The 72,089-nt window shown below is 36.5% G+C and overlaps 1 protein-coding gene across 1 annotated transcript; it reads left to right on the top strand.

Annotated features, from left to right (window-relative positions):
- The first annotated feature begins 25,766 nt into the window (after nt 1-25,766).
- On the top strand, nt 25,767-56,893 carry LOC131165781 (DNA repair protein RAD51 homolog 3). The gene is made up of 9 exons (XM_058123834.1): nt 25,767-26,115; nt 27,208-27,306; nt 53,938-54,057; nt 54,198-54,231; nt 54,309-54,379; nt 54,477-54,703; nt 55,222-55,353; nt 55,953-56,019; nt 56,140-56,893. Exons 1-9 carry the CDS (start codon nt 26,004-26,006, stop codon nt 56,313-56,315), a joined length of 1,038 nt encoding a protein of 345 aa, XP_057979817.1. The 5' UTR covers nt 25,767-26,003; the 3' UTR covers nt 56,316-56,893.
- Nucleotides 56,894-72,089: the final 15,196 nt, after the last annotated feature.

The following is a 72,089-nucleotide window of genomic DNA, read 5'->3' on the forward strand; positions in this document are numbered from 1 at the left end:
GGACAAATTCATCTTTGAACTAAAGAACTATTTTTAATTATTTGCAAATTGAACTAGAAGAGGACAAAGTAAACATTGTTGCAGTATACCTTTCCAACTATGCAAAGTTGGGGTGGAGAACCAAATGGGAAGACATCCACAACAATCGGTGCATCATTAATGCTTGGGAAGAATTGAAACAATCTTTGAAGGCACAATTTTACCTAAAAAATGTGGAGAACATTGCACATTGCAAGGTGTATGAACTATAACAAACAAGCTCAATAAGGGGTTACATACGAGAGTTCCAAGCCTTTATGCTCAACATCAAATATATAATCAAATCTAACAGATTATTTCATTTCCTTTGGGGACTGAAGACATGCCCAAAGAATAATCTGTGGAGATAAGGAGTTCGCAACCTTCCCTCTACCCTTATAAGGGCCAAATGATTAGATGATTTCTCAAAAAGTTATTTAAAAAGGAAAACCCCAACTTTTTCCTATAATAAACAAATTCCCAATAAGGTGAATATACCTACAAGTGACAAAGGTAGCACGAGACCTAATAATTTTGGAAAAACACAGGACCTAATAATTTTGGAAAAGACTAAAGACCTTTAACAACTAAAGAGTTGGGTGGCAAATATACAGAGAGTAGAGAGAACCAAGCACCAATATCTTGTTTTCTTTGTACATGACCTCATTGAGTAGAAAAATGCCCCAAACGGAAGGCACTAAACACTTTGAAGGCCTTTTAAAAGGGAACATAAACCCCTAAAATAACCTAGGGGAGAAGCAAGATATGGTGGGGCCCTAAGGTTTTTGAGAGGTTTGGAACGTGAGGAAAATACCAATAAATCGCAGAAAAGGGCCTAATGTATGTGGATCTAATGCTGAATGAAAAGTATACCAAGGCCATGATCAACTCGGGTGTCACTCACAACTTCATTATCGATATAAGAGCTTATTGATTGAAACTGCAAGTTGATAGGGACTTGGGAAAATTGAAAGTTGTGAATTTTGAAAAAATTTCCACAATGGAAGTCGCCTATAAAGTTTCTTTCTGGATAGGTAAATGGTTGGGAAGAATAGACTTCATAGTGGCACCCCTCAAGGATTTTGATGTGGTATTGGGAATGGGTTTTCTCAAGATTACTTGATCTGTGCTGATCCCGGATGTTGATTGCCTTTTGATGATGGGAGATACCCCTTGTACTGTTCTAGTAGCCCACAACACCAAAAAAAAAAAAAAAATCTACTTTCAACCCTCTAATTCAAGAAGAGGTTAAAAAGAAGAGAATCCTTATTCATGGTGTTGCCTATTGATTGAGAGGGTGAAGAACCATATGCATGCCTGACTGAAATCAAGGAAGTGTTAGAGGAATTTAAAGAAGTAATTCCAGAACAATTTCCCAAGATTTTACCACATCAACGCCAAATAAATTATGAAATCAAACTTTTCCCTAGGGTAAAACCACTCACTCATGCCCCGTACCGAATGGCACCACATGAACTAGTAGAGCTTCGAAGAAAGTTGAATGAGATACTGGAAGCAGGGTTCATTCGGCCATCAAAAGCACCTTTTGGGGCCCTAACATTGTTTTAGAAGAAACAGGATGGAAGTCTATGACTATGTGTAGATTATTAGGACCTCAATCAAGTGAATTTTCATAAAAAAATATTCATTCCCCTGATTAAGGATCTCTTTGACTAGTTGAGTATGACCAAATAATTCACCAAGCTAAATTTGAGACCAGGAAACCATCAAGTGTGCATCGCCAAAGGGGATGAACCAAAAACTACTTATATTACTCAATATGGAGCATTTAAATGTCTAGAGATGCTTTTTGAAAATGCATCTACCAATTTTTGTTTGTTAATGAATTAGGATTTTTGAGATTACCTTGACAAATTTGTAGCCATTTATGTCGATGACGTTATGGTTTTTAGTTCGTCTCTGATTGAACACAAAGAGCATCTACGCCAAGTCTTCTAGAAGCTTAAGGAAAACGAGTTGTACTTAAAAAGGGAAAAATGTTCTTTTTCCTAGAGAAGTATCAAGTTCTTGGGGCGTCTCATCAAATAGGTGGGGCATATCATCGATGAGGGGCAAATATGAATGGATCCGACTAAGGTTCAAACCATTACGAGAGGAAACCACCAACATTCATCAACGAGTTACATTCTTTCTTAGCACTAGCCAACTACTATAGGAAGTTCATAGAGGGCTATTCGAGAAGAATCGAACCATTGACAAACTTGTTGAAAAAGGGGGTCAAGTGGTAGTGGTCAAAAGACTATCAATCTGCCTTTAACAAGCAAAAGAAGAAAATTGTAGAAGATCTAGTGTTAGTCCTTCAAGATGTAATGACACCATTTGAAGCACAAGGTGATGCATCTGATTCTGCATTAGGAGGAGTTTTGTTGCAAAAAGGTCATCCAATTGCTTTTGAAAGTCAAAAACTAATGGGTATTGAGCAGAATTATACAACCCAAGAGAAAAAACTCCTAGTCATGGTGCATTGCCTCTAGGTTTGGAGACACTATCTCTTGAGGTCTCGATTTGTGGTGAAGACAGATAATTTGGTTGTCACCCACTTCTTATCACAACTAGGACTAACTTCGAAGTAAGCCTGTTAGAAAAAAAAAAAAAAAAAAAAGGCTAACTAAATTCAATTCCCACTTTGAATACAAGATAAATGAGGACAAATCAAGTGGTGGATGCTTTGATTAGAAAACCATAATTGGCAACATTGAAGTTTGTAAGTCATCTATTGACTTACTAGGCAACCCTATCCATGAAGGAACTTATCAGAAAGCACTTGGGAACAAACCAATAGGCCAAGGCATTGATAAAATTAGTGGAAGAAGGAAAAACATGTCAATTTTGGATGGAAGGTGACCTCTTAATGACAAAAAGAAGATGATTGTGCATGCCTAAAGTCGGGAACTTATGGAAAACATTATTAAAATAATGTCATGACACTTTGTGGGCAAGACACCTTGGGTGGTGATCAACTCATGCACTAATCACACGGGGGTACTATTGGCTGCATATGGAAGATGATGTGGTAGGATATACAAAAAACCTATTTTGATTTGTCCGTAAGATAAAGTGGAGAGGAAGAAGACTTTAGGATTGTTGGAGCCTTTTGACAAGACTGTGGGAAAGTATCTCCCTAGGTCTCATTTCCTCCTTATCGAAAGTGGAGGACCATCATACAATTCTAGTAGTGAATGATCGGTTCTCAAAGTATGCAATCTTTATGCCTATCTCAAAACCATGTTCTATAGAAAAGACAATTCAGTTATTGTTTAAGCATGTGTTGAAGTATTGGGGAGTTCCAAAGACCCTAGTTAGTGATCAAGATGTATGATTTATTAGTGAATTTTCGGGGAGTACTCTTTCCATTAATGGGATTGAGTCTCAATCTTCCCACAAGCTACCACTGACAGACAGATGATCAAATAAAATGCTTTAATGGGATATTGGAAGAATACTTGCAACACTTTGTGAACACTAACTAGAAAAATTAGGTTTCACTATTGGATACAACTCAATTTTGTTTTAATTCTATGAAATCTTTTGCAACTAATATGTTAGGATTGGTGTATTCACAAGAGGGGAGGTGAAATGGAATTTTAAACTTTTTCTCCTAGGTTAAGTAAGATAGCAGTATTATTTCGCAACCTAGGGTCTTTCTAAGAAATCCCAAATGCACAGATAAAATTAATAGCATAAAGTAAATCCTGCGCAGCATTCACAATATAACATACACGTGCAGTAACTAAATTTATGAAAAAATAAAAGCACACACGATATGTTATCGGGGTTCACCAATACTGCCTACATCCCCGCCTTCACTCACAAGCACAAGGATTACCACTATTGCTCACCTAACCGGTGGAGCAGCACCGGTTACAATCAGGTCAATTAGCAAGGCTAATCTCAACCTAAACACACCTTAACAGGATGGTGTACCTAACTTTCCTAACTGGATCAAAGCCAATCTAGGACTATTTACCAGGGCTAGTGTCCCTCTTTAGACCCTTGCTTGGAATACAATAATGAAATACAAATTTTTGTGTATAACCAAATATGCTTCTTAAATGAAGCAAATGTGTACCAATATGCTCAACCAAGTAATGCACTCACATATGATAGGATATCAAGCTTAAGTGAGATTTTGTTAACCAATGTGGTAACTCTCAAACAGGATGTAAATCAATGTGTGTATGTGAGAGTGAGGCTTTTGATATCAAGCCAACATTCTTGTAATGTGATTAATCATAAGCTTTCTATAACCCTAATAGATATCTCAAACAATATTTCCCAAATATCAACCACAGTAGATAATAGGGTTTTTAATCTTGCTAAAAATATTTTCATCAAAGCACAAATCAAGCTTATGAAAACTTGCAATGAGGATGCAAGATCTTAAGCCACACAAGCGTTTTTCCCAATCAAATATTTATGAATGAAATATTATGGGAAAAACATTAGCTAACTCTCCAAAAATCAACATATAATCAAATATAAACAAGGGAGAGTTTAGCTTATACAAAGAGTATGAAGAACACTACCTTCTCTCAAGATTAATGACTAGATGAGTATAAGAGGCAGATTTTTTCAATAGGATTGAAGAGATACGAAGATATAGAGATTTTGGACAAAGATATTTTCAGAGAATTTTTCCTAATCTAAAATCCTAATCCCTGCATAATTTTTGCAAATGAAGGGCTATATATAGAATTTGGAAAAAAAAAATAGTCATTGGGGACACGCTGGGTATTTTTGAAAAAGATTAAGTAAGTTTAATTAAAGTTAACCTAGTTTAACTCTCAATAAAACTTCAACAACCCGAAAGGCTCGGTCGACCAAAATTGAGGTTTAGTTGACCATACTGTCCAGTTCGGTTGACTAGGGAAAAATTAAACTAAAAGTATAGTCGACCATCTTGAGGGTTTTAGGGGCGATTTTCAGAATCCGCGCAGTTCAATTGACCAAGTCATTCAGAACTAGGAGGTTCGGTCGACCGGTCGGTTGGCATTTTCCACATGGGGGTTCAGTCGACCAGGGCGTTACCTTTATAATTTTGGTTAGTCGATCGAGCGGTTAACTTGTTGACCCAACGAGGTTTGATCGACTAGGTCTTGCCAATATACTTCTGGTCGATCAATCGAGAGGTCAACAGTTGACCCGGTTGGGGTTCGGTCGGCCGAGGATCTCAATGTAACTGAGTTCAGCCGACCGAACATGCCAAGTTTGACATTTTCGGTCATTTTCTCTTCGAAATGCTACCCCTATTCATATGATGATTAACTTAAATTTGATAGGGCATTCATTTATGCATGCATGGGGAAATTAAGGTCATTCTAGGTCTTTTTGAGCCTAAACCCTATCATGCATGATATGCATTAATTATTACAGATTATAATGCCTTAAATTTTATAGACTCAATTAAAATAAAAATACAACAGATAAATATTCTGGGTCTTTATTTTCTTCAAGTCCAAGTGCATCGTATAGAAACCTCCAATTGATCCTGCACACAAACTCATCAAACATTAGGTACCAAGGTGTTTGTCATAATCAAAATGAGATCTGACCTATAAAGTCAAATATCTCCTCCTTTTTTATGATGACAAATACCTTATGCAAAAGTGGGTATAGCCATAAAAGGCTCCGCCTGAACCTATGCATAAGGGAAGTGTAAAGATTTTAAATGTTCAAAAAGTTCGAACACATTTTCCTAAGGTACCTAATTTTGTCTAACTTCTCCCCCTTTTGGTAACAGCAAAAAGGGCTATGATAAGTTTAAAACAGATAGGCAAGACATGGAATATGAACCATTTAAATACAAGATATGATTGGGAAAGCATTTTTGAGAAATTTTGGCAGCACGTCGTTTGAACATAGATCAATTCCCAAAACAATCTATATAAAAATAGCCTGATTGAGTTTTAATTTACAGTTATCCACAATAACTAACTCAAATAGTCCAATATGGTTCAAAACGGGAAGCTCATGAAGCATAAAGCAATTAAGCACACAAATAGTTTAACTGGTCATTTAAATAATTTAAATGACATGAAAACAAGGTTTAGACCATAAATATACCCAAACCATTACAGTTGAAAACATATCATAAGACCCGTGAAAGATTTGAATTTAATACATACAACATATGATAGCAAATAGATGGTTTGAGTACAAAGATAGTCTAACAAGTTCGCATGCATTTTCATGTGAAGTTATCGAACCAGTTATGCAACTTAGAAACATATATATAATAATAAGGCACAATATAAAGGGTTTTTGATTTGAAAGAATTTCTTGCCAATTACCAAAAATATATGTAAATAGATATATATATATATATATATATATATATATAACAAATATATGAATATATTTTCCCTTAATGATATTATCAAGAAATACTAGGGGTACTTGCTGAAAATAGAAACCTTAAAGATCATGCAAGCCATAATTTTTTGGTTTAGCATTTTAAGCATATTCATAATATAACCAAATAAAAACAATCATATAAAACCTAGGGATCTCACATAAACAAAAGGATCATATGGTAAACAGATGATAGTGGCAAGATAGTCATATACTAATTTAAGATGTTCTGGAAAACATTTCATTTAAGCATACGTCGCAGTGACATTCAACATACATCTAAGTTGAGAATATTGGAAAGTATAACATGATAGGAATTTTACATTTAGATACTCCCCCTTAAAATTTGAATTATAGCTTAGATGAAATAAACTACTTATACTCATCAAGATTGGTTTTACAAGGTATGTCAAGAGTTTGAGCCATTCATTTTAAATATCTTAATATAAGTATACTGGTAAGGATTAATTTATTCTTCTATGCAACTAGTAGAGCTATCCTTATGGATTAAATATGCAAGAGAAAAGATCTATTAAGGCATGGAATGATACTCATAACTTAGAGCAAATCCATTAAGCTCTTTTCCTAGGGATGGAGCAAAGCTCCTCTAAATGCCTGACAATTATGCCAGGATGGAGATTAATTTTCATTAGCTTTCACTCATCCTTTCAAAATGTTTTAACTTGTATTTCATTATAATCAGCAATGTACTTGTTTTATTTTTAAAAAAAGTTCAAAATTCGGTAGCATTTTATCTAAAAATGTGATTTATCCCATAAAGAACCTGCCAATTTCAAAGCATTTAAATAGCAGCTCCAAATGCTTCAAATTAAAAATGAGCCAAGTGTAGACATCCAAAAATTGATTTTTCATGCACATCCAATATCATTTTAGAAAACATCTTAATGTTTTTGGGAAAATGTCTATCAAAAATCCGGTAGCATACCGTCTGTAAACAAGACATTTCTCAAATTAACCTATACAAAAAGATTCTCAAACAAACAATATATCACAAGTTTAGAGCAGGCAAGAACCTAAACATTTCTCAAATTAACCTATACAAAAAGATTCTCAAACAAACAATATATCACAAGTTTAGAGCAGGCAAGAACCTAATTATCTACCAGCATGCAATTTCACATCCACTGCATCCGCCATGCAGGAGACATTCTAAACTAAACATGTAACCAGGTAGTCAACAATTTATATACATATACCATTCATCATAGAATATTCATGAAAAAAACATAGAATAGCAACCGGATATGTATATATAAAATCACATGATCATGGGAGCATACAGAGCACATCAGTAATGAACAACCAATGCTCCCCCTCAACCAATAACTACTGATAAATATAAGTAACTGCAAATGACCCCAACTATCGGCAAAAACCAAAATGGATAGTGGGTGTAAGTATGGTGTAGTAAGTGAAAGAGAAATAAAAGTAATGTAAGCAGATTCTAGATACAAACCAGAGACTAATAAGTATAATAATAATAATAATAATAATTTCTGATCCTGCATGGTGCTCTCATGGCGTTTATATGTCGTGTGATACCCCGATTTTTGTACCAATTTTTTTATATAAACTAGAATAAATATTCATACATCATCAACAATATTCACAAATCGGCCACGTCAACAACCCTGTTACCACCCATATGACTCGACCCATATTAGGTACCGGGTAAATAGTCATTTCATTTATACAACCTAACAATGGAAGATAATACATACATAACAATCAGAATACAATACCCAGAGTATCAACATATATATATACACATTACCATATCATACCCAAAAACAACACAACCTAGGGGAATTATACCTCCCTAGTCCAAGAACTCACTCTGTATATTAGGGTCTTAGCTCCATACTATCTCGAAACTCTATCACCTAGCCTATCTCTGTTCCCTGAAAAGTTTAGATAGTTTGGGTAAGACACATCTTAGTAAGAAGGAGTAAATTATTTACAGTGTGTGACAATATGAGTTCAATTATAACACATTTTACTTTTCAAATCATCATTTCATCTAATAAAATACATTGATATACATATTATCATAATCATATAGATATACAACGTAAGCTTATATAAGCTTTAAAACCATTTCTCAAGTTCATTCAATTTCAACATATATTTACCCACAAAATTCCTGAGAATAAGGAAGATTACCCGCCCATACAGGTAGCTTCCCTCTACCCTAACACGTTATGTAGCCAAGTAAGGCCACATCTGATACCTATTGGGGCACTCACCTTACTCAATAAGCCCTCAGGAGGAGAGTTTCACTTCACCTCAATTATTTATATTTTTAACTCACACGGATCCATTTCTCAATTTTATCATTATCTATTTCTCATTTTCCATTATTTCTTTCATTTCTCATTTTAACCCATTTTTATCATTCTTTTACTTTCCATTTCACTATCCAACTCATGAGTATCCTTGGTATCTAGTACCAACATCACATCTGTAACTCATGGCTACCCTAAGGATCTTTCTTTCTACGCCATGCTTCCCCCCATGGTTAGGGTTGTGTGGCTCAAAGGCTGGATCTAACCGCGGTTGGCTGACCCGATTAGATCAAAATATCATATCACATATCTTGCGTTTGTAGTACGACTGGCCGGCCTATAGCCCTGATCCAAACTCAGGGGGCACAACAACTCTATTAAACAGCTCAATCGACTATCACGCCACACGCTCCACGAGTTCGTGTGGTTGCACTAACACCACTAGCAATGGTACCGTGCTCAATATCACAACCCATCATTATGGTTTCCATATCCATCCATCAGGGTTATCATTACCACATACCTAAAATCATTATGCGATACTGACATTTCATCAATCACATATCAATGATCCCATTATAGCTTTCGCACTTTGCAATGTTCACATTTCCCAGCATTTATCATCAATATTCTCATCTCAATCATTGTATTTCAATTCCCATATTACATTATTCACATTGCAATATTTTCATTTTCTCATTCTCAATTCAGCATACATTTTGCCAAAATCACATTTTAATATACTCATTTCAATGCTCATATTTCAATATTCATATTTCAATTCTCACAATTTAGTATTCATATTGCAGAATTTACATTGCAATATTCCTATTCTCATATTCATTTTCTAATTTACATATCTTAGAGTTCACATTTCAAAGGTCATTTCATAATAATACACATATATCTCACTTCACATTCATTTCATTCTCATGCTAGCATATAACTTATTTCACATTTTTCAATACTTCTCAACATACTCAAATTAGTATTCATACTTTCCCATTTTCATAAAAAATCATTTCTCTACACGTATTTATATATCATTTTCATCGTTTCTAGTAAACGCATTGATAGTTCTCATTTCATCATTTTCTTAGAAAACACTCATCATCAGGTATAATTTTCAACATACATCATAAGCCACACAATTTCTCATATGATATTTATATCATAATAATTTCAAGTAAAATACTATAATTCATTTTCACATAATTTTCCAACCAGCAATTCTTAACAAAACTACTATAATTTATTCCCCTTACCAGACTTACTGAAAGTCTTGTTAAAACCCAGATCCTACGCCCCCGGCACCCAAAACTCAAATCCTGCAATTTGCGTTTTCCCCAGATTAATTAACTCATTTTCCAAAATAATACCCATATAACCTTCCCGAGACTCCATATACTCAAAATTAACGTTTAAACTAATATTTAACACCCTTACCTAGTTTTCTGAACTATGCCTATAGGGTCCCGAAATTACACCTGTGGCGCTCACCCGGGCCCTAAATTCAATAACCCAAATTCAACCTCAGAATGTCCAGTATTCTAGCGTTTCTAAATCTACACTAACTAAATAATAATTAGCCCATTAATAACCCCCTTATCCTAATTTTGGGGTTATGCCTACGACGATCCCACGAGAAATCCGTTCCGCTAGACTTGTAGAGAATCATCCCTAAGTTCTCGTGGTGGTATTCAATCGTCAATTAGGCTTAAGATTTACAATAAATTGAGGTAAGAGTGGGTATTTAGCTTACCCCAGGAGATATGCCTATGTTGCTCCTACGACAAATCTGCTCCGGTAGAAATAACGGTGGTGGATAATGGAGTCTAGCAGTATTTTTTGATTTTCGATCGAACGAAAATCAACTGAAAAATTGAAGAGAGTGGGAGAGAGAACGAAGGAGACGAGAGACGCTCTAAGGGGCACTGGACTTCTATCTACGTGAAATTCATATCCTCCTGAAGCAGAAGCTTCAGGAGGTGATATATATATGATATAAAATAATAATAATAATAATAATAATAATAATAATAATAATATTATTATTATTATTATTATTATTATTATTTTATTATTATTATATTTAATTAATAATAATAATTTATTTATTTAATGAAAATAAAATTAAAATTAAAATTTAAGTATTATTTATTTTTTTCTTTCTTCTTTTTTTTTTAAAAAAAAAAATAATAATTTAACTTTTTTTTTTTTTTGAAATCACTCCACTAATCTTGTATAACCATTTTTTGGGTTATTACATGTTGCCTCCATCATCGGTGTGCCCATATCCAGGTCAAAGTCCATTGTCATCCGATCTCGATCATCTTGCGACTCATGGATGCGGTCATTTAGCTCACTGAAATTAATAGCAATGACCCTCTCAAGCTCCCTATGCCTGTTTTCTAAAGAGATAGAGAACTCCCTGAACTCATCCCGAAGAGCTGAGTACTGAGCATTGGATGACGAAGCCATGTCCCTCAGCTCCTTGATGTCAGGCTGAATGAACTGAGTAACCTAATGCTGCGAATCTCTATACTGCGCAAATGAGTCCGTAAAACCATTCATGACAGCCATCTGATCAGCATTCGTTGGCTGCGCAGGTTGTGGAGGCATCTCCTATGGGGCTTGCCCCTGAGCTATTGCTCCCTTAGCACCTGTGGGCAACCACATGTTGCTAGCCAGCTCATACCCCATCAACCTTAGGGTGACTTAGGAGAACATATAAGCACCCATCCTTCTCTTTAGCATGACCACATTTGATCGGGTGACTCCCATCGCAAGAAATAGCCTGTTCAGAATTCCTCCATATGACATAATAATCCTTCCCCTAATCGTTTTAGCCATCATCCAACATATCATTAGACTAGGAAAATCAAGTTTCTTTCTCGCAAACAGACACCATATAATAAAACAGTCAAGGAAAGAAACATGGACTCTAGATCCTGCCTTAGGCAGAATATTGTATGTGATCAGGTGGTGAACTATCTTTGCCTCTAAGGTAAAGGATCTATAGTTCGGTGGGTGATTTGGACTAGTAGCAAGTGGATCAGTCATAGTCAAGTTTGCAAAAGTCTTAATAGTAAACTCCTATTCATTTATCCAGGAGGTCACACACTCAGGGCACTCAAACTCACCTCACCCTATATCCAATGTCTTTGACAAATATTCAATGTTAAATCTAATATCAGTCCGCAAAACCCTAGAGTAATATTCATTCTCATCATTGCCTAAGTTGGCGTAGAATAACTTAACATATGTGGGATAGTGTCCACTAGGCTAATATATGATAAAAGATCTCCACCCCTGGTATCGAAACATGTTCATAATGTTGCTAAAATGTTATTCCATAAACTGAAGTTCGAGAATCTTACCCAGTAAAACTTCCTTAGGGCGAAATGACTCACTCGAAAAATAAGCAGCTTGGAAGCTATCCCATGTAACAACCTGCTTAACTTATCATATAATAAAACATATTTAACCTTAAAGACAACCCGAACTCGTGGGTAACGGGGACACTCCTGGCATTCACAGCGGAAACCTAAGCAGCAGTAAATATAAACCACATTCTCAAACCATAAAATACATAATACCAGAGTTAACTATAATCCAAAACACTATGTTTATATACAATCTCCCAAAAATACAAAAAAAAAAAACTCTAGGATCCCACATCAAAATCCCCTAATCCTAGTTCAAACTTACCCTCTTAGTGGGATAGTACAACTAACTCAACGGCGGCCTCGATCTTCCGGTCTTTCTGGGTTTCTTGAAAAGTTATTTAAGTTTGGGGTAAGACACTTCTCAGTAAGGGAAAATAAACTAAATACAGCCATGTGGCAACATGAATATTTGATGCAATTATACATATACAGTACATTTCATATACCTGAAAACATTCATCACATCATATTGAATAATCATAAACTTTCGTATTTTCTAATAAATAATACAATTCATAAAATGTTTGATATAACCGATAATACTGAAAATTCACCCAGGATGTATAGCTAGCTAATGTCATGTATTACCCCCCATGATAGGTTGTGCAGCCCGAAGGCGGGACTCGACAATGGCGCTGGCCGACCACTGCCGAGTCAAAAATGTCTGTAAGTACGATGGGCCCGCCACACCCTGGTCCGGACTGCCAGGTGGACGTCTACACTCTACACTAAAAGCCACATCGACTATCCATCTCCCACCCCCTCGTGGGGCGGTTAGCACAAATCTGAATATAGTAATCTGATCTGTATAGCTATGGTACCGTGCTCCTGTAACTAAACCAAACTATTATCCAAGCTCTGATAATCCATAATACATGATAGTATATAGTTTAGCATAAATAGATTGATAACATTTTCTGTAATAACGTAAATACATACGACCTTATGCCGTTTACTTTCATATTTGTGGCCTTGCGCCAAAATCATACATGTACACGACCTCGCGCTGGCTATCAATCACGGCCTTGTGCCGAAAATTTCATAAACATCATTCTGAATAAATAATTCATTTATCATGTATTTCAAAAACCATAATATATTGCATTATTTCATAACTTCTGAAAAACATACTTTATTCATAAATTTGCCATATCATAAACTTATCAGGTAAAATAATATTTATGCCACACAATGCTCATTAAAACTATACATTTCATTCTAAAATCGTATTTCCTGTATAACATCAGTATTTTCCCAAATATGCATTTTCTCAATAATAATCAAGTATGATACATGCTTTTCTGAAAATTAATTTGCTGATAAATAATAATAATTTGTATGGAAAGATAACTGCTTTAGTTTATTCCCTTACCTGATACTAAAAAGAAACCCCCTAAATACGCTCATCCTGCACCCGCAGGGTTCCCCGTTTAACACCCGTAAAATAATAACTCTCAGAACTAAACTTCAGTATTTTTCCGTGTATAGCATTTTCTATAACTATGGAAAAACCAAATTATGAATAAAATGTCTTACCTTAAACCAGGGATGAATTTCAACTCTGCTCCACCAATGATCCGCTCCAGCAAACTTGGAGAGAACTTCCCTAGGAGCGTTGTGGTGGCCTCAGATCGTCGATCTGGTGAACGACAGAGCCAAAATCGAAAAGAAAGGAGAGAGAAATCGTAGGGAGGAGAGAGAGAGAGAGAGAGTGAGTGATTTTCCTGATTTTTCTACGTTTAAAACTGAGTTTTAAGCTATTTATACAAGGGGCTTCGTCGAGAAGCCACGTCACCTCGTCGACGAGGCCAAGAGGCAATTTGTTGACCAACTCTCCCCTTCATCGACGAAATTCAGAGTTGCCACAAATATCCTCTCGGTATCTTCTTGTCGACAAGACACACCCTCGTCGACGAGCCCAATATGCAACGTTGTTGACGAAGGTTGCTACCTCCTTCTGTTACTGTTTCCATTTTCCCCTTTCTCTATTATTTAAATATCTTTATTCTTCGGTTCATTACATCCCAAGTCTATGAATTCAGTCATGTAATAATTAGCCCAAGGGTTAGATCGTCTCTTCAGGGAATACATTTTAATTCCAAACTTGTGTAATTCGAAAAGAAATTAAGAAAAGAAAAATTTACTGAACATAGTTCAGATTCAGTTTCTTGGGATTTTCGAGATTTTGTGGCGAAATTAAAACAACATGAAATTTAATTAATGAACCTAACATACACTAAAGAAATAGGAAACAAACACATTAAAATAGGTGGTAACAAAATTAATCGCGGAAAAATAATCCTACATCTAACCATTTAGATAGGGAATAAAACCTACGTTTGAAATTTCGGACAAAAGCCTAAAAACGAAAACTTTATTACCCAAGTGAAACATTCAACCATAAATTTATTAATTAACTACTAACTTAAATTTAAACTTAACACAATCAAAAAACCAAAATTAATTCCAACAATGATATTGAGAACTGACTTAAAAAATAACCTAAACAGAATTTAAGCTTCAACAATGAAAAAGAGAATAATAAAAATTCTAACAGAAAATTTAAACAAAACTAAAAATATTAATAATCCCAACTTTAAATTGAAGAAAAATAAAATTTTGACAATGAAAATAAATCTAACATTAAACTAAGAAAAGAAAGAAGAATAGAGATATAAGAAAGAAAGAGAGAGAGAGAGAGAGAGAGAGAGAGAGAGAGAGATAGCCGAAAATCTGAGAGAGGCCGAGAGTCTTCCGTTGTCTTGCGCACCCCGCCTCTTGCTGCTCTCCTTTTCCTCCATAAACTCTCCTCCTCCATAAAATATCCTATTCCCCCTCTAAAATTTTACCTTAGCCGTGTCTTCTCTTGAGATAGGCGCATGGACCATTTTTTTGGTGGCCCAAGACTCATTTTTTCCTTAAGCACTGCACACGGCCCAATGCAACAACTTCATTTTCAAGCCCAATTTTGACCTAGTAAATGTTCAAATTAGCAAAAGGCTATTTCACAATGAATTGTAGATATATTAGTAAGCTTTCCAATACCACTTGAATCACACCAACCCAATTTCAGATGAAAGAGTTATTATTAAAATACCTAAATATGTTTAGGATGTCTCCTAGCAAATTTTGGATTTGACCCCACTTTTCATTGCATGACACGGATTCATGTGCATGAAGCCCACATAATCTTTTCACATGATACCCGGTTCTATTTTATGTCTCTTTAATTTCAAAAATTATCACATTGCATAGCATGAATTCTTCAATTTTTACACACGCACACGACTTCAAACAACTGCGTGCATGGCTCATCATTTGCAGGTGTGTGCATCACGGTCCGGTCTTCAATATTTGGCTTCATGCACATAACCTTGATTTGAAATCTAGCTCATGTACACGCACGTATATTTTTAATCTTGACTTTAATGTCCAAAAGTTATCCTGCAATAGTAAGTTACCAAAAATTCATAAATTATCGAGTAATGATCCAAATATTGTAATTCGAGCTCAATGTTAAATTATTGAACATAATTAAGCATTTAATTAAAAATATAGTTTTTAATATATAACTTTAAAGACTTAATTACGCAATTTAGACGCATAATCACACCCCCCCCCCCCAACTAATGTTTTGCTAGTTTCTAGCAAATAACATGAATGAATTACAGGGTGGTATCCACAAACACTAACTCCAACAAACATGAAATGAATGCAGGTGCAACACAACCATACCATTTCACATACATGAATATAACCAAATTTCACATGAACTCATCATATACAACGCACACAACTCTGAAGTAAGTGATTCATGCAAGTTTCATCGTTATATAGCAATTAAAAATATTATACTCACATGAAGTTAACCAGCAATACAATTCAGAGTTAATGTAGTTATATAAATTCGATTATAAATAGGCGAAATCTCGATGTATGTGTAATGTGTATGACTCGTTATACCTAGGCGGACACCTACAGAACAGTTGTTTTGACTCGGCCTAACTGGTATACCCTCAAAAATACTCTAAAAGAATGGGTTCACTCGTCATATGTGAGGAGTGTCGTGATCAAACATCTCATATATTGTAAGGAACAAACGCTAAATGTATGGAGTGGACTAGTCTGAAAAGGATCCAGCCTATTTGTGAGATGTCGGGTCCTTCATCCTAGCATCTTCTCACCTACTCACCATATCCAACCAAAACCACTTTATATCAATTTATTCACAAACCTTGCGTGAATACATCTGAAGCATTGAGCAGTTGAAGAGTCTTCATATGTGGAGAACATGTGTCGTGTCCTTAACTCTTTGTGGTATTTGTATGGAGAAGGTATTAACTTTTAATTTCTTGTGCATTTCTATTTTTCTTATTTTTTCTTCTACTCATTTTTCAATTTCTATCTTTTCATTGTCAATTAGGACAATCATTACACTTCTTTTGTTGTCTTCATACCACCCATGTGAATTAAGCTCTAACAGTATTCCATGAAATAAGTCTATTTCTAGGGGTGGCTTAGTCTTCACATCTTGAGTAGGCTACAAGACTTAGGTTTCTATCTCCCCACTAGATGTCACCTCTAGGCTAGCAAGTCAAAAATCAAGACTAGTGTACAAAGAGTATCCAGAAAAGAAAAAAAAAAAAAGGAGGGGGGGGGGGTTGAGTTTTATGAACTCTAAGTTGACATAAAAACTCAAAAGAACGATAAACAACTCAACAGTACCTCACAAGGTGTCAACGTCGTCACGGGCACTCTCTCAATGCTCACAAGGAACCCTAAGTGCTACAAGTCACGTGAACATGTATTTTCAGTCTTATGAGATACCATGTAAATACAAGAGTTTATATAGCCAGATTAACACGAATGAACTACTAGTCAACCTACATAGAGTTACAATTCCTAGATTAGCCATATAAAGAGAAACTATACATAAATAATCCACTATACAACTTAAGTGTGTAACTCTTAGGTTATATGCAAGTATGTAAAAGGTATCAGTCAGTGTTAATCATGGCCTAATCATCCATATTCAAATTTTTTTTTTCAATTTAATTTATCATCCTCCCCCCCAACTAAAGTGGAACATTGTCCTCAATGTAAAAGCATAGGGGAAATAGAAAAGATGTGCACGAGGGAAGTGGAGCGTACCTGAGTGGAGAAGTAAAGGGAAAGAAAAACTGAACTAAGGAAAAATGTACCTGAAAATTAACTAAAAATAAAATAAGGTAAAACAAAATGAAAATAAAGGAAATAAAAACATCACAGTCTGTCTAGCGGAGGCTCTGGAAGAATTTCATCTTGCGGGTACATGTCTATTAATTGAACCGGCAAGTCTCCAAATTTGAGTCACCAAAATGAATCTATCTTGTTACTTGCACAAAAGTTAGCCTCAAATAAATCAATATGTTCTAAGGTACCAGAAAAAATATGTGCAGACTGCCTTCCTTGCTTTAACAAGAAAGGATCTTTATTTAGTATATTTTCCGGGAAAGTCACTTCTTTAAGAACCGGTCTTTGAAGCAAAGTTGTCAAAGTAGTTATCTTTGGTTCTTTAGAAGCATCAACGTTAAAAATTTTACCTGATTATTTGAAAATTAAACTCTCACCAGTTTGCTCACCCTCTTTATTGGGTGTACCCATCACCTTATCACTGTAGGGATTTGCTTCAACATTGCACTACTTGACATTTAACTCAGTCAGGAATGATGGTTCCATGACTGTCAATCTTTAAGGTTAAGGTACCATAGGTTGGTACTCCTTACTGATCTCGGTCTCCACATTAACTGACTTCTTCAATTCTAAGCTTGCTTCCTCTGATTTTTCTTTGACCTTATCTATCTCAGTTGTAACTTCAAGTGTCGGGACAATTGTTGGTCTGTCAATGAGTATCTTAGGTTGGGGAACTTCTTTTCCACTTCTCGAAGTAATAATGGTCTCCGCTGTCTCAAGAGAAACATTATGTATTTGTTGCTATTAGTGCTAGTATTCTTGAGGATTAGGTTGAGGTTCTACCAGAAATTCCCTTTTTTCTAAGATATTCAACTGTGTGCTCATCTCATTAATGGTGTCCCGCAATTCATTTATGGTCCGAGTGTGCTGATTGTTAATTGTGACTTGAATCTGCATGAATTGTTGAAAAGCATCCTCAAGAGACTTCTCTGGTAGAGCAGGTGCTACATTAGATTGAAATCCTGAAGGTGCATAGCTCTGAGAGATCTGTTGTGGCTAATACTGATGTTGAAAGACAACCTAATGATATGACGACTAATAAGGGGGTGCATAGGACTAGGAAGGTTGATTCCAAAGTTGCTTTGTACTATTCTCCTGTTCCATCTCCATAGCCTCCACTCTTCTGATGAGTTCAGCTAGACGTGTTTCAACACAAAAATCATCTTTCAGTTCATTCCACTCCCCACCATGTATTGCTTTCAATGGTTGGGCTGCAATCGATCTTCTGTCAATCCTAGTGTTCCACTGCTGAGCATAGTCAGTTAAATGATCCAGAAAATCCAATGCCTCATCAAGCTCCTTGTCGAAGAAATATCTTGAACACATAGTATGAACGAACTGCTTCAATTCAGGAGTCAACATAGTATAGAAATAGTTAACTAGGCGCCATGATTCAAATCCATAGTGGGGACACATATTAACCAGACCTCTTAATCTCTCTCAACTTTCATGAAATGTATCATCAACTCCTTTCATGAATCGACTGATCTGTTCCAGCAAAAATTGAGTCATCTGTAAAGGAAAAAATTTATGCAGAAATTCATTTTGTATATTAGCCCAACTAAAGATAGAATTAGGCCTAAGAGAATTAAACCACGTCTTAGCTTTATCTTTCGATAAAAAAGGAAATAGATGCAATCTAATTCCCTAATTAGTAGCAGTCCCATCTATGAATGTAACACATGCAAGCTTAAAATCAGTTAAATACTGATATAGATTTTCACACTCCATCCCATAAAATTGAGGTATCACAGATATCATTATAAGCTTAATGTTAAAGTTCTGTGCATTCTCAGGCAATATAATATAAGATGATTGTGTGGTTCGTGTGGGCTACAAAAAATCCATAAGCATGCGCGGTGTAGGTGCAGCCATATATTTTTTTTTCAAAACTTAATTTTTATTTCTTTTTCTTTTTCATGAAAAAAATTAAAATAACCAGAAAAATACTAGTTTGAAACTAAAACTGACATTCCCTAGCAACGACGCCAAAAATTTGACTCACTCGAAAAATAAGCAGTTCAGAAGTTATCCCAAGTATAGGAGTTCAGTCGTGTAATAATTGGCCCAAGGGTCAGATCGTCTCCTCAGGGAATGCATTTTAATTCCAAATTCTTGTAATTCCAAAAGAAATTAAGAAAATAAAAATTTACTGAACATAGTTCAGATTCAGTTTCCTAGGATTTTCGAGATTTTGTGACGAAATTAAAATAACGTGAAATTTAATTTATGAACCTAACACGCACTAAAGAAACAGGAAACAAGCAAATAAAAATAGGTGGTAACAAAATTAACTGCGAAAAAATAATCCTACATCTAACCATTTAGATAGGGAATAAAACCTACGTTTGAAATTTTGGACAAAAGCCTAAAAACAAAAACTTTATTACCCAAGTGAAACATTCAACCATAAATTTATTAATTAACTACTAACTTAAATTTAAACTTAACACAATCAAAAAACCAAAATTAATTTCGACAATAATATTGAGAACTGACTTCAAAAATAACCCAAACAAAATTTAAGCTTCAACAATGAAAAAGAGAATAATAAAAATTCTAACAAAAACTTTAAACAAAACTAAAAGTATTAATAATTCCAACTTTAAATTAAAGAAAAATAAAATCTTGACAATTAAAATAAATCTAACATTAAACTAAGAAAAGAGAGAAGAAGAGAGATATAAGAAAGAAAGAGAGAGAGAGAGAGAGAGAGAGAGAGAGAGAGAGAGAGAGAGATAGTCGAAAATCTGAGAGAGGTCGAGAGTCTTTTGCTGTCTCGCACACCCCGCCTCCCGCTGCTCTCCTTTTCCTCCATAAACCCTCCTCCTCCATAAAATATCCTATTCCCCCTCTAAAATTTTGCCCTAACCGTGTCTCCTCTTGAGATAGGCACATGGGCCATTTTTTTGGTGGCCCAAGACTCCTTTTTTCCTTAAGCACTGCACATGGCCCAGTACAACAACTTCACTTTCAAGTCCAATTTTGACCCAGTAAACGTTCGAATTAGCAAAATGTTATTTCACAATGAATTATAGATATCTTAGTACAATTTCCAATTCCACTTGAATCACATCAATTCGATGTCAGATGAAAGAGTTATGATTAAACTACCAAAATACGTTCAGGTCGTCTCCTAGCAAATTTCGGACTTGGATTGTTACCCACTTTTCATTGCATGACATGGATTCATGTGCATGAAACCCACATAGTCTTTTCACATGGAACCCGATTCTATTTTATGTCTCTTTAATTTCGAAAATTATGATATTGCATAGCATGGATTCTTCAATTTTTACACACGCACACGACTTCAAACAACTGCATGCATGGCTCGTCATTTGCAGGCATGTGGCTCACAGTCCGGTCTTTGATATTTGGCTTCATGCACATGACCTTGATTTGAACTCTAGCTCACATACACACACTTACATTTTTAATCTCGACTTTAATGTCCAAAAATTATCCTGCAATAATAAGTTACCAAAAATTCGTAAATTATTGAGTAATGATCCAAATATTGTAATTCAAGCTTAATGTTTAATTATTGAACATAATTAAGCATTTAATTAAAATATAATATTTAATGCATGCTTTTAAACACCTAATTATGTAATTTAGACGCGTCATGAAACTCCCTCACGTATTTGATCTGGGCATGCTCTGACAAAAACTAGTTGTCCTCGGCATAGGCGACATCCTAAGCATCAATACGCTCATCTAGTCATGCCATGAATGTTGATGGAAGTGGTTTTTCTGCTGGATTAAGAATATAGGGTAATATTCAAGAAAGCAGTGGAGGAGCTCTAAATTTTTTTCGGTGAAAATGAGCCTTTTTAGGTGGGAAATATATATAAACCTGCGAGGTTCGGTCGACTGGGACAAGTCTGGTCAACCGACGTTTAATATTCTTCACAAAACGCTAATGTTTGGTTGACCAAGAGGATTTTGACCTGAAATGGATGGTCGACCAAAGAGGAGTTCGGTTTCAAGTCTAGTTGACTGAGGGGTCGACCGAAAAGGGTTCGATTGATTGAAGTTCATCAGTTCAAAAGCCCTCAGTCGACCAAAGAGTCAAAGTTTGTTGTACGGTCGACCAAAGAGGCTAGTTCATTTGTGGATGGTCGACCAAACTCAGTCAACTTTTCAAATTTCACCAAATTTTGACCTCAACTCTTCTTTAAAAGGTAACACATGACTTTTTCACTTGGGGGGGGGGGGGGATCAATTTTGAGGTCTTCTAAGTTTAACTACCTCTCAGCCTATCAATTACATCTACCCCACTAAGTCCTATCCTATGGTTCAGTTTGATTTCCTCCTCCCTCTCTCTCTGAGGAACTGGCTTCTAAGATTACCCACATTATTTCCTTATTTAAGCCTTTTGCACTTTTACACAAATAAGCAGAGCCAATGTGTCCTAGGTACCAATTATGTGCATACAAACATGTTTGCTTATTTGTTCTATTTTGTTCATAAGAGACACTTGAGTTTTTATAACTGTGGGATTTGGAATATGAACCCCTTTTCAAAGATTTATTTCTTTTGATTCCTAAGGGTTTATCAATCTTTATTTCTTCCTTTAAAAAGATAATTTTCAATATTTTCTTGATTTTTTTCTTTTCTAAGGTGGCATGATATTTTATTAGATCTTTTAATTGTTTTGCCAACCTTTTATTTTCATTTTTCAAAGATATTTTCTATTTAGATACCTTAGCTAGAAGCTTATGCATTTTACAAAAAACATTTTCTAGTTTATCATTCAAAAGCATGCTTCCATCATCAAATTCAACACATGATTCATTACCAAATTTAACACAATCATTACCTAAATCATTGCATGTGGCATTTACAGTATCATCACAAGTTTCAACAAATGATTCAACACATGATACAATACAACATTTAGCACAAAAATCATCAGTATATGCATTACCATCAAAATAATCATTAGAGGCAACTACTGATTCAATATATGATATATCACAGGCTTCAGCATAAGAAACATCACATGTATTATTACACAAATCAATGAATGAGTTAGAGTTAGAATCATATACCTCATCGTCTACCAATGCAATTTGATTATGATTGTGGCTCGTAACATTTGGAGTGGCAGTCTCCATTTCTTGGGTCACTCCATACTTCCTTTCGAGTTCAACCCAAATTTATTGTGCACTTTTACAGGCCACAAACTCAAGCAAGATATCAGAATCTAAAGAGCAATATAATAATTCCATGGCATGTGAATTTGCATGCATAACATTATTATCATTTTCAACTGCAGGTATGCAAATTCCTTTATCAATCACCTGCCAGACCCTCCAGTTCACAAATTTAACAAGTATGCTCATTCGAATTTTCCACTAGATGAAATTTACACCGCAAAATAATGGAGGACTGGAAGGTGATCGTCCCTCTCCAAATGGGGATACACCAACGAAAGCCATTGCAATCTTTTACAAAAGCTGTTAAGCCTAGTGCAACAAGGCTCTAATACCAATTGTTAGGATTGGTGTATTCCCAAGAGGGGGGTGAATTGGAATTTTAAGCTTTTTCTCTTAGATTAAGTAAGATATCAGTATTATTTCGCAACCTCGGGTCTTTCTCAGCAATCTCAAATGTGCAGATAAGATTAATATACAGAAAGTAAATCATGTACAACATTCACAATATAACATACACGTGTAGTAAATAAATTTACACAAAAATAAAAGAACACACAGTATGTTATCGGGGTTCGGCCAATACTGCCTACATCCACACCTTGGCTCACAAGCACAAGGACCACAATTGCTCACTTAACGGGTGGAGCAGCACTAGTTACAATCAGGTCAATTAGCAGGGCTGACATCAACCTAAACACACCTTAATAGGATAGTGCACCTAACTTTCCTAACTGGGTCAAAGCCAATCTAGGACTATTTACCAGGGCCAGTCTCCCTCTTCAAGCCCTTGCCTGGAATACAATAATGAAGTACAAATTTTTGTGTACAACCAAATATGCTTCTTAAACTAAGTAGATGTGTACCAATATGCTCAACCAAGTAATGCACTCACATATGATAGGATATCAAGTTCAAGTGAGATTTTGTTAACCAATGTGGTAACTCTCAAACTGGATGTAAATCAATGTGTATATGTGAGAGTGAGACTTTTGATATCAAACCAACATGCTTATAATGTGATTAATCATAAGCTTTCTATAATCCTAACATATATCTCAAACAATATTTCTTAAATATCAACCACAGTAGATAATAGGGTTTTCATTCTTGCTAAAAATGTTTTCATCAAGGCACAAATCAAGTTTATGAAAACTTGTAATGAGGATGCAAGATCTTAAGTCACACAAGGGTTTTTTCCCAATCAAATATTTATGAATGAAATATTATGGGAAAAACCTTAGCTAACTCTCCAAAAATCAACACATAATCAAATATAAACAAAGGAGAGTTTAGCTTATACAAAAAGTATGAAGAACACTACCTTCTCTCAAGATTAATGACTAGATGAGTATAAGAGGTAGATTTTTTCAATAGGATTGAAGAGATATGAAGATATAAAGATTTTGGACAAAGATATTTTTAGAGAATTTTTCCTAATCTAAAATCCTAATCCCTGCTTAATTTTTTCAAATGAAGGGCTATATATAGAATTTGGAAAAAATATAGCCATTAGAGACATATTGGGTATTTTTGAAAAAAGATTAAGTAAGTTTAATTAAAGTTAACCCATTTTAACTTTTGGTAAAAATTCAACAACCTGAGAAGCTCGGTCGACCAAACTTGAGGTTCGGTTGACCGTACTATCTAGTTCGGTCGACTAAGGAAAAATTGAACTGAAAGTATAGTCAACTATCTTGAGGGTTTCAGAGGCGATTTTCCAAATCCACGCGGTTTGGTTAACCAGGTCATTTGGAACTAAGAGGTTCGGTCGATCGGGTGGTTGGCATTTCCCATATGGGGGTTCGGTCGACTAGGGCGTTGCCCATATAATTCTGGTTGGTCGACCGAGAGGTAAACTTGTTGACCTAGGGAGGTTTGGTCGACCAGGTCTTGCCAATATACTTATGGTCAGTCGACCGAAAGGTCAACATATTGACCCGGTTGGGGTTCAGTCGACTGAGGATCTCAGTGTAACTGAGTTCGATTGACGAAACATGCCAATTTTGGCATTTTCGATCATTTTCTCTTTGAAATGCTGCCTTTATTCATATAATGATTAACTTAAATTTGATAGGGCATTCATTTATGCATGCATAGGGAACTTAAGGTCACTTTAGGTCTTTTTGAGCTTAAACCCTATCATGCATGATATGCATTAATTATTACAGACCATAATGTCTTAAATATGACATACCCAATTAAAATAGAAATACAACAGCTAAATATTTCGGGTCTTTATTTTCTTTAAGTCCATGTGCATCATATAGAAACCTCCAATTGATCCTGCACACAAACTCATCAAACATTAGGTACCAAGGTGTTTGTCATAATCAAAACGGGATATGACCTATAAGGTCAACATAATCAAGTCCTTTTGAGATTATAATAGGTAAACAATTGACTCTCCTACTCACCCTTGATGGGCCATATAGTGGAAATTGTCCAAAAGTGTACCCGTTTACAAAGAATGGATGCATAATATAGAAGTAACTTGAGCTCAGCTTGAAATAACCTCAAAGCACATAAAGAAATTGGCGGCCAAAGGGCAAAGACCACAACAATTTGAAGTTGGGGACTTGGTGCTCGTAAAAGTGCCACTAAAAACATTTTGATTCCTTTGCAACAAGGACAAAAGACTTTTATAGTGGTATGAAGGCCTAATTGAAATGATAGAGAAAGTCTAACATGCATCTTACCGACTTGAACAATCAAAGTGGATGAAGAGTCATAAATGACCAATCCATCCAGTAAACAAGATCTAAGTTGACAAAAGTCAAGGAGATTTCCAAGAAGAAGACTACAACCGGAGATGTTGATGAGATCCTTGCAGATAGAGTCGTAAACAAAGAATGTTGTCAGCTTTAGCAATACTTGGTTAATTGGACATGATTGGGTGATGAAGAGAACAGTAGGGAGAGGATTGAAGACCAACATGCCAACAAGAAGATTCAAGATTTTTTGAACTCCAAGACAAGAACACCAAAATTAGAAGACTGGGGACTTTTCATAGCAAATCGACGAGAATGTCGATAAAAAGAGTAGGAAAGATGTCAAGGAGTGACAATGTAATGGGGTAAATGGGATGAGATATTGACTTTATATGTATTCTTAAGAAACTTATATTAATTATTAATCTAGATGTTTGTATTAATATTTTCTTAATTGAATAAAACAGATCCATAAATGTTTTTTCGTATGTCTTTTGTTTATGTGAATTATGATTGTAATGATACATTAATGCAGAGGGGAAAGTCATTATTTGTGGGTGCGTGAGAGAGAGAGTATGATATAATGGACTACGTTTCGAAAACACGCCTTTTTTGGCGCCAGTGATCGCATCGTTCGACGCCGCAGAGGTGCCCCTTGGTCCGAAAATCGAGGGACGAGACAGCACGGGAGAGAGATGCTTTTTTCTCCATCTCGGAGAAAAAAGCTTGGTTCAGAGAGAGAGAGACAGTGAAATGGAAATTGGAAGGCTGCCAATCTCCGCGTCGCAGAGAGGGAAGCTGATGGCAGCAGGGTACACAACCCTCATTTCACTTTCCGCCGCCTCTGCTTCGCAACTCGCTCGAGGTATTATCACCATCGCACAATAGCTCGTTCATTAGTTTTCTTGGACTTCTTCTACGATTGATTCGTCTTCTGCTCCTACATCCAATTATCTCATGTATCCCTAGTACTTAGAAGCGTTACTGCATTGTTAACAAATAATTTTCAGTAAAAATATGAGTTTGAAATTAGTAATTTTTTAATCAGCTACTTTTCAATTTAAAAAAAAAATATTTTTTTGGAGCCTGTAAGTATTTTTTGTCACAATCATTTCCCAGAAAGCCAACTATAGGCATTTGTGACATTTCAGGAATTTGTTAACGGTGTATGAGCTGCAAGTCTGTAGCAGCAGTCATCTAACATTCAAAAATTTCACCGTCCCCTCCATTACACACACACAACTGAAGAAACTGCCAAAAATTTAATAAAATCTCTTTCTGGGAAGGTAGTAATATAATTGCATCCTAAACGACAAGAGGGAAAGCTTCATCATATTGCATCCTTTAGCTATTACAATATTCATATCCCTCAGTTGAATTTGTAACTTGGGCTTGACATATGTTAATGTAAACTTTACCTAAAAGGTTAGGCTGTTAGGAGCCAACCAAGTATTTTAAGCTATTCAATACACACTCTCTAGTATGGCCCATCTCACACCTAAAAAGGCAAATAGATGAACTGAAGAGCAATACTATGTTAGATCACTATGTTATCAAAAAGCGTAAATTGATATATTGTGTGTCAACCCTTTGCATCAAGTCTAAACCCTCTCCCACACGTACAACTTGATTGCATAACACCCATATGGGAGTAATAATTTTTAACAAATGGACAATAAATGCAGGCAACAAGAATAGATCCTAGGATCTTGTGGCTACCATATTGCCGGTGTCATGTTTGATTATCATTGGAACTAAAAGCTTAAGCTAGTAGGAGAAATGGTGATTTAGCACAGTGTTAGAGTGATGGTTACATGGAGGTCCTTAGTTTTGTCTTTGTTTACCTTATCTCCTATAGTGGGTTCTATTTATCATCTATTTATCTCATAAGAATCATTTTCTTTATCATCTTCATGTGAGTAATTGAAGTTCTTTGGGATTGTTCCTCCTTGAACAGATCTAAGTATTACAGAGGGTGAAGCGCTTGAAATATTGAAGGTTGCCTCTCATAGTAGTGGATTGGATGAGTCAGATGGAAATCATGCTATTGTTTATGGTATTATTTTTTTTCATGTTATGTAATAGATTCTATTGTTAATTGTTTTAGTAAATATATGTTTTTTGGGTGACAATGTTAAAGAAGTGCCAATGCACTAGTAAGTGTTACCTATGGTATGAAGGATATGGCTCCATATTGATCTCTGTTATTATCAAAACCCTAATAAAGTGCAACAATAATGTAGATAAAAAAGAAAATTGAAAGCAAAACAAAACCAACATAGAGAATTATGTGATTCGGTTTTGAGAGCCTATGGGAAAACTATACAAATCCTACAAACATGACAAGTATATATATATGAATGTATACATGTAAAAAGAAAAGGGCAGCCCAGTGCACAAAGCTCCTGCGTATGCGGGGCTCAGGGAAGGGGCGGACCATGATGGGTCTACAGTACACAACCTTACCTAGCTTTTTTGCAAGAGGCTATTTCCACACCTTGAACCCAAACATCTAGGTCACACAGTGACAATTCTATACCATTGTGCTAAGGCTTCCTTCTATATGCATGTGTGTATATACATGGTCTTAAATTTCCACAAAATTGTCGAAATTTCCTGTTTCTGTCGCCCTCGAAATCGAAATGGCAGTTGATTTCCGTCTTGCATAATTTCCATCGAAATCTCAACAAATCATCCTGAAATTTATTGAAATCTCGAAATCTTAGTGAAACTTATCGAAATTTTAACTATACAATGAAATTTCCTTGAAATTCAAATAAGAGATTTAGGAGTGAACTGAAATTTCTCTCTTAATTAGTTTTTTATTTTTTATTTTTATCGAAACAAAATATTATTACAAATGCTTTTGAAGTTATATGAAAAAATAAACTTAAAGCAACATTTTATTTAACCATTTATGTCAAAATTATCATTATTTGTATAATAAATAATATTTAAATGATTTATGAATTTCATTTTTATTAGCTAAATATATTTATTGTACATTATCTTACAAATATGTTTGATACACATACTATATTACAAATTTTCCACCTTATACACAACATAGATGTATTTAACTTGTAATATATTAGTCCTAAAACTTACATTATTATGTTTGTCAACCATTTCAAAAGTTTCACAAAGAATTCCATGCTTTACTACTGATTTCTATTATTTTTTCAAATCGAAATCGAAATGACATCGAAATCGAAATTTCTGTACTTTTGGAGCTTTGAAATTTAAGTTGAAATCGAAATTTAAGACCTTGTGTATATATAAGACACACACACGCACACAAACACATATGAACACAAATATATCAAATCTCAAACAATGCTTAAACTTGGTAGTGGGAACTAACATTGTCTACATGTTGGCATATATCTGTTTTCATTAGTCTTCCCAGCAACCACATCACCATGTGACACCATTCCAAAGAAAGTAACATCTAACTAACATTTTTTTTTGGGCAGAGTATACAACAATTGACTCTTGCTCGCTTCACCCTCTCTATGATTGCCATGTACTTGTTCTCAGTTATGAACAATGCAACATTGTTGTAGAGTATACCACAACCTTCCAATTAATGTCACCCTAAGGAAAGTAAAGACATGGCGTCCTAAAGATTGCCTATTTCTAAGGGCAAATTTGTTGCACAAGCTAAAGGAGCTATGCTGGGCTAAGTTATATAGCCCACGTTTGGTACAATAAAAATCAAAAAGAAAAAGATATTCCACTTATATCCTTATCTTGTCCCTTATACTTGGTAGCCAAACACGACATAGGATAATATCACAGCCACCAAACCCAATATTATTTAGTCCCATACGAAACCTTAGCCTGCAAAACAATACACCCTAAGTCCATAGCAAAATCATAATTAAAATATCCAACAACTCCACCTAAAGTGGAACAACTTGCTTGATCATACATAAAGCCTGCACCTTTGAGATATTGTAAGATCCATTTCATAGCCTGCCAATGGCCTTTGCTTGGATGAGCCATATACCAACTGAAAATAGTAAAAATATATCATGAGGCGGAATACAAACTGTAGCATACACAATACTCCTACACTAGCATATGAAACACAAAGTATCCAACAACTCCACCTTGAGTGGAACAACTTGATCAATCATCCAAACCCAATATTATTTAGTCCCATACGAAACCTTAGCCTGCAAAACAATACACCCTAAGTCCATAGCAAAATCATAATTAAAATATCCAACAACTCCACCTCAAGTGGAACAACTTGCTTGATCATACATAAAGCCTACACCTTTGAGATATTGTAAGATCCATTTCATAGCCTGCCAAAGGCCTTTGCTTGGATGAGCCATATACCAACTGACAACAGTAAAAATATATCATGAGGTTGAGAACAAACTGTAGCATACACAATACTCCTACACTAGGATATGAAACACAAAATATCCAACAACACCACCTCGAGTGGAACAACTTGCTCGATCATACATGAAGCTTAACCTTTGAGATATTGTAAGATCCATTTCATAGCTTGCCAATAGCCTTTGCGTGGATTAGCCATACGCCAACCAATGACACCAATATATGAAATATAGGGTCGAATGCAAACCATAGGATACATAATACTCTTGCATTATGGAACATGACACTTCTTCTAGTTAGTTTGTGGCGACAATATTGCCAATAATTTGAAGTACATTGTATACACATGTCACATCCTATTTGCATATCAAAGTGTTTGTGTACTTTCTTAATGTAATGCCGACAACTCACTTGCCTTGTAATCCTTTTGGATTCCCATACCCAAAATCTTATTAGCAGCCCAAAATCCTTTATTTCAAAACTACCACTAAACTAATACTTTAATTTGTGGATTTTAGACACACTTCTTGTAGCTATTAACATGTCATCAACATACAACAACGAATATATGAAGAACTATTTGTGTCTCTGGTGACCAGTGAGCCCTACAAGCATCATGGTCACTCCCAATATAGCCAATGGCAATCAGGAAACTGTTGAAATGCTTGTACTGCTGTCTAGTATCTTGCTTCAACTCATAAGGATTTATTCTTTCACAAGAAAATGCCAATATTCTTTACCCTAAACAAAAAAGCTCTCTATCTATGCCATTTAGATAGTCTTCTCAAGCTCACTATGCAAGAAAGCAGTTTTTGCATCAAGCTTTCCAAGCTTCGCATCCAACTAAGCAATGTAAGAAAATGCTTTCTTACAATCAATCCCAATCCCTTGCCTTTGACTCTTTAAGTGTGGTCCTTTACAACTAGGTGTGTTTTGTATCTTTTTTTTTTTTGATATAAAAAATATATAGAATACAAGAGAACAAACAAAAATATAGTGAGAGAAGAACAAGAAGAAAAAATAACAGTAAAGCTTCCTCCAATCCCTTTGAAGGTTGGACAGCCTCATCACCCAAAAAAACCCAAATGCATGGCCCAAAAAGAAGCCTAAGAAGAAATCTATCCTATAACAAACGAGGAGAGTTTGTACGGTCTTTGGAGATTCTCATATGACCCTTATCCAAAGGTTCCATAGAATGACAAAAATTGCCCAACTCCCTAATGCTCTTTCCTTTATGCTCTTTCCAAAGCCCCAATATTTCACTAGCAAGAAGTCACTGAGAACCTGAAGCGCCACCCATGCTTCACCAAAACAAGAAAAAGGAGTACTCACAGATGGTTTGCCACTTGACACGGAGGAAAAGGTGTGCATTAGTTTCATTAGATTTACAACACATCCTAATTTGGGATTGAAAGCCTTATAGGGCCTTCTAGTGTGTAACAATCATGCAAATTAATCCTATTGAGAATTAGAGTCCAAATGAAAGTTCGAATGTGAAAGGGAACCTTTCCCTGCCAAATGATGTGGCTCCAAGGAAAATGATTGGAGGAAGTAGTTTTTAAGAGGTGAAGGAAAAAAAAATTTAGAGGAAAAAAACTTGAAGAATCCCCCCCCCCCCCAAAAAAAAAATCTCATCATCCCTATTGAAAGGAACAAAATGGTCTAGAACATTAAGCAAGGTAGTGAGTGCATCAATTTCTCTTTCATTGAGATTCCTAAAAAAACGGAAATCCCATGAAAGAGAACCCCTCTTAGAAGAAAAGAAAGAGCTAGTATGTGCATTATGAATAAAAGAAAGCTGGAGTTGATAGGTGCGTTGTGAATGGAAGAAGGCTTAAAAAGATGAGGCTCCATCTCCAATGAGATCTCACCCCACTCAAACATCCTTTCAAAACTAAACGTTGTTGCCATTGCCCACTTTGGAATGGCTAAGAGGAAAGAACAAATAACAAAATTCGAGAACTTGAATGGGAAACAATGCCACTCCTCCTACTATTCCACTTGTTTCGATGAATGCAACACTTTCTTTTAGTCACCTTGTGCCATAGGGAATTAACCTCTAAGGGGAAACTCTACAACTATTTTCAAATTAGAGAGATGCTTTTAGATACCACATTGCTAAGCCTCACATCCCATTCAGATTTAGGTCTTCTAAACGCCTCCCAGATAACAAGGTGGTCCCTTTTATTCTCCTCAAAACCAAGCTAAAGAAAGTCTTACATCAACCTTTCCAAAACCCTAGCAACACTTGTCGGAACTCTAAAAAGAGATAAGAAACAAGGCATGTTCAATAATGAATGTGATAACGTTCTCTTAGAGATAAGTATACCATTTACCACCACTTAAACTTACTACCCACCCTCTTTACTATAGAGTCCCAAAAATCCATGGAAGAAGGATTGCTTTCAAAAGGGAGACATAGGCAGAAACTGGCCCCTCTAAATCCCTTCCAATCAAGTGAATGCCAACCACCCTACTGATGGACATTTGACCATTAATCCCAAAGATCTTTTCGAAAATTTTCTGCAAAACAGTTACCTTACCATGTGTTTGGGAGAGACCTTGGATTTGAATTTGCGTGGATTTGAACCAAATGTGATACAAAATTGTATTGAATTTTGTTCAAATCCACACAAATCCATATCCAAAGATTGAAATCCATGCACTAAACTCGGCTTTAGGAATTTCAAAATACTATCCTCGAGAAACATCATAGTATCATTAGCTAACAAGGTGTGACAGCTTAGCCTCCTCCCTATAATTACCCCCAAACCCTGGGCATGCAAGATCATTTTTTCTTGAAACATCCACCATTAGGGTAAACAAAAACAATGACAATGAATGCCCTTGCCTAAGTGTTTGAGAAGACCTAAACCACTCTCTAGGGTGACCATTAACAATAATTGACAAATTGGTCAAGCTCAAGCTTCCTCTAATACACTTCCTCCATACCTCTTGAAAGCCTTCCCTAGTCATCACTTTATCTAATAAATCCCAATTCACCGCATTGCAAACTTTCTCGAAATCCATCTTAAAAATTAATTCCTTCGTACCTCTCCTTTTCACATTCTTAACCACCTTATTAGCCACCCGGACATAGTTGTTAGAATTGTACGATTCTCGATTCGAGTCATATGATTCATATCAAATAGGCAGCAAATCGATTTGAATCGTTAGGGGAATCGAGTTTGGAGCTGAATCAAAGGTGAATTGAGCGATTCATGCAGTGAATCGATGAATTGAATTGAATTGTGCGACCAATAAAAATCCAATTTTACCCGTATTTTTTTTTGCATGGTTTTGTTAGTTGTGCCCTTTACGTTGCTTCTGCCCCAGTGGAGAGAAGAAACGAGATCTTTGGCCTTCCCTTCAGCACCCCTTTGTTCTCGCTTCAACCATTCCTCTGTGCTTTGCTTCTACCATTGAGATTGAGTTTCGAAGGACTACCAGCCTTCTCCTCAATTTATCTGTTCTTGCATTGAAGAAAGACAAGAGTACCTGAAGAGGGGCTAGTTGCTCTTTGTACCATTGAAGAACTAGTTGCACTTGGCAGTTGTGAGTCTCGTGACAGGGGAGAAGCCGAGAAGACTCAGTGCTGATTGGTAACTAATAACTTAGTTGCCTTACTTCCACTTTTATTCATTTTTTATTCATTTTTATATTTTAATCAGTTTTTATTTTTTATTTTTTTATACTTTTAATTTACTTTTTCTACTTATTTTAGTTGTTAAAGTTTTAAAGAAAGCCTATACATTAAAAAAAAATGATATTTTTTCTTAGAGAACACAATAAAGTTCAAATATTTATTGTTTTTACGACACATTCTCTTAAAATATGCTCTTAAAAATCACAAAGTTCAATTTTTATTAATATTTTCTTGTCTTGAATCATTCTCTTATTTTTTTTAAAGGATGCATACACTTGTTAAATACTTAAATGTTACTATTCAAAAATTAATATTTATTTTAATGGACTATTCACTATTAAACTTTGTGATATTTTGTAATATTCAATTATTCATTAATCATTATGGTATACTATTATACTTATATTATATTATATATTAATATACAAAATATAGAGTTATAAACTTATAATAAATTAGTTACTAACTACTAAGTATTAAGTAATATAGTTATAGTATTATAGTATTATATATTTATATAATTGTATTATACTTCTGTAGTTGTTTCTTACTCTTTTTGAATATGTTATTCATTGTTTATTTGTAGATTGGAAATTGAAATTTGACTGGTAAAGTTTGTGCTTATTTAAGTGTTAAGTGTGGGAAGATGGCTTCTAGTTCAATTGCTTAGCCTAGAAAAAACACTTCCAACACAAAGAGTGAAGATCCTACTTGGGATCATTGTTCTCGAATCAATGATAATAGATGCACTTGAAGTGCAACTATTGTGGGCTTAAAAGATGGGGTGACATAAGTAGAATGAAGCATCATTTTGTAGGGGATCATGATAATGTTGCTTCTTGTAAGAAGTGTCCAGAAGAGGTGAGGGCAAAATTTGTGAATCTTTTGGAAGGAGTAACACAAAAGAATAATGACAACGAAAAAGAAATTTTTCAAGAAGAGTTCGGAGAACAAGAACAAGAAGTTAAAATTGTAGGAGGACAAAGATGAGGCACCATGGATGCTTTTGTAAGTAAGGGCAAAGGAGTAAAGGGGAAAGGGTTTAAGCAACAAGTCTTGAATGCATTGGTGCAAAATAGGGAGCTGATGGTTCAAAGCATTTGCTGGTTTTTATATGGACATACTTTACCATTCAACTTGGTGAAGAGTCCATTATTTGCATCAATGAAAAAGATGGCTGGGGAGCATGGAAAGGGATTGAACCTCCCAAGTTATCACGAGGCTAGAGTAACATTTTTGAAGAAAGAAGTTGATATAGTGTCAAACAAATAATGGAAAAATATAAGAAAGAATGGGTGAAGGTGCCGGATGTACTTTGATGTTGAATGGATGGACCAACACAAAACAAAGGCATCTCACAAATTTTCTTGTTAATAGTCCTAGTGGCATGGTTTTTCTCAAATCAATAGACACTTCAAGCATGGTGAAGGATGCTTATAAATTGTATGAATTGCTTGACTCATTAATGGAAGAGATTGGAGGGGAAAATGTGGTTCAAGTGGAGATTGATAGTGCCCCGGCTTATGTAGGTGCCGGTGAGTTGCTAATGGAGAAGAGGAAACATATATTTTGGTCTCCATGTGCAGCCCATTGCATTGACTTAATTTTGCATGATATTGGAGAGATGCCTATCTTTCATAATACAAATCAAAAGGCTAAGAAGGTGTGTCTTCATTTACCGACACATGTGGGTGCTTAACATGTCTAGAGAGTTTTCTAGAAAAAAAGAATTGAAGTGAGTTGGGGTTACAAGGTTTGCTACATCTTTTCTCACATTGAAGAGTTTTGATGAAAACTAACTTGTTCTTCTAGCCATGTTTGCATATGAGGAGTGGAACAAGTGTCAATATGCTTTGAGGTTGGAAGCTAAGAAAGTGGAGGCCATATTATTGTGTGATGATGAGTTTTGGAAAGCAATAAAGTATTGCTTGAAGTGTGTGAGCCTATTTGTGAAAGTTCTAAGGCTTGTTGATCATGATGCGAAATCAGCATTGGGGCATATATATGAAGCCATGGATAGAGCAAAAGAACAAATTGCCCAAAACTTTAATCATCAAAAGACCAAGTATGATCGTATTTGGAGCATCATTGATATGAGATGGGACTTGCAACTCCATAGGCCCCTTCATGCAGCAGGATAATTTCTTAATTTGAGATAAGTTACATTGTCCAAAAAAACTAAATTAATTTGATATCATGTTATGTGAGTGGTAAGTCTATTACCTATGCATTTATCTTTATCCCTTCTTTTATTTGTAGGTTCCAACATAGTGATGGCTTAATGCGGACATGGAAGTCAAAATTGGTCTATATAACACTATGCGGATGTTGAAACAAGGATCAAGATTAATCAACAAATGGAAAAGTTCGAAAAAGCTGAAGGGATGTTTGGCTTAAGCATGGCTACTCTAACAAGAGACAAGAAACAATGTTTTGATCATATGTATAGCTTTATGGTGGGAGAGTTATGGAGAGGAGTGCAAGGAGCTTCAAAGACTTGCAATACGAGTCTACCGGTGCAAACTGCAAGTGCACAGTATCGTAGTTTTATAAGATAATGATGTGTAGAGTATCGTCCTCAGGGATTGATGTCTTAATTTTACCAAGTACCGAAATTTTACTAACCTTGATTTTATTTAGAAAAATTAATAATTTTAGACTGCAAAATTTAAACAAAGCTACTTTAAATAAACTATTCAGGAGAATTTAAAACTGGATAGCGCATGTCAAATTGATGATGGTGAAAACTTCTAGGAAACCGATTTCACCTAATTTCTCACTATGCTTTACTCATTTAGCTAATTCAACTTCGTTTTCTCTATTTGTTAGCAAATTGCCAATTCCTCTTTCGATAGTCAATCAGAACCTATTCTTGTTTATTATTTAACATAAGAGTATGCAAATTAATAACGCAAGAACGCGGTAAGACCCTCGATTTTTAATGCTATGTAGGTTCATACAAGTCTTTCGATCTTTATATTTACCTACGCTGAATTATCCAAGATCTATCCTATAATCCCCCCTTTCGGTAGCAAATCACAAGACTAAAATCATTTAATTAATGGCTAGTTAATTAAAAGCATTAGGCACAGAATAACTCAAACAAACATTAATGAAAACTACTTCAGATTAGCATCAAAGAGCAAGTATAGTTCGAAACTGGCTACATCGTTTTCCTAGAATTCAAAAATTTAGTTCATTCCGAAAATTAAATCCAACATAACAGATTTCACCATATTTTATTCAATTTGGAGCGTACGGGAAAGATCAACACCCGCCGCACCGCCATCGCGCGTCACGAACACCCCGAACACCGCCGTTGTTCGCCGCCTTTCGATTCTGAAAAGATATTATTTTTGCGTGCTTCCAACTCTCCTTTGCTGGCTGTGTGTGTATCATCGCAGCACCCCCAAAAGATAACCACAAGAAAGCTCCCAAAAAATAATTTTTCTCAGAAATTTTCTGTGGTTTAGCCTCCCTTGTGTGTCTCATCAAGAAAAATCTTTTTTTTTTTTTCTCCTATGGTGCCGCCTCTCCCTCCAGCACAGCGCACGCTGCCCCCCTTTCTACTCTTCTTGCGCACCCTACTATCCCAAGGAATCCGTCCTCTTTCCTTTTCATTCCTTCCTTTCCTTTTGTCTTTTCTTTCTATGCTTTTCTTTCCTTTCTTTTTTCTTTCCATTCTTTTGTCTTTCCTTTCTATGTGCCCAGCGCCTCACCCATCTGAGATAACCCGGCTGCATGGCCGGGTCACATCTCATTTTTTATTTTTTTTTATTTTTAATTTTCTTTTTTCTTTTTTTCAAAGGTACACGAACTGCCCTCCTCTTTCAAGCCCACTTTCGACCCTCGTACAGCTCGTAACTCTCAAAGCTTAAAACACAAAAGATGTAGAGCTCTTTTTCAGCTTTTCCCAGAATTTTGAATCATCTCGATTGGAGCTCGGATGAGAAAGTTACGCCAAGATTACGAAGAATTGTCGAAATAATCCATAAAACGGCGTATGCTAACTTCACGTCTGATTTGGATTTTGATGCATCCATTATTTCGCAAAATGCAAAACATGAAAATTGTAGAACATTTTCTTATCTTTTTATGGCATCCTGAATCATCTGAATCGGAGGTTGGATGAGAGAGTTACGCACAGATTAAAAAGTGTCGTCGGTTATTGGCTTCTGATAGTTGCCTTACAATAAAAAAAAAAAAAAAACCAAAATTTCATAAATTACTTAATAAAACTCAAATATTATAAATAGAACACAATGTTAAAATATTGAGAGTAATTAGGCATTTAAATACAAAATATTATTCGCAATGCATGAATTAAAGCACCTAATTACCCAATTTAAGCGCGTAATCACACCCCCCAACTAAAGTTTTGCTAGTCCCTAGCAAATAACGTGAATGCAATTCAGGGTGGTGTTATGCCAATTTCAATCAATGAATACACAGGCAACACAACCATACTCTTTCACATACAGGAATATCACCAAATTACACTCAAACTCATTCATACTCAATTCACGCAACTCCGAAGTAAGTCATTCATGCAGATCTCATCATTATATAGCCATTAAGAACAGTAAACTCACGTAAAATTAACCAGCGAGCACAATTAAGAGTTAGTGTAGTCATATAAATTCAAGTATAAATAGGCGAAATCTTGAAGCACGTGTAATGTATGTGACTTGTTACACCTAGGATATCCGTGGACACCTAAAGAACTGTCGCTTTGACTCGGCCTAACTGGTATACCCTCAAAAACACTCAAAAAGGATGGGTTCACTCATCGTATGTGAGGAGGAGTGTCATGATCAAACATTCCACATACTGCAAGGAACAAACGCTGAATGTATGGAGTGGACTAGTCTGAAAAGGATCAAGCCTATTTAGGAGGTGTCGGGTCCTTCACCCTAGCATCTTCTCACCTACTCGCCATGTCCAACCGAGACCACCCTAGATAAACTTATTCACAAACTAGGCGTGAATACATCTGAGGCATTAGGCGGGTGAAGAGTCTTCATATGTGGATAACATGCGTCTTGTCCTTGACTTTTGTTGTAGTTGTGTGGAGCAGGTATTAATCTTCCACCTCTTTTAGGGTATTTCAATTTCTCTTTTTCTTTCTTCTGCTCATTTTTCAATTTCTTTCTTTTCATGGTCAATTAGGAAAATCATAACACTTTTTTTATTTTTTTTATTTTTTTATTTTCTTTTTTCTTTTTTTCAAAGGTACACGAACTGCCCTCCTCTTTCAAGCCCACTTTCGACCCTCGTACAGCTCGTAACTCTCAAAGCTTAAAACACAAAAGATGTAGAGCTCTTTTTTAGCTTTTCCCAGAATTTTGAATCGTCTCGATCGGAGCTCAGATGAGAAAGTTACGCCAAGATTACGAAAAATTGTCGAAATAATCCATAAAACGGCATATGCTAACTTCACGTCTGATTTCGATCTTGATGCATCCATTATTTCGCAAAATGCAAAACATGAAAATTGTATAACATTTTCTTATCTTTCTATGGCATCCTGAATCATCTGAATCGGAGGTTGGATGAGAGAGTTACGCACAGATTAAAAAGTGTCGTCGGTTATTGGCTTCCGATAGTTGCCCTACAATAAAAAAAAAAAAAAAAACCAAAATTTCATAAATTACTTAATAAAACTCAAATATTATAAATAGAACACAATGTTAAAATATTGAGAGTAATTAGGCATTTAAATACAAAATATTATTCGCAATGCATGAATTAAAGCACCTAATTATGCAATTTAAGCGCATAATCAGTAGCCTCACATGTAGTACCACGAGATGTGAGAGAAATTGGAGCACATTTGATCATGTCCACTCCAAAAAATGGAATCGATTGGAACAAAAAAGACTAAATGCTCTTGTCTTTGTTAAGTACAATATTCAACTAAAGCAAAGGCAAATGAGGAGGCAACAAAGTGATGAGACATATGATCCAATTTGTTTATGGACATGGAATTAGATGATGAATGGTTTACCAAAAAGGTAGACCCTTGTCTACCAGAAGACATTTCATGGATGAATGCCAATGAGTGCTTTGAAGATGGAGGGAGTTGGAAATAGCAAGAAAAGAAAGAGAGGTATAAGTTGTATATTTGTTGCTCTATTTGTAACTAGTTTATGAATGGAGGATGGAGCTTTGAAAATAACTGACTTGTTTTAATAATTTTATAATGTCATATGATAATGTAGGACCAAGGAACCTGAGATTTGATTGTAGAGGAAAAGGAAAAAAATGTTGAAGAAGATGACATTAAGCTGATTAATCAAGAGGAAGGAGATGAAGAAGAGGAGTAACAAGAAGAGATGATTGTGGTAGATGATGAAGATGATGATGATGGCGATGATGACGATAACCTTGCATTAGGGGAATGGGATGATGAATGATGATGCACTACATTGCACATTAGTAGTTTGTATTGTATCATAGATAGTTTAGAGTTCAGTTTTTTTTTGTTTTATGAATATGAGATGTGGGCTTCTAGTTATCTTTTTTTTTTTTTTTTTTAAGATGACATCTTATAACACGTGTTAGGCGTACAATTTTGTGGCAAACTACTGTAACTTGATACTTGATAGAGATGGGATGGATAGGTCATGAATATCTTTTTTGTATATGACTAGTTTTTCTTTTATATAAATATATGTAGAGTTAAATAGATCATGGTAGGATTTAGACCTACAAAACTTGCTTCAACGGAAAGTGTCTTTCCAGTTAACAACATCATTGATCCATATTTGTTGAAATTTCAATGTGTTTTGCTATTTTACTTTGTTATACATAAGTGCATGCCATTTGGAATCAATTTTTCAAATCTTGTACTGAATCTTACGATTCGATTCAATTATCGATTCATGATTCACTAAATTGGAATTTTGATTCATGATTTGAATCTCAATTTGACAACTATGCATCCCGGACATCATTTAAATTTGTCTATCTTAAATGAAAGCTATTTGAGCCAGAGTCACCATATACCACAAAGCCTCATTCAACCTCTTAGATAAAACCTTAGAATCTTATAGAGGATCGTGAACAAACAAAATAGGCTTGAAATCCCTCTCCGGGATAAAAAGGTAAAATTCACACTACTTTCCCCCCACCCTATAATGATGAAAAGTTTTAAAAAACATCGAAATATCCTTGTGCAAAACCTCCCATCTATGTTGAAAAAATCCCATTGTGAAACCATGAGGATGTGGAGCTCTCTCCTTACTCATCTCAAACACCGTTTTTAGAATTTCTTCAGCTTCAACAAGCCTTTCAAGCCATTGAGTGGACCTCGCCCAGGAGGACTCCGATAAGAAACCTCTAACATCAATCTATTTAGGCACTCCTTTTTGTATAGATGCTTATAAAAACTTGTGACCTCATCTCCAATTTATTTATGACCCCTCGTCAATTTATTCAGGCACTCGCTGAGTCTATATCCAATTCCTTGATAAAACATTTCTTCAGCCTCCTACCAGCCACCCTATAAAATAAGCACATATTACAATCCCCATCCCTAACCCACTTTATCCTTGATTTTTGGCATCAACTTATGTCCTTCCTCGACAGCACCTCCAAATCATTCTAAAGAATAACCCTTACAGCTCTGTCCTCATCTAACGAACCACATTCCTCCAGCCTATCCAAAACAACAATTTTAGAAGGAGGAGAGGCAAAAAGGGGGTGGTTTTTAAATTGGATTTTGAAAAAGCATATGACATTGTGAATTGGGGTTTTTCAGAGAAAGTTATGCAGAAAAAAGGTTTTTGGGGAAGCTTTAGTGCAAGTGGATAAAAGGGTGTCTCATTTCTTCTAATATGTCAATCATTGTTAATGGGCAGCCCATGGATTGGTTTGGTGCTTCAAGAGGGTTAAGGCAAGGAGACCCTTCACCCCCTTTCTTTTTAGCTCTGGTTGTGGATGTTCTTAGCAGGATGATTTCTCATGCCCAGGACCGGGGGGTTATTAGTGGTTTGTCTACAGGAGGGAGGGGGTGGAGGTGTCTCATGTTCAAATTTCTGACAATACTATCATGTTTCTTGAGAATAATGCTATGAAATTCTAGAAGGTTCTAACTTTGCTTAAAATATTTGAGAAAATATTGGGGCTGGAGATAAATCTGTCTTAAAGTGGTACAGCTGGTATTAATTTGAGTAGTAGGGAGCTTGAGATTTTTGGGTCTTTAGCAGGTTGTGAGTCTTTAGCTTGGCCTCTGTTTTATCTTGGTCTTCCTTTAGGGAGTAGCCCTTTATTGTATGTTTTTATTGGACCTGATGATTCAGAGAGTGGGGAAAAGATTTGAGGGATGGAAGAAGGCTTGTCTTTCTCTAGGGGGTAGAATCACTCTCATTAATGCCTCTTTAGCTAATATTCCTATTTTTTTTCTATCTCTTTTCAGAATTCCCTCTAGGCTTGCTGGGAAGTTGGAGAAGATTATGAGAGATATCTTGTGGTTGGGTATTGGTGAGAATAAGAGGGACAATAGTTAGTTGGGATGTTGTTAAGAGGCTTAAGTTAGATTGGGGTTTGGGGCTTGGTGATGTGGTTTCTAAGGACATATCGTGAATAGGGACATGGTTATGGCAGTTTCCCTTAGAGTCTAATTACATATGGCAAAAGGTAATAAAGAGTAAATATGGAATACATAAGAGTAGATGGGATTCCATATGACATGAGTGGTAATGCCACTCATGTCAGTCCTTGGAAGTTTGTTTCCCAGGTTGCTAGTCTTTTCTTTCCTCTCACTCGTTTTAAAGCAAGTATTGGGGGATAAAATTCAATTCTGGAAGGACTTTTGGGTTGGTGAGTCTTTGTTGGAGATGTTGATACCGTGTCTGTTTAGACTTTCCATTGTTTACAATGCACAGCTTTCTTCTTACTGTAATTTCAAATCAGGTCCCTCTGTCTAGATTTTGATTTAGATTTCGGCTCATTGTCACCAAAATTATTTTCTTTTTAATCCTTCCTCTTACAGCTAGACCTTCTCCCTGATTTGTAGGAACACTACCACTTATCTCTTTCAATATTCTCTTTGACAGCAATGATGCTTTGGCATCTTCTGATCAGATGGTTTCTCTACTACAACATAGTGTCTACAATTGGTGTAGGAAGGGGCAATGAGCACAACAGCAACAAGGCTAATACTCATCCTCATATTTCACATCCAACGAAAGAGAGAATCAGCAGAGCCATGTAGCCGCGATCATCACCTGTGCTCTTTCTGACAACCTACGGCCTGCTAGTTTTGATAAGTATATGAGTGCATCAGATTCTAAAGAATTTAAAATTGATAGGGAAACAATAGAAGAGCTGGGCACTTGCACCAACTTTGTTCCCATTGGCACCACACAACATGATCTGATGTATTTTTGTGAGAGAACGAGCAATAAAAAATATATTTTACATTAAAAATCATGCTTTCGCCCAGCTAGTTAAAGTAGACAGGAAAACCTTAAATTCGAGATGATCAAATGCTTGAGTAAGCTTCAAATTAATGAGAACATTAGAAGAGGTTGTCACCTTGTTGGAAGACAAAGACAACTGGAGTCCTAACCAATTGCAATTGTTTTGGTTGGAAAAACCAGTTTATTGTGGGTTAAAACATTCAGAATCCAAATGGGTTGATCCTTATTCAATTTCTAAATTATGATTAATAGATTAGGGCGGATAATTTCTATTGAGAAAGTCCTGGAAGAGAAGATGGTATTTGTTGAAATTCCTGATGGAAAAGAAGCCTTGGGTTGATGGCTCTTCCTTATAGCTTTGGGAGGTATTGTGAATGGTTCTAAGTATTGCTAAGAAAGGGATTAAAAAAAAAAAAAAAGAACAAGCATGTTTAACTCCTCTGGCAAAACTTCCTTGCCATCGAGTTTGATTTGCACCCTAGCTTCTCAAGCAACCTTTCTTTGCTGTTGCAATTGAATAAGTTATCAATTAGTGAAGTCTCAGCCATCGAAGTTACTTAGCAATTCTGAGAACTTGCTTTTTCCGTTGAGTTGATAAAGCTATTTGTCTGAATGGGGAAATCATTTGTTTGCTAGGAAAAAACCGATTCTCCTTTGTGGACAACAGGGAATTTCTCAAAAATTCTGAGATGAATGAGACTTGGACCTTTCACATCTTCTTGACAAGAGAAGAAAGGAACTGGCTTTTCTGAACAATTGCAGGATTTCCCATTTAAAAATCAGAGAATCCTTGGTTCAAGACATTCAGAACACTGAATCATTTCTTCATGCTTCTGTTGAATATCAACATCTTTGGCCATTTTTTATCCCTGAAAAGGATCTCAAACAAAGGAGTGATACAGATGGTTTGCATACCAGTAGTGAAGGAAGGAGCATGATGGATAAATTTTTTTGTTGCAGTCAAGGTGTTTAAAGAAAGCAAGCGATACATAAACTTTAAACCCAGTGAGGGGCTGATAATGTGCTGTCTGGAATGTGGATCAACAAATGTAGGAGCAGAGGCTGAGTATACCGATCAGATTTCTCGTGAGAACAAACAATCTGAAAGTAGTATAGGGGGAATTACAGACCAGAGGGTAGGAAGGAATTCTGGTGAAGATCCGCTGAGAGGAACTCCGGTGAGGGAAATCATGCAAGAAAAGAAACTGCACTAGGTAAGTTTTACTGCCCCTTTAATGGGGGGTTTAAGGAGAGATTTTGGAATCAATATCCAAGATTTCTCCCACACAATTAGGGGAAAGAGATATCATGGAAAACATCTAGAGCTATTAGGGGACTGGGAGGTTCCAGATGGTCCTGAAGGGATAGAGCAAAGAATTGGGCCAGAAGGAATAATTTACATGGTTCTAATTTCTCTATGCCTAAAACAGTTCAAGCCTATTTATGGAGGAGCTACTTACCACCAGGTTTTGAAGACTGGGTTGGAGAATATGGGCTCAAAAGAGGCCCATCTGGAATTACAGCATGGCTTGGGAACAGTCCGGATAGGAGGTTTTGGGCTTATTTCCAGTTTAGTGGGCAGGAGCCCTCTTCCAGAGAATGTTTTTTCTAGAATAGGAAGAAAGAGTACATGAGGATATCTACTGGCAATTGGAGGAATTATATTCAAGCAAAGAGGAAGTAGGGGAACAGAGAGGATGGGCGAAGTTCAGAGAAGGAAAAAATATTGAACTCAGAGACGGAAAGGCTGGGGCAGCAATGGGAATGCAGCAAGCTCCTTCTCAGATATTGAACAGACCGGATGAATTCTATGATTGCACAAAAAATAAGATGATTGAGGCAGGTTTTTTGGACAAGATGAAGGGAAAATTAATTGTGTTGTAATACATGAGTCAGGATGACTCTAGTTCTGAAAATATAGAAGATGGTGAAGAGTCCTGTCATCGTTTGAGTTCAAGGATGAGATTTATTAATAGAACAGTTGAGGATGGACGAAGAATTGTGGGCCAGGTTAGATGGACAGACTAATATGGTAAAGGGTGAAGTTGCAGCAAGTGCAAAGTCAACGACTGCTGTATCTACAGAGATTCATGGTGGTCTAGGTACGAGTAATCGGAATACAGATGGTCAGGATTTCAGATGGAACTTTTCTTCCTACAGCACCTACAGAGTCTCTTTCCTTCTATAAATCTAATCCTTTATCTTCTAAGACTAAACCCATAGAGAAGAAAAGCAATTTGGCGATCAATTCCAAGGGAGCAGAATAGAGGAGTGATGCTATTCTTGAACGTATTTCATTTAATTATGTGTGTTCTCATATTAACTCTTAAGTTACTGAATTGCCATAAGGAAGCAGAGGATGAAGGAAATTTACAAATTGTTGACCTTTTAGGGGATGAGAGAGAAAGCCAGGAGGCCCAGGAAGTTCTTTATGATATAGGTCCAAGCTTGACTGCTTCTATCAGTGTTTTGGTTAGGCTTAAGAGAGAGGAGTTAGGTGAGAGGAAAAAAGCTATTAAATTGTGCAGGGAATTAGTTACATTAGTTTCCTTGGTGAACTATGAGAAAGGGGTAGGTTTTAGGGGTTGATAGTGCCTCCAAATGAAGCTTTTGCCTTGGAACGTTAGAGGTCTGGGGGGGGGGGGGGGGGGGTTAGACAAAAGGAGGGTGGTTAAGGATTTGGTGAATGAAGTCAACCCATATGTTTTGTTTCTTCTAGGGACAAAATTAGGTGAGATCGATTCCCATGTTTTTAGGTCCATTTGGGATAATAGATTCAAGGATTGGTTTTGTTTTCTCCATCTTCAGGAGCTTCGGGAGGACAATTGGTGGCATGGGAGACAAGGCTAGCTACATGCAAAGATTGTATCTCTAGTTCTTTTTCCTTGTTTGTCTTACTTGAAATTAGAGGTGTTGGCGGCTGGTGGTTTACCTATATTTATGGTCCTATTCAACACTCCTAGCAGGAAGATTTCATCATAGAGCTGGCTAGTCTATATGGGCTTCATAACCTGTGTTGGGTGATGGGGGGTGACTCAAATGTTATCAAGATCTCTAGGGAGAATTTTGAGGGTTCTAGGGTGACCAGCAACATGAGACTTTTTGACTCTTTCATTAGGGATTGTGGCCTTAGGAATATTGCTTTGAACAACAATTGTTTCACCTGGGTGGCTTCTAGGGATAGACAAGCCTCAATTCGCATAGATAGATTTTTTTATATTGATGAATGGGAGGACTTGTTCCCTAATATTGATCAAGGGACTTTGGTTAGGCCAACTTTTGGCCATTGTTCAATTCTTTTGGATCCCAATCCTATACATTGGGGTCTTACTCCTTTCAGATTTGAGAACATGTGGCTTACACACCCTTCTTTTCTTGATTCTATAGGAGTCTAGTGGAAAGAGTGCCATGTTCATGAATGGCAGGGTTTTAAGTTGATGAGAAAACTAAAATTAGTCAAAGAAAAACTGAAAGTTTGGAATGAATAAGTGTTTGGATATTGAGGGAGAGAGAAATGGCATTTTGTTGGAGATTAGTGGTTCAAATAGATTGAAGGAAGTTAGGGGAGAGGAAGATAGACTTAAAAGGGCTCACCTTAGTATTGATCTGGAGGTGCTTTTAATGAGGGGGGAGAGGAGTCAGTGTCAGAAGTCTAGAGTTAGTTGGGTAAGAGAAGGGGATTCTAACTCTAGGCTCTTTCATAGGGTGGCTAATGAGAGGAGAAGGAAGAGCCTCATTAAGGAGTTGGAGTTAGATTTAGGGGAGGTGGTGAGAGATCATAAACAAATAGGGGAGGAGGTTACAAATTTCTGTTCAGGGTTGTATTGGGACGAGTGTAAGAATGGATTAATGGTGGAGGGGTTGGATTGGAAACCCATTGGAGAAGAGGTGGCTAAGTGGTTGGTGAGAACATTTGATTTGGGGGAAATTAGGAGGGCAGTGTTTGATATGGATAGAGATGAAGCACCAGGTCTGGACAGATTCACATTAGATTTTTTCAAGACAACTAGGAAGTGGTTAAAGAGGATGTCTTGAAATTTTTTGAGGAATTTTATAGGAATGGAGAGGTGTGGAAGAGCATGAATTCTACTTTCAATGCTTCAATTCCTGACAAAGGATGGGTATAGAAGAGTGAAGGATTTTAGGCCTAACTGCTTGGTGACTAGTATTTATAAGTTGCTGAGAAAGGTTTTGTCGAAAAGGATTAGAGAGGTGCTGGGGAACATGGTGTCTTTGGTCCAATTTTATTTCGTTAAAGATAGGAAAATCTTAGATGTGTTTTGGTAGCCAATGAGGTGGTCAAGGATGTGAAGAGGAGAAATAAAAAAGGGGTGGTCTTTAACCTAGATTTTGAAAATGTTTATGATATGGTAAACTGGGGTTTCCTTATGAAGGTGCTTAAAAGAAAGGATTTGTGATTCTTTGGTGTAAGTGGATAGGGGATAGTGCCTCAATTCTGCCAATATGTTAGTGAGCGTTAATGGTCGCCTAGGGAGTGGTTTGGGATTTCGAGGATATTGAGACAAGGGGATCCATTATCCCCTTTCTTTTTCACTTTGGTTGTGGATGTCTTTCGTAAATTGGTATCCCATGCTCAGGATCTAGGCGCTATTAGCGGTCTTTCTATGGGCAGAGAGAGGATGTGGAGGCGTCTTATCTTCAGTTCGCGGATGATACCATTTTTTCTCTTGAGAATGATGTGATATTTCGTAATATTCTAGTGTTGCTTAGAATTTTTGAAAAAATCTGTCTTAAAAATCAAATTTATCTAAGAGTGGTTTAGCTGGTGTCAATTTTGTAGTAGAGATTTTGAGACTTGTAGATCTTTAGTAGGTCATAAATCCCTTTTTTGGCCGTTGTCTTATCTTGGTCTTCCTCTTGTGGGTAAACCTTTGTTCGATGTTTTCTAGGATCCTGTGGTAGAGAGAGTGGGCAATAGATTGGAGGGATGGAAGAAGTCTTGTCTTTCATTAGGAGATAGAATTACGCTTATTAGTGCTTCCCTAGCCAACATTCCCTTTTATTTCCTATTGCTTTTCAAATTACCTTCTAGGGTGGCTAGGAAGGTGGAAAAAATTATGAGATTTTTTGTGGTATGGTACTGAGGAGAAAAGGAGGGATCACCTGGTTAGTTAGGAAGCTGTTTGGAGGCCCAAGTCTAAGGGGGGCGTGGGAGTTGGTAATGTGGCTTCTAAAAACATATCTTTAATTGGGGAATGGTTATGAATGTTCCCTTTAGAATCTAATTCCTCATGGCATAAAGTAATAGAGTGAATATTGCTTGCACAAGAATGGGTGCGATTCCAGAGGAAGTGACAATGCTACCATAAAGTCCTTGGAAATTCACGGGTAGCTTTTATTTTCTTTCCACTCGCTCATTTCAAAGTAGGGACTGGGGATAAAATTCGTTTTAGGCAGGATATTTGGGTTGGTGACTCTTCGCTGGAGTCATTGGTGCCGCGTTTGTTTTGTTTATATTTTCCTCTGTCTGTGAGGCTCCAATTTCAGCTTTTTATTTAATGAGGGGGCCTCTTTTCCTTGGAATTTCCATTTTTTTAGGAGTCAACGAAAGAGAGGTTGACGAGTCAACTTGTTTTCCGAGTGCGTTAGATTCTTTTTCTTGCCAAATTTGCTGGGGGACACAAGGCTTTGGATTGGGGACACTTCGGGGTCTTTCTCTTCATAGTCTTTTTTCCTTAATCTTACTAAATCAACAAATCCTAGCCCTTTCTCGTTAAACAAATTTGTCTGGAAAGCAAAGGTTCCATTTAAAGTCCGTGCTTTCATTGGACTCTCATACTCAGTAAGTTCAATATGAATTATGTGTTGAGAGGCCAGGAAGCCCTATATAGCACTTTGTCCAAATATTTGCATGCTGTGCAGTGGCTCAAATGAGAATTCTAGCCATTTATTTCTTCATTGTAAGGTGGTAAGATACATGTGGAACAATCTGTTTTTGTTTTTTTGAAAGGATTGGGTGGCTCTGGAGCCTATCTTTGACTTTTTGAAGGTAAAACTTTTGGGGTCTTGGGAAGAATAAAACAGGGAGGAACTTTTGAGTCTGCACAGTATTCGCAGTGCTGTGGGTGCTATGGATTGAAAGGAATGCCAGATCCCAGAATTTTCAGAGAGAAGAAGATCCCTCCTTCCTTACTTCAGGAGAAAGTTATTTTTTACGCTTCTTTTTTGGCACATTCTTCTGTATTTTTTGAAGGTATTTCGCTGTTTGATATCCAAAAAGATCGGAAGGCAGCTTTAATGTTACTATGTTCATCATCTGTTAGTTCTCTGTTTAACTGAGAGGATTTCTTATACTACGTTCACTGTGATTTTTCTCTTCATTAATAGATTCATTTTTGTTATAAAAACGAAAAAGTATTGCTAATCGGCAGTTCACAAATGCCCTGCAGTTCATTCGATCTGGTGAAAGCTGATGAGAGGGTCTGTTTTCCTTTGGCTGACTCAAAAACCAAAAACTCAGGCATGCTGAAATCTGGTGGTCATCCTGAGCTCCATAGATGGTTTTCTGGCATAGGGTGGTTTTCCAGCAACTTTGACTGGAGTGAACAGGCTGGAGCAGCGGCTATCTTCAGTTACTCCAGATTGTGCGAGAAATTCAGGGCAAGAATATTGGTTACAATCCCTATCAGGGATGGGCTCTGGGAGATGAAGGAAAATGGAAATGTATATAATGGGCTAACTCCAGATTGTGCAAGAGATTCAAGGCAAGAATATCAGTTACAATCCCTATCAAATTTTGAAAGTGATGGGCTCTGGAGATGAAGGAAAATGGAAATGTATATAATGGGCTAGAAGAAAAAATGTGGTTACCTTGTTTGGGAAAATATTTGGCTTTGTCATCCTTCTGTGTCTTTTCTAGAGGAATCTTGTGCTAATTTCTTGTGTGAGGGTTAGGATTTAAAAAAAATATATATTTTATTATTATTTTTTATGTTATTTTTTATGAAGATGTTAAAATCTCTTAAGGTGACCTTGAAAAGTTGGTAAAAGGAGGTCTATGGTGATTTTTGGATTAGGACGTTTAATATTTTAAAGGTGATTGAAGAAATTGATCATTTGGAAGATTTGGGAATTATCTGGGAGATTTGGTGCATGGACACTGCTTATTAAGTATGAATTTGAGGCTTTGCAGGTTAAAGGAGGAGATGAGTTGGAGATAAAAGTTTAGGTTTAAGTGGACTAATAAGGAGGGAGATTGTAATACTAGATTTTTTCACAGAATAACTAGTGGAAGATATAGGAGGGATGCGCTAAAAGAATGTGAATCCAACAGGGATGTTATTAGAAATCTGGAAGCAATTGTTAATAAGGATGAGAGGCCTTTTGAGTAAGAGGGGGCTAAGCAAATGGTGTTGAACATGGATAGGGAGAAGACTCCTGGGTCAACTCATGCTAATGGGGTTACTTGAAGAGCATGAATTTGGCATTTATCCCCTTCGTTTGAAGAAAAATAACTATGTTAAGGTTAGTGACTTCAATGCTATTAGTTTGATTGAGTGTCTACATGCTCATTGCTAAACTTTAGGGTAATAGCATTAAGGAGGTTATAGGAGGTACTGTTTCTAGTTCCTAACCAGCCTTTGTGGAGCAGATGGGCAGTGGTAATATATCCTAGATGTTTTTTCTTATGCCTAATGAGGTATGGTGGAAGTTGGTAGGAATAAGTAGAGCTTGATTTTAAGAGGGATTCTGAGAAGGCACGTGATATGGTTAGTTGGCTTTTTTGGATAAGGTCATAGATAGAAGGGTTTCAAATCCAAGTGGTGAGGTTCGATTGGGATTTGTCTTTCATTTGCCTCTTTTTCTATGATTATCAATGATGAACCCAAGACTTGGTTTTCAACTCCTAGGGATTTGAGGCAAGGGAGCCTTTTATCATTCTTTCTCTTTATTTTAGTTGTTGATTTGTTGAGTAGGCTAATTGAAAGGGCCATTTATAGGGGGTTTTGCACAGGGTATTGCTGTGGGTGGAGACTCTGTGATCTTTCATCTGCAGTTTGCTGATGACACTTGTTACACGTTCACTTTACCTAAAAGCTTAAGCTATTAGGTTGTGAGCCAACAATGTATTTCAAGCCTTAACACTTCCCCACATGTGCAGCCTGACAACACATGGAGAGATAAATAAATGATAAACAAAACCATTTTATAGGGAATGAGATATCCTTAACAACAAACAATAAATGCAGGCAGCAAGACACCTAGGACCTCATGGCAATGGCTCTGATACCATGCCATAAAGTTATGATGGAGGAGAAAAAAAAAAGAAAAGAAGATAAAAGAAGAGAAAAGAAGAGGAGAAGAAGAGAAAAGAGGAAAAACTGAGCAGCCGTTTCCTGGAGTTTACGTACAGCTCCAAGTCTGCCCTCTTATATATTATTAATAATATTTAAGTCTTAAGGACAAAAATACCCCCATTAATGCAACCTAAATTAAATAACATATTCTATTTTAACAAAACTATTTTCTTCTTGTCCAATGATAGGCCATATTTTTGTAATATTCTCACTATTTTACAGGTTTTTGAGTTAGTTACAAGGCTTGAGATTAATTTATGCAGTGTGGTCTAGTTGCTATTAATTTGAACTCGCATGAAACGGCTAGATATGCTGCTCTTGCGGATTGTGAGGTCTTGTAGTAGCATTTAGTTCAGTGTTTTAAAAGGCTTAAGGCTCGCTTTGAGGCTCACCTCGAGGCAAGGCATGCCTAAGATGCCTTGAGCTCAGTCTAAAATACCAAATTCCAAAAAGGCTAACACATTACACTAAGGCTTATGCATTACAAAATTCACTCCTTTTGTGCCTTTTTAGTTGAGACTTGCACATTTTGGGTGTGTTAATCTCAAGTTAGATTTGGCTAGAAAATTTTTTCTACATGTTTATATAAAAGGAATGCCATAAAGTGAGTTGATTTCTAAAATTCTTGAACCTTAACCTTTCCAAAATAATTGGAAGTTGCGTCTTGAATCTTGAAAATAAAGAATAATGTCACAATTATCTCTTGGCGTGATTTATTAATGAATTCAAGTTAGTATTTTTTGAATGGCCAACAACTTCTTTACAAATTATTATTTGATTTTTTTTTTTACATTTTATTTGTAATTTTCTTAAATTTTTCCTTTATGTTTAAAAATATATTTAAAAATAAAATTCATGAAAGACTTACTCCTTGCCTCTTAAGGGCTAACATGCCTTGCCTTACGTCTTCCCCTTTTTAAACAATGTTAACTTAGGATTTTCGTGAGGTGAGAAATCATGTTTAGAGAGATTTTGGGATCTGGTGGTTGCTAAATTGTCTAGGTGTCTTGATGGGTGGTAGGGGCACTTTTCTTTCGGAGGTTGCATTGCTGTAGTTTAAGGGTGTCTTTCTTCAATTCCACTGTATTTTTTATCCTTCTTTAAGATCTGGTGGGAGTTGCTACTATACTTGAGAGGATTATGATCTAGAGGTACCTTTTTTTTTTTTTTTTAATTCCACTGTATTTTTTTATCCTTTAAGATTCTAGTGGGAGTTGCTACTACACTTGAGAGGATTATGAGAGATTTCCTTTGGTTAGGGGTGGGTGAGAGGTGGGATCATCTTGTGAGTTGGAGTTGTTTATAGGTCTAAATATTTTGTTGGTGGTGGTGTTGGATTGCTTTGCTGGGTAAGTAGTCATGGAATTTTCCTCTGGAAACTGATCTCTTTGGCAGAGTTATTAAAAGTAAAGTTAATCTGCAAGAGGATCGTGGGATGATAATATTGCAGCTGGAGTCTCATATAAAAGTCCATGGAACTTCATTGTGCTGGTAAATAGTTTCTTCTTTCCTTATACCAAATATAAATTGGGGGGATGGTCATAAGGTTTTCTTTTAGAATGATATTTGGCTTGGGGAAATCTATTTTTCAGTTGCCTTCCCTTTCATTTTTCATCTTTGCGCCTCGAGGCATTGACTTTTCTTTTCTCATTACTAACAGTACTTTTGTTTATCGGGATTTTCCATTTTGTAGGAATTGTATGAGAGGGAAACATAGGAATTTTGCTTGCTCCTGAGTTTAGTGGATTCCTATCACTATTCTCATTGTGGGGATGCTAGGACTTGGTGTTTCCCTACTTCTGGGATTTTTTCTTGTAAATCTTTGTGTTCTCATCTACATCAGGCTTCTCATTCATTTTCTCCGTCTAATCAAGTGTGGAAAGCTAACACTCCTTCAAAGGTTGAACATTTGTGTCAACAGCCATTCTTAATTAACACCAATAATCTGTTTCTCCTGATGTATGTGTTATGTGTTACTCTTGTACTGATGATTGTGCTGATTCATTTGTTCACGACTCTGTTGCTTGGTGCTTATGGGACAAACTTTGTTTTGGGAGAGTGTTGGGACTTGTCCTCATTCTTTTGAGGCTATTTTATTGATATGTTTTGGGAGGCAAAACAATGCAAGGATTTTGTGACAGGTGCAGTATTTGGCATATGAGCTGCTGTTATATGGGTACTTTGGCTGGAGAGATTTTTGGATTTTAAGAGATTGTGTTTCATCTCTTGCTTTAATATGGAACATAATTGGTTTTTTACAGTTCTATGTGGGTTTTCTCTAAGGTGTTTTGGCAGTACAACTTTTTCGGATATCTAACATGATTGGTTGGCTTTATTAGTTTAATTTTGTGTTCTTGTTGAATTAGTTTTCATTTTTTATTTTATTTTTCTTCCATTATTATTTGGAGAATTTCTCATCCTCCTTGTAATAAATTTTTTTTTTTTCTGTAAAAAAAAAAAAAAAAATAGAAATTTGACTTTCAAATTTCCCAGATCTATAACTTTGCCTTGAAGTCATTGTGATGGAGTTGAATAGATTTGTCTCTGGTCATTGGAGAGGATTACAAAATGTTGCTTCAAACAAAATATGTTGGAAAGGCCTTTTGTTATGCAAAACGACTATTACTAAGAGGCCTAGATAACTAGAAAACAGTTCACCAAAATTGAGCTCTATTTAAGTAATATGAAGCTGTTTTGTGCAAGAATATAGTCCATTTCTCTGATTCACATTTTATTCAGTGACATCAATGTCTTTTTCTTAAATTAATAATTTCCAGTGCTTATTTTCTCCATGATTGTCTGCATGTTATTGCCTTTGTATTAAATGAATCATTTTCAGTGCTCATGTCGTCCATTTTTGTGTATTACTACAGCCTATGTTTGAACTGTTTACGGAATTCACCTTAGTTAAGAATTATTTATTCAGTTTCCATCTCTTTTAGGTGCTCAAACTGCCTGGGACTTGCTGCATGAGGAGTATTTTACACACATTACTACATCTTGTGCTGAACTGGATAACATCCTTGGTGGGGGAGTAAATTGCAAAGAAGTTACTGAAATTGGTTAGTTTCTTTTTCTCTTTCTAGATAATTTGATATGAAAATTATACATCCTAATTCAATTTGCAGAATTTGTTCATTCATAAACAGTCAACAAATCTTATTGTTGGTAAAGGGAGATGATCTTTTGTCTACTATTTTAGGTGGCATTCCAGGCATTGGTAAAACACAACTGGGGTATGCGTGTTCTTAACTTCAATTATCTGTTAATTTGGTTTTTGCTTTTGGTGTTAAAGAAATAATTGGATTTACAGGATTCAGCTTGCAGTCAATGTTCAAATTCCACATGATTATGGTGGCCTAGGAGGAAAGTCAATTTATGTTGGTAACCAGTGTAATTTTATGACTGTTAATTTTGCACTCTTGATGCTGTTCTTTCATTTGACTTTTAAGCTTAAAACCACCTGTTGATGGGTGTTTAGATACGGAAGGAAGCTTTATGGTGGAGCGTGCTCTACAAATTGCTGAAGCATGCATGGAGGACATGTCGAAAAATAAAGGCCTTCAAAGGAAGGATTTTCAGGCTTGCCAAGTTGAAATGCAGCCCAAAGATTTCCTAGAAAACATATTCTGTTTTCGCGTCTGCAGCTACACGGAACAAATTGCCCTAATAAATTACCTAGACAAGTTCATCTCAGAGCATAAAGATGTGGGTATAGTTATATCTATATGTTAGTGTGGACCTATATGTGACAAGAGTACTGGTCAATAATTTGTATTCTTTTCTTTTTCATGAGAGGCCAATCTTTTAGATGGTTTTTGTTTTGAATTTACTCAACGATCTTAGAGATAAAACTGTCCTAGCTGAAAAAGGAAGCATCTTCTATTCAAGGCACCAGCAACGTTTTTGAGTTTTCTGAATCACAGCTTTTGGATACCAAAAGTACCATTGTTTCAAGCAGAGATAAGACCAGCTGTTTTAAAGTTGTAGAGCCATATTTATTTTATTCAAAAATACATTTATGTTGGGACTTGTCTTCAAATTTTCCGCCTTTCATCTTTGGGGACCAACAGTAACTGAAGCTTCTCAGCAGCAAGTATATCTTTTTCTTGCGCTGTTCCTGACTGACCTTCATTTGAAGCATGTCATTTGTGTGACCTAAAGCTGTCTGTGCACTGTAACTGTAACTAATATAATTTACCATGGGTGGTAATATCTATTGCCAGGTCAAGGTTGTTATTGTTGATAGTGTTACTTTCCACTTCAGACAAGATTTTGATGACTTGGCTCTCAGGACTCGAGTACTGAGTGGAATGGCCTTGAAGTTTATGAAACTTGCAAAGAAGTATAGTTTGGCGGTAAGGATTAAAATTTTCTTCATGTAAGCTTTTGGAACTTGTGAATTTACTTTTAAATCTAGTTGATGCTAGACCCAGTTTATGACGGATGAGGATGCCAGTCCCAGTATTCAATTTGCTACTTTGTGAATTTATGACAAATAAATAGAGCATCGTTGGAATGATTGCATTGAAATTTTGAAATTGGGAGAGTAGTGTGTAGTTTTTTTTTTTTAATTATTTGCTGAATTAAAAAAAAAAAAAAAAGTTATTTGCTGACGTTCTTGTAATTCCAGTACTTCTGTGTTGAAAGTGGAATTATTATGAGATATGACATAGTTTATTACATTTAATTCTTTGTGGGACTGAATAGGACTGAAGGATGAGAATATACATTGATTGGTTATTTTCTCTTGAACCTCTGTTTCTCTGACATGGTTAAATTCATAATCAGCCAGGTCCGATCCTACCAACTGTTTTTATAAAAAATTAGCTTACATCAGTAGCTCCCCTGCAACAAAGTGAAAAACTAGAGCAAAATTTGTAGCTTAGCAGTTGAGCATAATGTTCTTCTATTAGTCCTTTTTGTTCTGAAATTCTCTGGTTTTTGCCTTTTGTAGGTTGTCCTGTTGAATCAGGTGACCACTAAGTATTCAGAAGGTTCATTCCAATTAACTCTTGCCCTAGGTAACCTTCCGAATCCAAATCAGCTATTGCCTCCTGCTTTAATTGCTATTTTGCATGGTGAATGTTATCCTTGGCACACTTGCATGGTTTTATTGAAGTTTGGGATGTATTGCTGAGCAGGTGATAGTTGGTCGCATGCCTGCACAAACCGGATCATTTTGTACTGGAATGGTAACGAACGATGTGCATATATTGACAAGTCTCCATCTCTGGGATCGGCATCAGCTGCATATTCTGTGACCAGTAAAGGGATAAGGAGTTCTGCTTCAAACTCTAAGCGAATCAGAATGATGTAAGAGACCCAGTATGGACTGGAAGTTAATCTTTTCAGGTTGGCTCAAAGAATGAGATTGCAAGCTTTGGAACTCATTCTAAGTTTCTCAACAAGAATTTGTTTCTTAAAGAGGAAGAGAACCAATCTGCATGGTCTGCTGTCTTGTCACAGTTTCTGCTCAACCTTGAGATAGGTCTCCTCATGACTTTCTAGTTTACTTTCTTTTATTTTCTGGCTGCTTGTTCATTTAATCTTGTTGTGGAGCCAACGCGGCACTGGCAGTAGTCATAAGCAAGTTGAGTACCAATGGGTTTTTACGTATTTAGTCAAAAAATCAGGCTCATACAATTGCAGTGGTGTGTTAAATCTTTCATTAAGGCGGCCTGGTAAAATGAATTCTCCCCTCTTTTCAGAGTATAAAATATTTCTGGGGATAAAATATTTAAGAGGCAGGTCAAATATGTCATTTAAGATGTTTGGAATGGATCAAACGTGTATTTATTTTTTTTAAATTGGTCTTGGTAGCACATATTTTTAGAATATTCCAGGTATTGAAAGCTAACACATCCAAAGATAAGAGTTTCTTTCATTTTATTGTAATTTGTATTTGTAGTGTTCTATTTTAATATATGCATCGACCACTTGGGGGGATTGATTTTCCTTTTTTAACGTTGAATTTTGCAGGTACTATATTTTTTTAATTTATATAAAAAAATTATTGATGCTGTTTGGTGAAGACCTATGTTGTAATTAAATAGTGAAGAAGGGTGGGTGGTGGATTGACCAACTACTACCGAACCATCCCCCCGCCCACCAACTACTTCCACGGCACCTTGATTTCCTGTTCTTAACTTTGAGGATAGTTATATATATTATTTAACTAAAAAAGTGTTGAAAATTATAAGTGTTATTTGATTATATTTTAACACTTAAAATATTTTAAATTACAATATATATGTTTTCTATTGAAAATAATGTAAGATTATTATTTTTAATTGATAATAATATTGTTATTAATGTCGATTTATAACATATTACTATCATATTAAATTATGATAAAAATAATATTATTAATTAAATTTAAAATTTTAATTTGTGTAATGTTAATTTAAATCAATAAATAATTCTTGTTTAATCCATAATTGAAGAGCTAACTGTAGAAGCATTCCAAACAAAACTAGTTTGGGAAAGAATTAAATTAAAAAAAAAAAAAAAAAAAAACACTGCCATAAAGTGTCAATGTTTAGGGAGGTTTGGCTCGTTGAAGCTTGCTATATTAAGGCCACCATTTGAAAATTACTTGGAACTCCATATTTAACTTGGAGGGAGGGGTGTAAGCATATTATTTTCTGTCTTGGGCATTCAGTTAATTTTACACAACAATACTACTAGTTTAGTGGTAAATGACCTACTACCAGTTTATCTCTTACCCTCTTTCTCTCTTGATTTCTTTTGTCTTTGGTCTATCCCTTCCATTTCACTTTTCTCTCGTTTAATTTTTGTTTGTTCAACTCCCTCCTTATACGAATTTCTACGATTCCTATAATTATAATTTCTTGTTTCACAGGATCCTAGAGAAATGGTGCACTCCTTACACCTCTAATTGGAGTAGGCATAAGGAGTCCGTCGTCATCTAGAATTACCATCTTCATCACCATCTCCCCACATCCATCTTATTAAAAGGTGTTTGACATCTAAGTTTTTGAAACATGCCCATTAATTTTATTTTATTTTTTATTAAAAACTCCCAAATTTATTGAAAATGAAACTTAATGACGCAATGCTAGAAGAGATGCATGATATACACAATAGTATTGTTCCAACCTAAAGTTAGGAGTTGGAGTATGTGCATATGTAGCTATATAGTGAGCAGTGTGTTGAAATCTCTACAAGAAAACATAATATATATATATATATATATATATATATATATATATGTATATATTCGATAAACAAAATATGCCTTGGATTATCATATGACAATCCCATATTGAGTTGCATCCTCTAAATTTGTTGAGGATCACACAACTCATTCCACCAAGGCTTCCCAAATATAACTGCATTGAACCCCATGATTGTAGATATTTCATTCATTCTAAGAGGAATCAAATTTCATATTTGATATTTTAACTAGGTCCGGCAGATCGACCCCATCATGTACTAAATGACTCGGTCGACCGAACCTGCTACGTGAGGCACATTCTGAAAAGCCTCGGTCAATCGAAGCATTTTGCACTTGAAATGTCAGCCAACCGAAGGTCATTGGGCAATCGGTCCATATAACTTAAAGTGACCCCGATCAACCAAACCTACGTAGGTTTGGTTTTCGCTTTTTAGTCAGCCAATCAACTATGTCCTCGGCAGACCGAACCTTCAAAATGATTTGAATTTTTACTAAGTAGTCAGCTAACCGGCCATAGGCTCAGTCAACTGACCCTACGAGGTATGTTTTAAGTTTGGTCGGCTCGGCCAACCAGTGTCTCCACCAGGCGACCGAATCTCTCGTGTTGCAGTTGTTTTTAAGTGCTAAACATGTTTAAATTTGCAATTAACCTTTTTCAAAATGTCGGCCGTGTCCCTAACGGTAACATTTTTGGGGGATTTTATATATACCCCATTCATTAACTAGATTAGCAACTTGATTACCAAATATTTTTTTTCTCTCAAATTTTTGTGCTCTTCTTGGAAGTTTTACTCACAAAAAAAGCCTAGATTGTTTCTCTCTTTTACATTTTTACTTGCATACTCCTTTAGAAAGAGAGCATTTTTTTTTTCACCTCCTACATTTGCACTCTGATTGTATCTTGAAGTTAGGTTGAGTGTATTTCATTGTGAAGATTACATTGTATGCCACAAAGCCTAAACTCTCTCATACTTGCATTACTTAATATTGATTTTTGAGAGTTAGTTAAAAGTTTTTCCCATTGTATTTCTCTTATAAATATTATTTGGCATAAACTCTTCCTTGCTAGTGAATCTTTGCATCCATATTGCAAGATTTGAAAGCTTGCATATTGTTTTTGATAAATATTTTTGGCAAACTTGAAAACCCTAATATCTCCTTTGCTTCGTATTTGAAGAACACATTTTGAGATATTTGCATAGGGTCTTAAAGATCTTTTGATAATACACTTAGTAATATATATTATCTTGCATCAAAGATCTCACTCTCTCACATATATTTTTTAGAGTTGACATATAGCTTAACAAAATCTCACTTGAACTTAATATCTCATCATAATTGAGTGTATTGTTCTTATTGTTGTACATCATCTGCTTGTTTAGAAGCATCTCTTTTGTACACAAAATAATAACTGTTGTATTCCTGACATGTGGTCGGAAAAGGATTGCACTGGCCTGTAACGTGCACCGGATGGTTTAGACCCGGTTAAGAAAACCAGGAGCACCTTTCTAAGGTGTGGTTGTAAAGGTTGGAGTGAGCCCTGTGAAACTGACCTGGGGTTTCCCTCGCCCAGTAACTCAATAAACCTCAACGACGGCCACGACACGCCCATCCTTCTGGGTTTCCTGAAAATCATTTAATGTTCGGGGGTCAGACACTTCTTAGTAAGGGAAAACAAACTAAGTTCAGTTGTGTGGCAACATGAATACTTAATGATATTATAGATATACAGTACACACTTCATACCAGAAAGCATTTATCATTTAATAATTGCAAAAACGTATACTTTCATATTTATCATACATCATACTAATCATAACTGTTTGGTATAGCTAATAATACTGAAAACATACCCAGGATGAATAGCTGGCCGACCACCACCGAGTCAAAGTTGTCTATAAGTACGATGGGCCCGCCACACCCTAGTCCGGACTTCCAGGTAAACGTCTACACTCTACACTGAAAGCCACATCGACTATCCATCTCCCACCCCCTCGCAGGGTAGTTAGCACCAATCTGATCGTAGATATTTTATCTATAAGCTACGGTACTGTGTTCCTAAACTGAACTAAACTAACATCTGGGTTCTGATAACATATAATACATGATAATATAGCGTTTAACATAAATTGATTGATAGCATTTTCTATAATTTCATGAATACGGCCTCGTGTCGAACATTTCATAAATACAGCCTTGCGCTGAAATCATATGTAAAACACGGCCTCACGTCGGCTATCAATCACAGCCTTGCGCCGAATATCTCATACATATCATTCTGAATAATAAATCAATTATCATGTATTTTCAACATCATTTTGTACTGTAATAATTCATATTCCTGAAAACATGCTTCATTCATAACATAGTCATATCATAATCCTTCTCACGTAAAGTAATATTCATGCCACACATTTGCTGTATAAAACCATACATTGTATTCTAAAATCATAATTTCTGACATCTCATACATACATACATATACATTTCAACATAATAGCAGTATTTTCCCAAATGTGCATTTCCTTCGCAATATACAGATATAATACATGCTTTCTTGAAAATTAATTTACTGATAAATAATAATAATTTGCGTGAAAAATAACTGCTTTAGTTTATTCCTTTACCTGACACTAAAAGAAACCCCCCTAAAATTTCTGGTCCTGCACTCACAGGATTCCCCGTTCAACTCCCTGAAAGCAATAACTCGCAGAACTAAACTTCGATATTTTCGCGTGAATATCATTTCCTATAACTACAGTAAAACCAAATTTGGCATAAAAAGCCTTACCTCAACTCAAGGATGAATTTCAACTTGCTTCCACCAATGATCCGCTCTGGCAGATTTGGAGAGAACTTCCCCAGGAGCATCATGGTTGCCTCAAATCGTCGATCCGGCGAACGACGGAGCCGAAATCTAAGAGGGAAGGGAGAGAAACCGAAGGGAGAGAGAGAGAGAGAGAGTGTGAGATTTTTCTTAATTTACTGTGATTAAATCTGGGTTTTTGCTATTTATAGGGTCAGATTCGTCAACGAGACACGTCACCTCATCGATGAGTCCTGTAGAAAGTTCGTCGATGAACCTACAACTTCGTCGACGAATTTCAGATTTTCCCAAAATCCTCTCTTGGTATCTTCTCGTCGAAGAAACTTGTCTTCATGAACGAAGCCCTCTTAGACCCTCGTCAACGAATCCCCTGTGTTCGTCGACGAGGACCTGATAATTTCCCTCAGTTATTACTCCTGAAATGCAATGTCGTCGACGAAGTCTACTGCCTCCTTTTGTTTCTATTTCCATTTTTCTTTCTCTCTATTTAAATACCATTATTATTATTATTCGGGTCATTACATGATTCCTCCATAGAACTTTTACCAAAGGAATCTTCTTATTACACAGTTCCTCTTCCTTTCTGTCCAGAATCTGCACTGGTACCTCCTTATAAGCTAGTGAATCACTGGGTTCTAACTCACCATAGCTGATAATATGAGAAGGATCTAGGACATATTTCCTCAACATAGATACGTGGAATACGTCGTGCATCCTGGATAGTGTAGGTGGCAAAGCTAGCCTATAGGCCACTGACCCCACTTTCTCAAATGGACTGATAAACTTAGGGCTAAGTTTACCCTTCCTACCAAACCTCATAACCCCTTTTAACGGAGTTATCTTCAAAAATACATGATCACCCGCATCGAACTCCAAATTCCTGCGGCGACTGTCGACATAAGTCTTCTGTCGGCTCTGAGCTACACTGATTCTATCCCTGATAAGCCAAACTTTATCGTACGCTTGTTGTACTAGATCTGGTCCCACAACTCACCGCTCACCTATCTCATCCCAATATAATAGGGAACGACATTTTCTACCATATAGAGCCTCAAATGGTGCCATGCCGATGCTGAACTGATAACTGTTATTATATGCAAACTCTACCAGCGACATGAATTGGGTCCATCTACCCCCAAAATCTAACACACATGCTCGAAGCATATCTTCTAATATCTATATCGTCCTCTCAGTCTACCCATCTAACTGAGGATGGAATGTTGTGCTAAACAATAGCTGAGACCCTAGAGCTTCCTGCAAGCTTCTCTAGAACCGTAACGTAAAATGCGGGTCTCAATCTAACACTATGGACACAGGCACTTCGTGAGAATGAACTATCTCCTGGTCGCAAATTTCTGCCAAACGGCTGAGGAAATAGCTGATCTGGATAGGGAGGAAATGGGCGATTTTAGTCAACCAATCTACTATCACCCAAATCGCATTGTAGCCATGCAATGTCGACGGCAGCCCTGAGACAAAATCCATGGAAATATGATCTCACTTCCACTTTGGGATAAATAACGGCTGCAACTGACCCGCTAGCCTCTGGTGCTTAGCTTTTACCTGCTGGCATGTCAGGCACTGGGCTACACACTCTGCAATATCTCTCTTCATACCACTCCACCAATAAAACTCTCGCAAATCCCTATACATTTTCGTACTGCCAAGATGAACCGTATACAAAGATCTGTGAGCCTCCTCCAAAATAGTCTTCCTAATGTCAGTATCGGAAGGAACGCATAATATGGAACAGAACCACAAAGCTCCGTAGTCTGCAATATTGAATTCCTCCCCCTAACCACTCAGCACTTTGTCCATCACCTCTACTAATTCTGGGTCTTCTTTTTGGGTAGCTTTAATTCTTTCCTATAGATTAAGCTGTACCACTAGGCTGGCGATACATAATGGAGGATTACTCTCTATCAACTCAATGTCGAGTTTCTCCAGATCCATCATGATCGGACGCTGGATCTCCATGGCCGTCAACGTTGATTTCCTAGACTTCCTACTCAATGCATCAGCTAACACATTTGCTTTCCCTGGGTGGTAACTGATGGTACAATCAAAATCTTTAATTAACTCTAACCACCTTCTTTGTCTCATATTCAATTCATTCTGGGTGAAGAAATACTTCAAACTCTTATGGTCAGAGAAAATCTCTGCACTGCTCGCCGTACAGATAATGCCTCCAAATTTTCAATGTGTGTACCACTACAACCAATTCAAGATCATGGGTAGGGTAGTTCTTTTTGTATTCTTTCAACTGTCTGGAAGCATACGCCACTACTCTGCCATGCCGCATCAATACATGACTAAGTCCCTTCAAATACGCATCACTATAGATGGTATAACCCTCACCCCCTGATGGGATGATCAATATTGATGCTGTGACTAGCCTCTGCTTCAATTCCTGAAAACTCTACTCACAGCTGTCGTCCCATTCAAATCTGGCATTCGTCCTAGTCAATTGTGTCAAAGGCTCTGATAGAGCTGAGAACCCCTCAACAAAACGACGGTAATATCCAACTAACCCCAAGAAACTCCTGATCTCCTAGACGTTCCTCGGTCTAGCCCAATTCATTACCGCCTCGATCTTACTAGGATCCACGAAAATTCTGTCTCCTGAGATAACATGCCCCAAAAACACAACTTTCTCGAGTCAGAAGTCACATTTACTGAACTTTGCATACAACTTCTTCTCCCTGAGCATTTGCAAAACCTGCCTCAAATGTATTTTGTGCTCCTCATAGCTCCTCGAATAGACCAGCACATCATCAATAAAAACAACCACAAACTGATCTAAATACGGATGAAAGATCCTATTCATCAAATCCATAAATATCGTAGGAGCATTCGTCAGACCAAATAGCATAACAAGGAACTTATAATGCCCACACCTAGTCCTGAAAGCCGTTTTCGATACATCTTCTGCTCTTACCTTTACTTGATGGTAGCCTGATTTGAGGTCGATCTTAGAATACACCCGTGTACTCTAGAGCTAATCAAACAAATCATCTATACGGGGCAGAGGATACTTGTTCTTGATGGTCACTTTATTAATATCCTTGTAATCTATGCACATCCTCATAGACCCGTCCGTCTTCTTCATGAACAGCATTGGAGTTCCCCATGGAGATACACTAGGTCATATGAAGCCCTTATCAAGCAAATCCTGCAACTGATCTTTCAGTTCTGCCAACTCTGCTGGCGCCATTTGGTACTGTGCTTTAGAGATCGGTGTTGTACCTGGAAGTAGATCAATAGGAAAATCTACCTCACGATCAGGTGGCAAACTCGGTAATTCATCTAGAAACACATCGGTAAACTCCTTTACTACTGGCGTACTGGTGAGCTTCATTTCATTCCTTGTTGTTTCATTCATGAAAGCCACGAATCCCTGACAACCACTCAAGAGCAGTCTCCTTGCTTGAACAGCTAAAACCATACGAGGTAGAGATTGCACTCGTGACCCTATAAATTTGAATATTGGTCTCCCTGGCGGTCTAAAGATTACTTCTCTCGCATGGCAGTCTATACTGGCAAAATTAGATACTAGTCAATCCATGCTGAAAATAATATCAAACCTATGCATGTCTAGCACTACCAAATTGGCAAATAGAATCCTCCCTTGAACATCAACTGGACAACCACGAAGCACCCTACTTCATCTCACTGCTGACCCAGTTGGTGTAGTTACTAATAACTCAACATCTAGTGTTTATGTTTCGGCCCCACATAATTTAACACATTTCATAGATGCAAACGAGTGCGTGGCTCCTGAGTCAAAAAGTGCAATAACTTTAAATGAAAGTATATTAACCGTACCTGTCACCATGTCGCCGGCTGTCTCAGCATCACTTGGAGTCAAAACAAAAACCCTGGCTGGGGCCATATTCCGCTGATGGCCTTCACGTGGCGCTTGGTAGCCTCCTCGAGTAGGTCTAGGAGCAGGAGCAGCACCAATCTGAGCCTGACACACCCTCATCATATGTCCTGACTCCCCACACTGGTAGCAGATACCTCGTCCGGCACGACACTCCCCTAGGTGTCTCTGCCTACAAGAAGGGCAAGCTGGAGATGGCTGCGCACCCTGAAAACCGCAATTCCCGGTCTCTTTTCTCTTGTCTCTATAATAGCCACCTCTCTTCCATGAACCATGATCGACTCCCTTCTGGGAATCAGAAGGTGCAAATCTCTTCTTCTGCCTCTGCTCCTCAGCCTCCAATCGTTCCCCAACCTCTGCTATAGTGGCCATATCCACCAATTCAGTAAAATCCTGTAACTTCAATATGGACACCTGCTTATGTATTTCTCTCCTCAGACCTCTCTCAAACTGTCATACCTTCTTTGCTTCATCTAGTATGATGTACAGGGTGAAACGAGATAATTCGATGAACCTCGCCGCGTACTGCTGTACGGTCTGCTGTCCCTGCTTCAGATTCAAGAACTCTTCAATCTTCGCTTCCCTAGACAAGGTTGGAAAATACCCGTCAAAGAATATCTCCTTAAACCGCTCCTATGTCATCTCCACAGGTACTGTCCTCTGCTGCTCTAAAAGTTTCGCCGACCACCATCTCTCGGCCTCCCCAGTCAATCTGTAGGTAGCAAATAGCACCCTTTGCTCCTCTGAACACAACAGCACTGCAAATATTTTCTCCATCTCCTGCACCCAGTTTTCAGCAACTGCAGGATTTGTTCCCCCTGAGAAAGCCGTAGGATTCATCTTAATGAATTTCTCGATCGAGCTACCATGGCCTACCGATGGACCCCCCCTTGTTCCCTCGAGCTCCTGGCCATTTCAGCCATAACTTGTTGTGCCATGCTACGTAAGACTGCATCCGAATCACCACCTGCAGCGCCTGAGGGTCCAGCACCCTCATTCCCACTGGCGTGGGCACTACTGCCATCAGGGTCCATCTTGAAAAACAAATACCTTAACTCAGAACCCCTTCACTATACATATCACCCAACCAATATAGTATTTATTCCTAATTAATTCATTTCTCTTAATTTTAATTTAAGGTTCAATTTTGCAACCTAGATACCCAACCCGATGATTGTTTACCATGACTTTCCTGAAATCGTCACCCTAGGAAAATCACACAAACCACCACGGAATTCTTGCATCTAGACTACAAAACCAGACCTCAAATCCCCTTATCATATACTCTGGTATTATTACTGCTGCACTCTAGAGTCTACAAAACCTAGTATCCTAGGCTCTGATACCAAACTATAATGACCCCCTTTCCAATCATATAATAAAACATAATAAATAAAATGGTCAACCCGAACCCGTGGGTAGCGGGTACATCTGTTATACACAATGGAACCTAGGCAGCAGTAAATGTAAAACATCATCATCTTAAACACAATAGATATAATATCAGAGTTAACTATAATCCCATAATACTGTGTTTATATACAATCTCCAAAAATGCCAAAATAAACCTAGGATCTTACAACAAAAATCTCCTAATCCTAGATCAGAACTTATCCTTCTAGCAGGGAAGTTCAACTCACTCAGCAGGGGCCCTGACCTGCCAGTCTCTTTGGGTTTTTGGAAAATCATTTAATGTTCGGGGTGAGATATTTCTTAATAAGGGAAAATAAACTAAATACAGCTGTGTGGCAACATGAATATTTAATGATAATATAAATATACAGTACAATCTTCATACTAGAAAACATTCATCATTTAATAACTACAAAAACGTATACTTTCATATTTCTAATAAATCATACTAATCATAACTATCTGGTATAGCTAATAATACTGTAAAAACATACTCAGGATGAATAGCTAGCTGATGTCATGTATTACCCTCCATGACGGGTTGTACAACTCGAAGGCGGGACTCGACAATGGTTGGTCGACAACTGCCGAGTCAAAAATGTCTGTAAGTACGATGGGCCTGCCACATCCTATTCCAAATTGTCAGGTGGATGTCTACAACTCTACACAGAAAGCCACATCGACTATCCATCTCCCACCCCCTCGTGGGGTGGTTAGCACCAATTTGATCATAGATATCTGATCTATAAGCTATGCTACTGTGCTCCTGAACTGAACTAAACTAACATTCAGGTTCTGATGTCATATAATACATGATAATATAGCGTTTAACATAAATGAATTGATAACATTTTTTATAATTTTATAAATACAACCTCGCGTCAAAATCACACATAAAACATGGCCTCGTGCTAGCTATCAATCATGACCTTACGCCGAATACCTCATACATATCATTTTGAATAATAAATCAATTATCATGTATTTTCAACATCATTTTGTACTGTATTATTTCATATTCCTGAAAACATGCTTTACTCATAAAATTTTCATAACATAATACTTTTCATAAGAAATAATATTCATGCCACACATAACTGAGTAAATTCGTACATTTCATTCTAAAATTACATTTCCTGTATAACAGCAGTATTTTCCCAAATGTGCATTTTTTCAGTAATATTCAAATATAATACATGCTTTCCTGAAAATTAATTTACTGATAAATAATAATAATAATAATAATAATAATAATAATAATAATAATAATAATAATAATAATAATAATAATAATACACGTAGAAAATAACTGTTTTAGTTTATTCCCTTACCTGACATTGAAAGAAATCCCCTAAAATTGGTCCTGCACTCGTAGGGTTCCCCATTCAACTCCCTGAAAACAATAACTTGCAGAACTAAACTTCGGTATTTATTCGAGTATATCATTTCCTTCAACTGTGGAAAGACCAAATTCAGAATAAAATGCCTTACCACAACTCAGGGATGAATTTTAACTTGCTTCCACCAATGATCCGCTCCAGTAGATTTGGAGATAACTTCCCTAGGAGCGTCGTGGTGGCCTCAGATCGTTGATCCAAAAAATGACGGAGCCAAAATCGAAGAGAGAGGAGAGAGAAACCAAAGGGAGAGAGAGAGAGAGAGAGAGAGAGAGTGAGTGATTTGTTTTAATTTTCTACGTTTAAATTTGGGTTTTAGCTATTTATAGGGCTGGATTCGTTGATGAGACACGTCACCTCATTGATGAGTCCTGAAGAAAGTTTGTCGATGAACCTACACCTTCGTTGACGGATTTCAGATTTCCCCAAAATCCTCCCTCGGTATCTTGTTGTCGATGAAACTTGTCTTCATCGACGAGGCTCTCTTGTACCCTCCTTGACGAAGTTTGTTGCCTCCTTTTGTTTCTGTTTCCATTTCCCTTCCTCTCTATTTAAATACCATTATTATTATTCGGTTCATTACATTGCCTATCCTCGAGAACTCTCGCTTATAAATGTTTATGTGTGTTTGTGTGTGAGTACGGTCTGCATGTGTTTTCTCAGTTGATGTTGATTAACAAACAACTATATTTTGTGTACACTAAAATTGATTTGCCACACACTGGTATAATTTATTCCTTCCTTACTAAGAAGTGTCTTACCCCAGCAAATTATTAACTTTTCAAGTCCCTCGGGTGATTGAGCTTAGCAAGCTTCCGGGTAGGGTTAGTTTTTGTGACTACGAGTAGTTGTAGGAACTGAAATATGTAAAGTTATGTTTAATTTCTAATTATGTAATATGGGGTGAATGGATACACTTTTTGTATGTACAACATAGAAATCTGGTATTTTATTTGAGTTAGTTTAATTATTTTCTGCTGCATGTATGGTATTTATGGTATCAGAGACAGATAAATGGTCACATAACACTCCGGGCCCCACTTGCCAAGTTCGGGGTGTTACACAGTCGACTGGACTCATTGAGGTCAGTCACCTAGACTTTGAAATTCAACGTAATATCAAAGTCAGAATGGGGTCAGTCGCCTGGACTCACAGGGGTTAGTCGACCGGGCCTATTCTGTTTCCCATTTTTTAATTCATCATAAATGTCAGCCGTCTGACCTAACAAGGGTCGGTCGACTGGGCAATAAAAGCAATCCTTTTTTTTTTTTTTAAATAAAAAACTTGTTTCCAAAAACTCTTGCCAATTTGTTTTGAGACTTTTTAAAAATACTTTCTGGATTTCAAAATATGATCTCTAAGTCAATAATTAACCCTAATAAGCTTCAAAGCATTCATATTGACATTTAATTGAAGTACTTACACAAGACGTCCTTAAGACTTTAAAACTTTCTAAACTTGAAGTCTTCATGTATGTCTTGCTCTCATTCTTGAGCTTCTTCCTTCAATTGACATTTTATTTATCATGAGCCATGTCTCTAAGCATATGTAATCTTCTTTAAACACTTAGTTTGATTTTTTAGGAACTTGATCTTTTATAAGAACTTTTGAGCTTGATCTCTTCATGAAAGTTTTTGAGCCTTGAAACTTATCTTGGCAAAACATGTTAAGTTACTTTAGTTTGTTATCATCAAAATAAGATTCTAAACCTTGTTAGGCCAACAGAAAGCAACCTCATTTTCAACCTCAAGGGGTTGTCCCGTATTTTCTTGTAATGGGTTAGGAGCTAAACTACCTTCCAACCTCTCAATTCTTACAAGCGCATTGGTCAAGTCTTGGGTCAAGTCATGGATTTGATCTTGCAAGTCATCTAAGAGCGTATCACGGTCCATATCATTCATACAACCATAATGATTCTAGGCTCGAGTCACCATCAAAACACAACAAACACAAAGGAAAGGGGCTTACAGCCAAATGGTATTTCAGGGCAAAGGGGTTACGATTTTGAGGGGAATTTTTTTGGGGAGGCCAATTCGGCCAAGGGAAAATGGGACTTTGAGGGTTCGCCTAATCCTACCTAGGCTCTGCTACCAAGATGATATAGGATGGGTATGCTTGGCCTACTCCTACGATCAACCCTCAAGCAAGCATATACACGTGAACACTTTGATTCAAGAATTCAATCAACCAAATACAAACATCATAGATTATGCGACGATTCGACGATTCACATGTTGTAAGATTTTTTAAAAGTGTATGATTTTATCTAGAAATCAAGTCACAAGTATTCCTTTATCAAGGAATCAAGTTTTTATGTGGATAGATGTTATTTTCAAAATTCAAGAATGCAAGTTCTAATTTAATAACTTAATCTTCCAACGATTAATATTAGCAAGTGACAATATTGAAAACTAAGGATTCAAGTGGGCTCCTCTAATATGGTATTCTAGGCTTCAAGAAATGGTTCACACAATCAAGCAAGGATTCAAGAAAATTAACGAGTTTACACAAGAAAATCGTTGGATGATCTGATGTTGTTCAATACGAGCTTAGACCATGCCAGAAGTCCTTCAATGCAGCTTTGAAACACAAATATGAAAGTGGATATGGATGTGTAGAGAGAGGAGGTCGTGTGGGTGTTTAGAGGGGGAGTCCATGTGGGTATTTAGAGGGGAGGTTGTGTGGGTGAGAGAGGGAGGAGGGGGTGATGGTGATGTTGCATAGAGTCGTATCTCCCCACTTAATCTCTAGCAAGAATGGTGTAGCCTTACACTACACAATCACAAGATTGGACAAAGCTTCAAGCTCCAACAATAGAGTTTTCTTCAATATTCAATCATAAACTAATTAGAGTTCTTACAATGAGAAAGGATATAAAGACTAGCATGGGGGACAAAGCATTAAACACTCTTACAACTCTCATACAAGCATGAGAGGCAAAACATTAAACACTCTCACACTAAAGACAACCTAACACAATTAATACTTACTAAAAAACAAGGAATTCCAACTCATAGACACACAACTCAAGTTTAGTTGTCTTGCACTATTACAATTCAAATTTGAGACTTAAACATGTGCCAAAAAGGAGGCTAAAAATGTGTAGCCTATGGAACATAAAACTATGTGGGGCCCACAAACCGTGTGGGGCTCACATGGGTCTTGCGGCTTGATCTTGCTTCAACATCTTCACTTGGGTATTCATGCACCTAATAGTCTTTAAGAATAAATATCTAAGACTTCAAATCTTCAATCCATGAGTCCATAAAGTCTTGAAATAAAATGTCCAAGTCCAAATTAAAGTGTCCATGCAAAATATAAAATCCAACATTAAGTATCATCTTCAAGAATGCACTCACAAATAATAAAGTCTTCAAAAGTCTTCCATCAAAAGGTAGATAATCTTCAAGTAGTTCAATGTGTACCTACAAAACAATTATGAGTAATAGTGGACATCGGGAGGTCATCCATGTGTCACCATATTAGCAAAGGAGATAGTCAAAGCATGTTGATCTCCATCATATTGTATTATTATAATTATTATTTTATTATCATTTATTGTTGTCTTTGTTAAGATCTTATATTGGGTTTTGTATTGAGTATTCTATTTTGAATTTCCTGGGTTGTGAATTGGTATCAGAGCGTTGTTAGAAATAAGAAGATCTTCCTTTAAGATTAGTAGGACTTCGTCCGGCTAGCAGTATATGACCATGAGTAGGCCTCTATAAGTCCATAAGACCTTTACTGATCCAAACCTTTTAGGGTTATATCTTCTAGTATTCTAATGACAAGTGTATTTGGTAATAGTTTAGATCCAAAATATCGAACAAAAAAAAAAAAAATTAAGTCATGAAACTTATTGGGAAGATAAGGAACTTACAAACAGGGAGTTGCTAGTCTTTGACAAGCATATAATATATAAGAAAAAAAAATTTATAATCCATAATAGGACAAAAGATGAAAGAAATAAATGTTAGATTCATAGAAAAAACATACACTAGAAACTTACTCTCCAAAAATTCTTTAATAAATTATGTTAAACTTGGGTATAATGATCTTTATATAGGATGTGTCCAAATAGGAATCAGACCTTTGGCAAAAACAGGACTACACAATCTTAGGGATGCTATGATCATAGACTGTATAGAATCAATCTTAGGGATGGTAGAGACTTCCCTAACCAATGTACTAATCTATTTTAAGTGCTTTCCAGATTTTACCATAGGACTTAATGTTGATACTCATAAACAAAAATGGTTAGGACTAGACATACAAGCACATAAGTATAAGTTCCTCCGAGAATCAAGTCTATATAAATTAGTCAACAAAATCCACTATAGACTCCTAAGTTCAAGATTTATTCCTAATTTAAT

This window comes from Malania oleifera, chromosome 10, assembly GCF_029873635.1.
Source record: "Malania oleifera isolate guangnan ecotype guangnan chromosome 10, ASM2987363v1, whole genome shotgun sequence".
Taxonomy (NCBI): Eukaryota; Viridiplantae; Streptophyta; class Magnoliopsida; order Santalales; family Ximeniaceae; genus Malania; species Malania oleifera.

Excerpts from the sequence above, each read along its gene's own strand:
- LOC131165781 (XM_058123834.1), top strand. The coding sequence starts at position 26,004 with ATGGAAATTGGAAGGCTGCCAATCTCCGCGTCGCAGAGAGGGAAGCTG. Across the intron at positions 54,704-55,221 it reads TCATCTCAGAGCATAAAGAT|GTCAAGGTTGTTATTGTTGA; the intron begins GTGGGTATAGTT and ends ATCTATTGCCAG. Across the intron at positions 55,354-55,952 it reads CAAAGAAGTATAGTTTGGCG|GTTGTCCTGTTGAATCAGGT; the intron begins GTAAGGATTAAA and ends TGCCTTTTGTAG.